Below are 72,089 nucleotides of genomic sequence, written 5' to 3'. Positions count from 1 at the left end.
TAGAATGTGGAATTGAATGGAATGGAATGTGGAACGGAATGTGGAATGGAATGAAATGGAATGTGGAACAGAATGTGGAATGGAAAGGAATGGAATGCGGAGTGGAATGAAATGGAATGTTATGGAATGTGGAATGGAATGGAATGGAATGTAGAATGGAACGTGGAATGGAATGGAATGGAACGCGGAATGGAATGTGGAATGGAATATGGAATGGAACGTGGAATAGAACGTGTAATGGAATGGAATGGAATGTGGAATGGAATGTGGAATGGAATGTGGAATTCAATGTGAAATGGAATAGAATGGAATGGAATGTGTAATGGAATGTGGAAAAGAATGGATTGGAATGATTAAATGGAATGGAACGTAACGTGGAAAGGAAAGTGGATTGGAATGCAAGGCAATGTGGAATGGAATGTGGAACAGAATGGAATGGAATGTGAAAAGCAATGTTTAATGGAAATTGGAAAGGAAAGTGGAATGGAATGGAATGCAACGTGGAATGGAATGTGAAATGGAATGTGAAATGGAATGTGCAAAGTAACGCAATGAAATGTGGAAAGGAATTTGGAATGGAATGTGGAAAGAAATGCAATGGAATGTCTAATGGATTGTGGAATGGAATGTGTAATGGAAAGTATAATGCAATGCAATGTTATGCGGAGTGGAACGTTGAATGGAATGGAATGGAACATGGAATGGAACTAGGACTGAAACCTCTAATGTAAACTGGAATGGATTGTGGAAGGCAGTGTGGAATGGAAAGGAATGGAATGTGGAATGGAATGGAATGGAATGGAATGGAACGGAATGTGGAATGGTGTGGAATGGAATGTGGAATTGAATGTGGAATGGAATTAAATGTAACGACAACAGAATGCTGCATGGAATGTAACGGAATGCAGAATTGAAAGGTAAGGAATGTGGAACGGAGTGGAATGCAACGTGGAATGGAATGGAATGTAACGTAGAATGGAACGTTTAATGGAATGTAGAATGGAATGGAAAGGAATGTGGAATGCAAGGGAATGGAATGTGGAATGGAATGGATTGGAATTTGGGATGGAATGGAATAGAATGTAGAATGGAAAGGAATGCAATGAGGAATGGAATGGAATGGTTTGGATTGTGGAATGGAAAGCAATGGAATTTGGAATAGAGTGGAAAGTTGTGGAACGTAGAAAGGAATGGAGTGGAATGGAATGGAACGTGGAATGGACTGGCGTGGAATGTGGAATGGAATGGAATCGAATGTGAAATTTACTGGAATGGAATGGAATGTGGAATGGAATGGAATGCGGAATGCAATGCGGAATCGAATGTGGAATGTAATGGAAAGGAATGTAGAATGGAAGGGAATGGAATGTGGAAAGGAAGGCAATGGAATGGAAGGTTTAATGGAAAGAAATGTAATGTGGAATAGAAAAGAATTTTATGGAATGTGGAAGGGAATGGAATGGAATGGAATGTGGAAAGGAATGTGAAACGGAATGGAATGGAATAGAATGTGTAATGGAATGGAATGGAATGGAATGTGAAATAGAATGTGGAATGGAAAGTGAAATAGAATGTGGAATGGAATGTGGAACGGAATGAAATGGAACGTGGATTGGAATGGAATGGAACATGGAATGGAATGGAATGGAACCTGGAATTTAAAATGGAATTGAATGAGGAATGGAATGGAATGGAATGTGGGATGAAATGTGGAATTGAATGCAATGGAATGAGAATGGAATGTGGAATGGAATGGAATGTGGAATGTATGTGGAATGGAACGGATCAGAATGTGGAATGGAATGTGGAAAGGAATGTGGAATGGAACTGAATGGATTGTGGAATGGAATGTGGAATGGAATATGGAATGCAATGTGGAATGGAATGGAATGGAATGTGGAATGGAACATGGTATTAAATCTACTGGAACGTGGAATGGAAAGTGGAATGAAATGTGGAATGGAATGTGGAATGGAATGTGGAAAGGAATGGAATGGAATGTGGAATGCAATGTGAAGTGGAATGTGGAATGGAGTTTAATGGAATGTGGAATGGATAGTGGAATGGATTGTGGAATTGAATGTGGAATGGAACGGAATGGAATGTGGAATGGAATGTGGAATGGACTGTGGAATGGAACTTGGAATGCAATGCGATGGAATGTGGAATGGAACGTGGAATGGAATGGAATGGAATGTGGAATGCGATGCGGAATGGAAAGTGGAATTCAATGGAATGGAAACTGGAATGGAATATGGAGTGAAACTTGGAATGGAATGGAATGCAATGGAATGTGGAATGGAACTTGAAATGGAATGGAAAGGAACATGGAATGTAACGTGGAAAGGAACGTGGAATGGAATGTGGAATTGAACGTGGGATGGAATGTGGAATGCAATGTGGAATGGAACGGAATGGAATGTGTAATGGAATGTGGAATTGACGGTGGAATGGAACGTGGAATTGAATGGAATGGAATTAGGAATGGAACGTGGAATGTAATGAAATGGAATGGAATGGAATGAAATGTGGAATGGAATGGAAAGCAATGGTATGGAATGTGGAATTGAAAGGCATGGAAAGTGGAATCGAATGTGGAATGGAATGAAATGAAATGTGGAATGAAATGTGGATTGTAATGGAATGGAATGTGGAATGGAATGGAATGGAATGTGGATTAGAATTAAATGGAAAGTGGAATGGAACGTCGAATGGAATTGAATGGAAGGGAATCTGGTATAGAATGGGATGGAATGTGGAATGGAAAGGAATGCAATGTGGAATAGAATTTAATGGAAAGTGGAATGGAGCGTGGAATGGAATGTAGCAGAATAGAAAGAGTGGAATGTGGTATGGAATGGAATGGAATGTGGAATGGAATTTGGAATGGAATGTGGAAAAGAATGGAATGGAATGTGGAATGGAATGGTATGGACTGCGGAATGGAATATGGAATGGAATGTGGAAGGGAATCTGAAATGGAACGGAATGAAATGGAATGGAAAGTGTATTGACAAGTGAATTGGAATGCAATGGAACGTGGAGTGGAATGTGGAATGAAATGCAATGGAATGAGAAAGGAATGTGGAATGGAATGTGGACTGGAATGGAATGGAATGGAATGTGGAATGGAATGTGAATTGGAATGCAATGGAATGTGGAATGGAATGTGGAATGAAATGCAACGAAATGAGAATGGAATGTGGAATGGAATATGGAATGGAATGTGGAATGAAAAGGAATGGAATGTGAAACAGAATGTGGAATGGAATGTGGAATGGAATGTGGAATGGAATGGAATGGAATGTGAAACAGAATGTGGAATGGAATGGAATGGAATGTGGAATGGAAAGGAATGGCATATGGAATGGAAAGTGGAATGGATCGTGGAATGGAACATGGAATCGAACATGGAATGGAATGTGGAATGGGACGTGCATTGTAATGTGGAATGAAAAGTGGAATGTAATGGAGTGGAATGGAGTGGAATGTGGAATGGAATGTGTAATGGAACGTTGAATGAAATGGAATGCAATGAGGAATGAAATATGGAATTGAATGTGGATAGGAACATCGAATGGAATAGAAAGGAATATGTAATGGAAAGTGGAATAGAATGGAATGTACAGTGGAATGGAATGGAATGTACAATGGAATGGAAAGTGGAATGAAATGGAAAGGAACGTGGATTGGAACGTGCAATGGAACATGCTATGGATTGCAATCAAACCTGGAATGGAATGTGGAATAGAACGAGGAATAGAAAGTGGAATGAATGTGGAATGGAATGGAATGTGGAATGGAATGGAATGAAATATGGAATGGAATGGAATATGGAATGGAATGGAATGGAAGGTGGAATGGAATGTGGAAAGGAATGTGGAATGGAATGGAATGCAATGTGTACTGGTATGTGAAATGGAATGTGGAATAGAATGGAAAGGAAAGACAAATGGAATGGAATGGAATGGAATAGAATATATAATGGAAAGAATGCAATGAGGAATGGAATGGAATGGTATGGAATGTTGAATGGAAAGGAATGGAATGTGGAATAGAATGAAATGGTATGGAATGTGGAATGGAACGGAATGGAGTGGAATGGAATGTGAAATGGTATGGAATGGAATGTGGAATGGAATTGATGGAATGTGGAATGTAACCAATAGAATAGTATTTGGAAAGGAATGGAATGGAAATGAATGTAGTATGGAATGTAATGGAATGTGGAATGGAAGGGAATAGAATAGAAAGGAATGTGGAATGGAACGGAATAGACTGTGGAATCGAATGTGGAATGCAATGTGGAATGGAATGTGGAATGGAATGGAATGGAACGGAATGGATTGTGGAATTGGATGTGGAATGGAACTTGGAATGGAATGGAATGGAACGTGGAATGGGTTGTAATGGAACGTGGAATGGAACATGGAATGGAACGTGCAATGGAATGTGCAATGGAATGTGGAATGGAAAGGAATGGAAGGGAAAGTATCATGGAATGTAAAGTGAAATGGACTGTGGAGTGGAAAGTGAAATGGAAAGTGGAATGTATTGGAATAGAATGTGGAATGGAATGTGGAATGGAATGTGGAATGTAATGCCAGGGAATGTGTAATGGAATGTGGAATGGAGTAGAATGGAATGTGGAATGGAATATAAGGGAATATGGAATGAAATCTGGAATGGAATGGAATGTGGACTGGAAAGGAATGTAATGTGGAATGGAAAGTGGAATGGAATGTGGAATAGAAAGTGGAATGGAATGGAATGGATTGTGCAATGGAACGTGGAATGGAATGGAAAGTAACGTAGAATGGATCTTGGAATGCAATGTGGAATGGAACATGGAATGGAATGTGGAATGCAGTGTGGAATGGACTACGAAATGGAATGGGGAATGGAATGGAATGTGGAATGGAATGTGGAATGGAATGGAATGAAATGTGGAATACAATGTGGTATGGAATGGAATGGAATGCACAGTGGAATGGAATGGAATGGTTTGGAATATGGATTGGAATGGAATGGAATGTGGAATGGAATGTTATGGAATGTGGAATAGAACGCGGGATGGAAAGTATTGGAAAGTAGAATGTAATGTGGAATGGAATGTGGAATGGAATCGAATGGAATGTGGAATGGAATGGATTGGAATGTGGAATAGAATGCGGAATGGAATGGAATGGAATGTGGAATGGAATGTGGAACGGAATGGAATGGAATGTGGAATGGAATGGAATGGAATGTGGAATGGAATGTGGTGTGGCACGTGGAATGGAATGGAGTGCAATATGGAATGGAATGTGGAATGGAATCTGGAATGGAATGTGCAATGGAACAGAATGGAACGGAATGGAACGTGGAATGGAATGTGGAATGTAATATGGAATGGAACGTGCAATGGAATTGAATGGAACGTGGAATGGAATGTGCAATGGAATGTGGAATGGAATGTGAAGTGGAAAGGAATTGAAAGTGGAGTGGAACGTGGAATGGAATGGAATTGAATCTGGAATGGAATGTGGCATGGACTGTGGAGTGGAACGTGAAATGGAACGTGCAATGAATTGGAATGGAATGTGGAATGTACTGTGGAATGGAATGTGGAATTAAATGCAAGGCAATGTGTAATGGAATGTGGAGTGGAATGGAATTGAATGTGGAATGGAATGTGCTGGAATGTGGAATGAAATGTGGAATCGAATGTGGAAGTGATCGGAATGGATTGTGATATAGAGAGTGGAAAGGAATGTGGAATAGATTGTGGAATGAAATTGAATGGAATGTGCAATGTCAATTGGAATGGAATGTAAAGGAACGTGGATGGAACTTGAAAGGGAAAGTGGAATGGAACATGGAATGGAATGTGAAATGCAGCATGGAATGGAATGTGGAATGGAATGTGCTATGGAATGAAATGGAATGTGGAAAGGAAAGTGGAATGGAATGGAATGTGGAATGGAATGGAATATAATGTGGAATGGAATGGAATGGAATGTGGAATGGAAAGTGGAATGGAATGCAAAGGAATGTGGAATGGAACGGAAGGGATTGTAGAACAGAATGTGGAATGGAATGTACAATGGAAACTGGACAGGAAAGGAATGCAATGAAGAATGGAATGTGGAATGGAAAGGATTGGAATTCCATATGCAATGGAACGGAAAGCGGAATGGAATGGAATGGAACCTAATGTGGAATGGAATGGAATGGAATGAAATACAATGGAATGGAAAGCAATGTGGAATGAAATGGAATGGAATGTGAAACGGAAAGCGGAATGCAATGGATTGGAATGTGGAATGCAATGTGGAATGAAATGCAATGGAATTTGAAATGGACTGTTTAATGAAATGGAATGGAATGAGGAATGGAATATGTAATGGAATGGAATGCAATGTAGAATGGAATGTGGAATGGAATGGAATGTGGATCGGAATGTGGAAAGGAATGGAATGTAATTTTGAATTGAATGGAAAGTAATAGAACGTGGAATGGAATGTGCAATCGAATGTGGAATGGAATGGAATGGAAAGAGGAATGGAATGGAATGGAATGTCTAATGGAATTTGGAATGGAATGTGAAATGGAATGGAATGGAATGGAATGTGGAATGCAATGGAAAGGAATAGAACGTGGAATGGAATGTGGAATGGAATGGAATGGAATGTGTAACGGAATGAAATGGAAATTTGAATGGAATGAAATGGAATATCGAATGGAAGGTGGAATGGAACGTGTAATGGAAAGTAAAATGGAATGTGGAATGGCAAGGAATGTGGAATGGAATGGAAATAGGAATGTAATGGAATTAAATGTAATGTGGAATTGAATGGAATGGCATGTGGAATGGAATGGAATGTTAAATGGAATCGAATGGAAAGGGAATACAATGGAATGGAACGGAATATGGAATGGAATGGAAAGTGGAATTGAGTGGAACGGAATGCAATGGAAAGGGAATGGAATGGAATGGAATGGAATGTGGAATGGAATGGAATGGAATTTGGAATGGGATGGAATGGAACGTGGAAAGGAATTCTATGGAATGATGAATGGAATGGAATGGAAAGTGGTATGGAATTGAATGGAATGTAGAATGGACTGTGGAAAAGAATGGAATGGAATAGATAATGGTATGGAATCTGGAATGGAATGGAACGGAATGTGGAATGGAATGGAAAAGAATTTGGAATGGAAGTAAGTGGAATGTGGAATGGAATGTGGAATGGAATGGAAAGGAATGGAATGGAATTGAATGTGGAATGTTATGGAATGGAACATGGAATGGAAAGTGCAATGGAAAGGAATGGAACGAGGAATGGAACATGGAATGGAATGTGTAATGGAACGTGAAAAGGAACGTGGAATGGAATTGATTGGAACGCAGAATTGAACGTGGAATGGAATGTGGAATGGAATATGGAAAGGAAAGTGGAAAGTATTGTGGAAGGGAAAGGAATGGAATGTGAAATGGAATTGAATGGAATGTGGAATGGAATGGAATGGAATGTGGAATGGAATAAAATGGAATGCCGAATATAATGTGGAATAGAATGGAAATGAAGCCTGAATGGTATGGAGGGAAAGTAATGAAATTGGAAGTGGAAAGGACATGGAATGGTACGTGGAATGGAATGTGGAATGGAATGGAATGGAATGTGTAAAGGAAGGGATTGGAATGTGGAATGGAATGTGTAATGGAAAGGAATGGAATGCAATAGAATGGAATTTCATGGAATACGGAATGAAACGGAATGGAATGTGAAATGGAATGTGGAATGAAAAATGGAATGGGAGGTGGAATTGAGCATGGAATTGAATGTGCAATGGAATGCGGAATGGAACGTGGAATGCAATGGAATGGAACTTGGAATGGAACGTGGATTGGAATGGAATGGAACGTGGAATGGAACGTGGAATGGAATTTGGAATGGAACGTGGAATGGAATGTGGAATGGTACGTGGATTGGAATGTGGAATGTAATGTGGAATGGAAACGAATGGAATGTGGAATGGAAAGGAATAGAATGTGGAAGGCAATGCAATGGAATGTGGAATGCAATGGAATGGAATGTGGAAAAAAATGTGGAATGGAATGGAATGGAACACGGAATGGAATGGAGTGGAATGCTATGGAATGTGGAAAGGAAAGTGGAATGGAAAGCGGAATGGAATGTGGAATGCAATGGAATGGAACCTGGAATGGAATGAGTAATGAAATTAAATGTGAAATGGAAAGAGGAATTGATTGTGGAATGGAAAGTGGAATGGATTGTGGAATGGAAAGGAACGGAATGTGGAGTGGAATGCGGAATGGAATGGAATGGAAAGTGGAATGGAATGTGGAATGGAATGGAACGTAGAATGGAATGTGGAATAGAATGGAAAGTAATTGTTAAATGTAATGTAATGTAATGTGTAATGGAATGTGGAGTGGAATGGAATACAATGTGTAATGCAATGTAGAATGGAATATAATGAAATTTGGAATGGAAAGTTAATGGAATGCAGTGGAACATGGAATGGAACATGGAAATGAATGGAATGGATCGTTAAATGGAACGTGGAATTACAGGTGGAATGGGGCATGGAATGGAATGGAATGAAACGTGGAATGGAATGGCATGGAACGTGGAATGGAATAGAATGGAATTGATCACGGAATGGAACGTGAAATGCAACGTGGAATGGAATGCAATGGAACGTTGAGTGGAATGCGGAATGGAATGTGAAATGGAATGGAATGGAATGTGGAATGCAATGTGAAATGGATTAGAATGAAATGTGGACAGGAATGCGGAATGGAATAGTATAGAATTTGGAAAGCAGTGGAATGGAATGTGGAATGGAATGGAATGGAATGTGGAATAGAATGTGGAATGATATCGATTGGAATATGGAATGGAATGTGGAATAGAATGTGGAATGAAATGAGGAATGGAATGGAAAGGAATGAAATGTGGAATGGAATGTGGAATGGAAATTGGAATGCCATGTGGAATGGAACAGAATGGGATGTGGAATGGAATGTTTAAAGGAACGTGGAATGGAATGCATTGGAATGTGGAATGGAAAGTGGTATGGAATGGAATGGAATTTGGAATGGAATGTGGAATCGAATCTAATGCAATATGGAATGGAATGTGGAAAGGAACGTGGAATGGAACGGAATGTGGAATGGAAAGTGGAATGCAATGTAATGGACTGTGGAAGGGAATGTGGAATGGAAATTGGAATGGCATGTGGAATTGAACGGAATGGAATGTGGAATGGAATGTTTAAAGGAACATGGAATGGAATGGAATGGAATGTGGAATAGAATGCATTGGAATGTGAAATGGAATGTGGAAAGGAAAGGAACGTAGAGTGGAATGTGGAATGGAATGGATCGCGGAATGGAAAGTGGAATGGAATGCAGTGGAATGTGGAATGCAGAATGAAATGTGGAATAGAATGGAATGCAATGTGAATGGAATGTGGAATGGAACGTAATGGAATGCAATGTGGAGTGAAATGGAATGGAATGTGGAATGGAAATTAATAGAATGTGGAATGGAATGGAATGGAAGGTAATGTGGAAATTAATGGAATGGAATGTGGAATGGAATGGAATGGAATATGGATTAGAATGGAATGGAATGGAATGTGGATTGGAATGGAATTTAATGTGGAGAGGAATCCAATGGAATGGGGAATGGAATGGAATAGAATGTGGAATGGAATTTGGAATTGAATGGAAAGGAACAGAATAGAATGTGGAATGGAATGTAATGTGGAATGGGATGGAATGTGGAATGCAAAGTGGAATGGAATGGAATGAAACTTGCAATGGAAAGTCGAATGGAACGTGGAATGGAACGTGGAATGGAATGTGGAATGGAAAGGAATAGAAAGTCGAATTGAATGTGGAATGGAAAGGAATGGAATGTAGAATGGAATGGAATGGAATTTGGAATTGAATGGAATGGAATGTGAAATGCAATGTGAAATGGAATGTGAAATGGAATGTGGAATGAAAGGTGGAATGGAATGGAATGGAACTTGGAATGGAAAGGAATGGAACGTGGAATGGATTGTGCAATGGAACATGGAATGGAACGTGAAATGTAATGTGGAATGAAACGTGGCATGGAATGTGGAATGGAATGGAATAGAATGTGGAATGGAAAGTGGAATGGAATGGAATGCAACATGGAATGGAAAGAGGAATGGAGTGGAATGGAATGGAAGGTGGAATGGAAGGGAATGAAACGTGTAATGGAATGTGGACAGGAACGTGGAGTGCAATGCGGAATGGAATGTGGAATGGAAAGGAATGGAATGTGGATTGGAATGGAATGGAATGTGGAATGGCAGGTGGAATGTAACGTGGAATGAAAGTGGAATGTAATGGAATGGAATGTGGAATGGAAACTGCAATGGAATGGAATGGAACATGGAATGGAACGTAGAATGGAATAGAATGGAAGGTGGAATGGAAGGGAATGAAACGTGGAATGGAATGTGGAATGGAAGGTGGAATGCAACGTGGAATGGAATGTGGAATGGAAAGGAATGGATTGTGGAATGGAATGGAATGGAATGTGGAATGGCAGGTGGAATGTAAAGTGGAATGGAACGTGGAATGTAATGTCGAATGAGATGTGGTATGGACTATAATTTAATTTGGAATGGAACGTGGAATGGAATGGAATGGAATGTGGAATGGAATTGAATAGAATGTGGAATGGAATGGAATGGAATAGAACGTGGAATGGAAAGAATGGAATTTGTAATTTAATGGAATGTTATGGAATATGGAATGGAATGGAATGGAATGTGGAATGTCATGTGGAATGGAATGGAATGGAATGTGGAATGGAATGGAAGGGAATGTGTAATGGAATATAATGGAATGTGGAATGGAACGGAATTGAATGGAATGTGGAAAGCAGAATGGAATGGAACGGAATGTGGAATGGAATTGAATAGAATGGAACGTGGAATGGAATATGGAGTGGAACCTGGAATGAAATATGGAATGCAATGTTGAATGTAATGTGGAATAGAAAGTGGAATAGAATGGAATGGAATGGAATGTGGAATGGAATGTGGAAAGGAATGGAATGGAATGCGGAATGGAACGGAATGGGATGTGGAATGTAATGGAAAGTGAAATGGAATGAAACGTGGAATGGAACGGAATGGAATATGGAATGGGTTGGAATGGCATTTGGAAGGGATTGTTTAATGGAAGGTGGAATGGAATGTGAAATGGAATGGGGAATGGAATGACTAGTAGAGTGTGGAATTGAATGGAATGGAATCTGGAATGGATTGTGGAGTGGAATGTGGAATGCGATGGAATGGAAAAGGAATGGAAACTGGGATGGAATGGGGAATTGAATTTGGAATTGAATGGAGTGAAATATGGAATGGAATCGAATGGAAGGGTGCAGAACGTAGAATGGAATGTGGAATGGAATTTGGAATTCAGTGGAAATGAATGAAATGGAATGTGGAATGGAATGGAAGGTGGAATGGAATGGAATGTGGAATGGAATTTAATGTGGAATGGAATGGAATGGAATGTAGAATGGAATGTAATGAAAAGTGGAATGGAATGTGCAATGGAATTGAATTGGACGGAATGAAATGAGGAATGGAATGGAATGAATACAATGTGGAATGGAATGCAATGGAATGTGGAATGGAATGGAATGAATGTGGAATGGAATGTGGCATGAAGTGGAAAGGAATGTGGAATGGAACGTGGAATGGAATGGAATGAAATGTGGAATGGAATGCGGAATGGAAAGCAATGGAATGAGGCATGAAATGGAATGGAATGTAGAATGGAACGTGGAATGGAATCGAATGGAATGTTGAAAGGAATGTGGAATGGAAAGGAATGGAATGGAATGGAATGTGGAATAGAATGGTATTGAAAGCGGAATGGAATGGAATGGAAAGGGGATGGAATGGAAAGCAATGTGGAATGGAAGGGAATGGCATGGAATGTGGAATGGAATGAAATTTAATGTGGAATGGATTGGAATGGAATGGAATGTGGAATGGAATGGAGTGGAATGTGGAATGGAATGGAATGGAATGTGGAATGCAATGGAATGGAATATGGTAAGGAATGGAATGGAGTGGAATGTGGAATGGAATGGAATTGAATGAGGAATGGAATGAAATGCAATGTTTAATGGAATATAGATTTCAATGGAAAGGAATGGAATGGAAAGTGGAACTGAATATAATGTGGAATGGCATGGAATATGTAATGTAATGGAATGGAATGTGGTATTGAAATTAATGGTATATGGAATGGAATGTGCACTGCAATGGAATGGAATGTGCACTGCAATGGAATGGAATGTGGAATGGAATGCAATGAAATGCAATTTCGAATAGAATGCAATGGAATTTGGAAAGGAATAGATTGGAATGTGGAAAGAAATGGAATGGAATGCAATGTGGAAAGGAACACAGTGTAATGTGGAATGGAATGGAATAGAATGTGGAATGAAGTGGAATGGAATGCAATGTGGAATGAAATGGAATGGAATGGAATGTGGAATGGAATGGAATTAATGTCAAATGGAATGTGGCATGGAGTGGAAAGGAAAGGAATGTGGTATGGAATAGAGTGGAATGTGGAATGGAATGTGGAATGGAATGGAAAGAAATGCTGGAATGGAATGGATCGCGAATTGGAATGTGGAATGGAAAGTGGAATGGAATGGAATCGAATGCAATGTGGAATGGAATGGAATGGAATACGGAATCGAATGGAATGGAACGGAATGTGGAATAGAAGGGATTGGAATGTGGAAAGGAATGTGGAAAGGAATGGAATGTAGAGTGGAACGTGGAATGGAATGGATCGTGGAATGGAAGGTGGAATGGAATGGAATGCAATTTGGAATGCGGAATGCATTGTGGAATGGAATGGAATGGAATGTGGAATGGAATGTGGAATGGAACAAAATGGAATGTGGAATGGAATGTGGAATGGAATGTGGAACGGAATGGAAATGAACGTGGAATGGAATGTGGAACGGAGTGGAATGGAATGCAATGAGGAAAAGAATGGAATGGAATGTGGAATGGAATGGAATGGAATGTGGAATGGAATGGAATGGAAAGTGGAATGCAATGGAATTGAATGTGGATTGGAATCTAATGGAACGGGGAATTGAATGGAATGGAATGTGGAATGTAATTTGGAATTAAATGGAAAGGAATGGAAAGGAATGTGGAATGGAATGGAATGTGGAATGGAATGGAATGTGGAATGGAATGGAATGTGGAATGGAATGGAATGTGTAATCGAATGGAATGTGGAATGCAATGGAATGTGGAATGGAACGGAATGGAATGTGGAATGGAATGTAATGGAAGTCAATGTGGAATCCAATAGAATGAAATGTGGAAGGGAATGGAATGGAACATGGAATGGAATGGAATGGAATGTGGAATGGAATGGAATTGAATGTGGAAAGCAACGTGGAATGGAATGGAATGCAATGGAATTTAATGTGGAAAGGAATGGAATGGAATATGGAATGGAATTGAATGGAAAATGGAATGGAATGGAATGGAATGGAATGTGCAATTTAATGTAATGGAATATGGAATGGAATGCAGTGGAATGTGGAACTGAATAGAATTGAACGTGGAATGGAATGACATGGAATGTGAAATTCACTGGAAATGATCGTGGATTGGAACGTTAAATGTAATGTGGAGTGGAAAGGAAAGGAACTTGGAATGGAACATAGAATGCAACGTGGAATGGAATGGAATGGATTGGAATGGAACAGAATGGAATGGAACGTGGAATGGAATGGAATGGAAAGGAAATTGGAATGGAACATGGATATGAACAAGGAAGAGAATGGAATGGAATGGAATGGCATGGAAGGTGAAATGGATTGTAATGGAATGTGGAATTGAATACAGTGGAATGTGGAGTGGAATGCAATGGAATGTGGAATGGAATGGAATGAAACGTGGAATGGAATGTGGAATGTAGTGGAAAGGAATGTGGAATAGACAGGAATGGAATGTGGAATGTATTGTAACGTGGAATGGAAAGGAATGGAATGTGGATTGGAATGGAATGGTATGTGGAAAGTAATGGAATGCAAAGGAATGGAATATGAAATGGCAGGTGACATGGACTTTGGAAAGGTATGTGAAACGGAATGTCAAATGCAATGTAGAATGGAATGAAATGCAATTTGGAATGGAATGGATTGGATTCGAATGTCGTATGGAATGTGGAAAGGAATGTGAAATGGAATGTTGAATGGAATGTGGAATGGAAGGTGAAATGGAATGTGGAAAGGAATGTGAAATGGAATGTTGAATGGAATGCGGAATGGAATGAAATGGAAAGTGGAAAGGTATGGAATGGAATGGAATTTAACGTGTAATGGAACGTGGAATGGAATGTGGAGTTAAATTGAATAGAATGTGAAATGTAATCTGGAAACGAATGTGAAATGCAATGTGGAATGGAATGTGGAATGGAATGAATTGGAAAGTGGATTGGAAAATAATGAAATAGAATTCAACGTGGAATGGAACATGGAATGGAATGTGGAATGCAATCGAAAGGAATGTGGAATGGAATGAGTAACGTAATGGAATGCAATGTGGAAAGGAATGTGGAATGGAATGGAATGGAATGTGTAAAACAATATGGAATGGAAAGTGGAATGGAACGTGAAATGGAATGGAATGGAATGGAAAGAGGAATCGAATACGTAATGGAATTTAATGGAATGTGGAATGGAATGAATAATGGAAAGGAATGGAATATGGAATGGATTTGAATGGAATGTGAAATGGAATGTGGAATGGAACGTGGAATGGAATGTGGAATGCAATAGAAAGGAACGTGGAATGGAATACAGAATGGAATGGTATGGAATGTGGAATGGAAAGGAATTGAATGTGGAATGGAATGTGGAATGGAACATGGAATGGAACGTCGAACGTAATGGCACGGAAGATGGAATGGAATGCAATAGAAAGTGGAATGGAATGGAATGGAACGTGCAATGGAACGTGCAATTGAACGTGGAATGGAACGGGAAATAGAACCTTGGAATGGAATGGAATGGAAAGTGGAATAGGAGGGAATGTTATGTGGAATGGAATGTGGAATCGAACGGAATGGAATTTTTAAGGGAATGCAATGGAATGTGGAATGGAATGGAATGCAATACAATGTGGAAAGGAATGGAAAGAAATGGAAAGGAATGTGGAATTGAATGGAATGGAATATGGAATGGATTGGAATTGGACGTGAAATGGGACGCGGAATGGAAGGTGGAATGGAATGTGGAATGGAATGGTAAGGGACGTGGAATGGGACATGGAAAGGGAAGTGAAATGGAAGGTGAATCAAACGTGCAACGAAACCTGGAATGGAACGTGGAATGGAATGTGGAATGGAATGAAATTGAATGTGGAATGGAACTTGGAATGGAACGTGGAATGGAACATCAAATGGAACGTAGAATGGAACGTGGAATGGAACCTGGAATGGAACGTGGAATGGAACATCAAATGGAACGTAGAATGGAACATGGAATGGAACCTGGAATGGAATGTGGAATGGAATCGAATGAAAAGTTTAATGGAATGAAATGGAATCGAACTTGGAATGGAATGTATAATGGAATAGAATGGAATGTGGAATGGAATGTGGAATGGAATAGAATGGAATAGAATGGAATGAGGGATGGAATGTGGAACGGAACGTGGAATGGAAAGAATTGGAATGTGGCATGGAATGTGGAATGGAATGTGTAATGGAATGAAATGGAACATGGATTGGAATGAAATGGATAATGGAATGGAATGGAATGGAATGCGGAATGGAATGTGGAATGGAATGGACAGGAATGTGAAATTTAATGTGGAGTTAAATTGAATGGAATGTTAAATGGAATGTGGAGTGGAATGTGGAATGGAATGGACTGGAATGTGAAATTTAATGTGGAGTTAAATTGAATGGAATGTTAAATGGAATGTGGAGTGGAATGGAATGGAATGTTTAATGGAATGTGAAATGGAATGTGAAACGGATTGGAATGGAATGTGAAATGGAATGTGGAATGGAATGCGGAATGGAGTGTGGAATGGAACGTGGAATGGAATCGAGTGGAATGTGGAATGGAGCTTGGATTGGTATGGAACGAAAAGTGTAATGGAACTTGGAATGGAATGTGGAATGGTACATGGAACGGAATGTGCAATGGATTTTGGAAAGGGACGTGGAATGGAATGGAATAGAACGTGGAATGGAACGTGGAATGCTAGGAATGGAACGTGGAATGCAACGTGGAATGGATTGTGGAATGATATGTGGAATGGAATGTGGAATGTAATGTGGAAGGGAAAGTGCAACGGAAAGGAATGGAAAGTGGAGTATAATGGAATGGAATGTGGATTAGAATGTGGAATGGAATGGAATGGAATGTGGAATGAAGTGGAATGGAATGGCATGGAATGCGGAATGGAATGGAATGCAATGTGGAATGAAATTGAATGCAATTGTATGGAATGTGAAATCGAATTGAATGGAATGTGGAATGGAAAGTGGAATGGAACATGGAAGGTAATGTGGAATATAACGTGGAATGGAATGTAGACTGGAATCTCGAAAGGAATGGAAAACAATGTGGATTAGAATGGAATGCAATGTAACGGAATGTGGAATGGAATAGAATGGAATGAGGAATGTAATGGAATGGAATGGAATGTGGAATTGAATGGAATGGAATGTGAAATGGAATGCAATGATATGTGGAATGGAATGGAATGGAAGGTTGAAAGGAATGCGGAATGGAATGTGGAATGGAATGTGGAATGGAATGGAATGGAATGTGGAATGGAATGGAATAGAATGTGGAATAGAATGGAATGGAAAACAATGTGGAATGGAATGTGGAATGGAATGTGGATTGGAATGGAATGTGTAATGGAATTGAATGGAATGTGGAATGCAATAGAATGGAATCTGGAATGGAATGAAACGTGGAATGGAATGGAATAGATGTGGATTGGAATGTAATGGAATACGGAATGGAATGGAAAGGAATGGAATGTGGAATGGAATGGACTGGTATGTGAAATGGAATGTGGAGTGGAATGGAAAGCAATGTTAAATGGATTGTGAAATGGAATGTGGAATGGAATGGACTGGAATTTGAAATGGAATGTGGAGTGGAATAGAATGGAATGTTAAATGGAAAGTGGAGTGGAATGGAACGGAATGTGGAATGGAATGTGGTATGGAATGCGGAATGGAATGGAATGTGAAATGTAATGTGGAATGGAATGTGGAATGGAGTGTGGAATGGAATGTATAACGGAACGGAATGGAATGTGAAATGTAGTGTGGAATGGAATGTGTAATGGAATGTCAAATGTAATGCAATGGAATGTGGAATGAAAGGCAAAGGAATGGAATTGAATGTGGAATGGAATGGAATGGAATGTGGAAAGAAATGAAACATAACGGAATGGAATGTGGAATGGAATGGAATGAAACGGCAAATGTAATGGAATGTGAAATGGAATGGAATGGAATGTCGAATGGAATGTAATGGATTGTGGAATGGAATGTGCAATGGAATGGAAAGCAATGTGGATTGGAATGTGGAATGGAATGTGTTGGAATGTGGAATAAAACGTGGAATGGAATGTGGATAAGATCGTGGAATGGAATGTCGTTAAGATTATGGAATGGAATGTGGAATGGAATGTGGAATGGAATGGAGTGGAACGTGGAATGGAATCGAAATGAATGTGGAATGGTATGGAATGGAATGGGGAATGGAATGTGGAATGGGTTGGATTGTGGAAAGGAATGGAATGGAATGGAATGTGGAATGGAATGGAGTGGAGTGGAATGTGGAGTCGAATAGAATGGAATGTTTAATGTAGTTGAAAGGAATGTGGAGTGGAATGGAATGGAATGTGGAATGTAGTGGAAAGGAATGTTGAGTGGAAAGGAATGGAATGTGGAATGGAATGGAATGGAGTGTCGAATGCACTGCAATGAAATGGAATGTAATGGAATGTGGATTGGAATGGAAAGTGGAATGGAATGGAATGGGATGGAGCGTAATGCAATGTGGAATAGATTGGAATGGAATGTAGAATGGAATGGAATGGAATGGAATTCAATGGAACGTGGAATGGAATGGATAATGAAATGGAATGGAATGGAATGACGAATGGAATGTAACGGAGTGTGGAATGAAATGGAATAGAATGTGGAATTGAATGGAATGAAATGGAAGTAAAAGGAACGTGGAGGGGAATGGAATGTGAAATGGAACAAAATGGAAATAGGAACAGAAGGCAATGGAATGAGGAACGGAATGTGCAATAGGGGGGAATGGAATATGGAATGGAATGGAATGTGGAATTTAATGTGAAATGGAATGGAAGGGAACACGGTATGGTAAGTAATGGAATGTGGAGTGGAATGGAATGGAACGCGGAAAGGAATTTTGAATGGAATCGAATGGAATGCAATGTGGAATGGAATGGAATATAATGGAATATGGAACCAAATGGAAGTGAACACGGAACGCAGTGGAATGGAATGTGGAATGGAATGTAGAAGGTAATGGATTGGAATGTGGAATGCAATGTGGAATGGAAGGGAATGGAATGTGGAATGGAATACAATGGAATGTGGAATGGAATGTGGAATGGAATGGAATGGAATGTGGAATGGAATTGAATGGAATGTGGAAAGGAATGGAAAGGAATGTGGAATGGAATGGAATGGAATGAGGAATGTAATTGAATGGAGTGTGGAGTGAAATGGAAAGGAATGTGGAATAATATTGAATGGAAAGGTATGGAACGTGGAATGGAATGCGGAATGAAGTGGAATGCAATGTGGAATGGATTGTAGAATGGAATGGAATGGAATGTGACATGGAATTTGGAATGGAAAGGAATGGAATGTGGAATGGAATGGAATGGAATGGAGAATGTAATATGCAATGGAATGGAATGGAATGTTTAATGGAATGTGGAATGGAATGTTGAATGGAAAGCTATGGGAGGTAGAATGGAATGTAATGGGATGTGGAATAGAATGGAATGGAATGGGGAATGGAATGTGGAAAGGAATGCAACGGAACGTGGAATGAAATGTTTAATGGATTGGAATGGAATATGGAATGGAATGGAATTTACTGGTATGGAATGTGGAATGGAACGGAATATAATATGGAATGGAATGTGGAATGGAACGCAATGTAACGTGGAATGGAACGTGGAATTGAACGTGGAATGGAACACGGAATGGAACAAAAAATGGAACATGGAATGATATGTGGAATGGAATGGAATGGAATGTGGAATGGAAGGGATTGGAATGGAATGGAATGTGGAATGGAATGCAATGAAATGTGCAATGGGAAGAATGGAATATGGAATGGAATGGAAATGTATGGAAACTGGAATGGAATGGAATGGAAAGGAATGTGAAATGGAATGTAATGGAACGTTTAATAGAATGGAATGGAATATGAAATGGAATTGAATGCAATGTGGAATGGAATGGAAAGGAACCTGGATTCCAATGGAATAGAATATGGACTGAAATGGAATGGAATGGAATGGAAATTAGAATTGAATGTAATGGAATGTGAAATGGAATGCAACAGAATGTGGAATGTAATGTAATGGAACGTGGAATAGAATGTTCAATGGAATGGAATAGAAGGTGGAATGGAATTTGGAATGGAATCTGGAATGGAATGGAATGAAATTCGGAATGGAATGTGGAATGGAATGTGGAATGGAATGTGGAATGGAATGGAATGGAAAGTGGAATGGAAAGTGCAAGTTAATGGAATGGAATGCCATGTGGAATGGAAAGGAATGTTATGTGGAATGGAATGTGGAATGGAATGGAATGTGGAATGGAAAGTGGAATGGAATGGAAAGGAAGGTGTAATGGAATGGACAGGATTGTGGAATGGAATGAGGAAAGGAATGTGCAACGGAATCTGGAATGGAACGGTAAACAATGTGTAATGGAATGTGGAATGGAATGGAATGGAATATGGAATGGAATGTGGAATGCAATGGAATGGAATGTAGACTGGAATGCAATGGTATTTGAAATGGACTGTGGAATGAAATGTAATGGAATGAGGAATGGAAAGTGGAATGGGATGGTATGGAACGTAGAATGGAATGTTAAATGGAATGGAATGTGAAATGGAATGGAATGGAATTTGGAATGTAATGGAAAGTAATAGAACGTGTAATGGACTGTGGAATCGAATGTGGAATGGAATGGAATGGAATGTGGAATAGAATGGAATGGAATGTGGAAAGGAATATGGAATGGAATATGAGATGGAATGGAATGGGATGTGGAATTGAATGGAATGCAATAGAACGTAGAATGGAATGTGGAATGGAATGGAAAGGAATGTGGAATGGAATGTGGAATGGAATGGAATGTAAAGTGGAATGGATTGGAATGGAATGTGGAAAGGAATGTGGAATGTAATAGAACGGAATATGGAATGGAATGTGGAATGTATAGGAATGGAATGTGGAATAAAATGGAATGTAAAGCGGAATTGAACCTGGAAAGTAATGGATTGGAAGGTGGTGTGGAATGCCGACTGGAACGTGGAATGGAACGTGGAATGGAAAGTGGAATGGAAAGGAATGTACTGGAAAGTGGAATGCAATGGAATGGAAGGAAAGGTGGAAGAGAATTGAATGGAATGTGGAATGGAATGGAATGGAATATGGAAATAAACATGGAATGGAACGTGGAAAGGAACGTGGAATGGAATGTGGAATGGAAAGGAATGTGGAATGGAATGGAAAGAGGAAAGCAAAGGAATTGAATGGAATGTGGAACTGAATGGAATGGAATGTGGAATGGAAAGGAATGTGGAATGGAATGAAATGGAAAGTGATTGGAATGGAATGGATTGGAATGAGGAATAGAATTGAAAGTGAAATGGAGTGCAATGGAATATAATTGAAAGGGAATGGAATGGAACGGAATGGAATGTGGAATGGATTGGAATGTGGAATGGAACGGAATGGGAAAGGAATTTAATGCAATTTGGAATGCAATGGAATGGAAAGTGGAATGGAATTGAATGGAATGTGGAATGGAATTGAATGGAATGTAATTTCGAAGGGATGGAAAGCAAAGTGAAATTAAATGGAAAGGAATGTGGAATGGAATGTGGATTGGAATGGAATGGTATGTGGAATGCATTGTGGAATAGAATGAAATGCAATCTGCAATGGAATGTGGAATAGAATGGAATGGAATGTGAAATGGAATGTGGAGTGGAATGTGGAATAGAATGTAATGAATTTTATATGGACCGTGGAATTGAATGTGGATTGGAATGGAATGGAAAGTGGACTGGAACGTGGAATGGAATAGAAAGGAATTGGAATGGTCTTTGGAATGGAATGTCGAACGGAATGGAATGGAATGTGGAAAGGAAGGTTGAAGAGAATGGAATGGAGTGTGGAAAGGAACGGAATGGAATAGGAATGGAGTGTGGAATGGAATGGAATGGAATGTGGAATCGAATGCGGAAAGGAAAGAGGAATGGAAAGTGGAATGGAATGTGGAATGGAATGGAATGGAATGAAATTTGGAAGGGAATGGAATGGAATACAAAGGGAAAGTGGAATGTAATGGAATGGAATGTGGAAAGGAATGCTGAATGGACAGTGGAATGGAATGTGGAATGGAACGTGAAATGCAACGGAATGGAATGGAATGTGGAAAGCAAAGGAATGTAATGTGGAATGGAATCTAATGGAATGGAATGTGGAATGGAAAGGAATGTGTAATGGAATTGAATGTGGAAAGGAATGGAATGTGTATTGAAATGTGGAACAGAAGGGAATTGAATGTGGAATGGGATGGAATAGAATGTGGAATGGAATGGAATGTGGAATGAAATGGAATGTGGAAAGGAATGGAATGGAAAGATATGAGGGATGAGATGTGAAAAGGAATGTGTAATGGAATGGAATGGATCATGGAATGGAATGTGGAATGGAATTTAATGGAACGTGGAATGGAATGTGGAATGGAATGGAATGTGGAATGGAATTTGGAATTGAATGGAATGGAATGTGGAATGGAATGTGGAATAGAATGTGGAATGGAATGTGGAATGTCATGGAATGAAAAGTGGCATAAAACGTGGATTGCAATGGAATGGAAAGTGGAATGGAATGGAATGGCCTGCGCAATGGAATGTGGAATGGAGTGTGTGATGGAATGTGGAATGGAATGGAACGGTATGGAATGGAATGTGGAATGGCATGTGAATTGGAATGCAAAGGATTGTGGAATGGAAGTTGGAACGAAATGCAATGGAATGTGGAATGAAATTAAATGGAATGAGAATGGAACGAGGAATGGAAATTGGAATAGAATGTGGAATGGACTGCGGAATGGAATGCGGAAATGAATGTGGAATGGAATATACAGGATAGGAATGTGGAATGGAAAGTGGAATGGAATGGAATGAAATATGGAAAGGAAAGTGAAATTGAATGCAATGGAATGTGGAATGGAATGTGGAATAGAATGTGGAATAGAATGTGGAATGCAACGTGGAGTGGCATGTGGAATTCAACGGAACGGATAGTGCTATGGAATGTGGAATGGAAAGTGCAATGGAATGTGGAACGGAATGGAATGCAATGTGGAATGGATCTGGAATGGAAAGTGGAATGTAAAGTGGAATGGAATGGAATGGAATGGAATGGAGTGCAATGGAATCCGAAATAGAATGCGAAGTGGAATGAGGAATGGAATGTGGAATGGAATGTGGAATGGAATGGAATGGAATGCAATGGAATGTGAAACGGATTGCGAATTGGAATGTGGAATGGACTGTGGAATGGAACGTGGAATAGAATGAAATGGAACGTGGAAGTGAATGGAATGGAACGTGGAATGTTATGGAATGGAATGTGGAATGGAACGAGGAATGAAACGTGGAATGGAATGTGGAAGGTAATGTGGAATGAAAGGCAATGTAATGTGGAATGAAATGTGAAATGGAATGAAATGGAATGTGGAATGGAATGAGGAAAGGAATGTTGAATGTTGAATGGAATGTACAACTGAATGGAATGGAATATGGAATCGAATGTGGAATCGAATAGAATGTAATTTGGAATGGAATGGAATGGAATGTTTAAAGGGATGGAATGGAATGCAATGTGGAATATAATGGAAATGAATGTGGAATGGAATGGAATGGAATGTGGAATGAAACGGAATGGAATGTGGAATCGAATGTGTAATGGAATGGAATGGAATTAAATGGAATGTGGAATGCAATGGAATGGAATATGGAATGGAATGGAATGGAACGGAATGGAATGTGGAATGGAATGGAATTGAATGTGGAATGGAATGGAATGGAAGGTGGAATGGAATGGAATTGAATGCAATATGCAATGGAATGGAATGGAATGTGGAATGGAATGCAATGTAATTAAGTGTGGAATGGAATGGTATGGAATGCAATGTGGAATGGAGTGGAATGGAAAGTGGAATTGAATGTAATGGAATGTGCAAAGTAATGGAATGGAATGTAGAATGGAATGGAATGGAATGGAAAGTGGAATGGAATGGAATGGAATATTTAATGGCAAGGAATGTGGACTGGAAAGGAATTGAATGTTTAATGGAATGTGGAATGGAATTTAGAATAGAATGGAAACGAATGGAATGAAATGTGGAATGGAATGGAAGGGAATTTGGAATGGAATTTGGATTTGAATGGAAAGGAATTGAATGGAATGAGGAATGGAATGGAATGTATAATGGAAAGGAATGGAATGTGTAATGCAATGGAAAGGAATGTGGAATGCAATGGAATGGAATATGGAATTGAATGTAATGGAATGTGGAATGGGAAGATCAATGGAATGTAATGTGGAATGGAATGTGGAAAGTAATGTGTAATGGAATGTGGAAAGGAATGTGGAATGGAATGTGGAAAGGAATGCAATGTAATGGAATGTGCAATGGAATGGAATATGTAATGGAATGCAATGAAATGCAATGTGGAAAGGAATAGAATGGAATGTGGAATGGAATGGAATGGAATGGAATGTGGAATGGAATCTAGAATAGAATGGAATGGAATGGAATGGAATGTGGAATGAAATGGAATGAAATAATGAATGCAATGGAATTTAATTAAATGTGGAATAGAATGGAATTGAATGTGGAATGGAATGGAAAGGAATATGTAATAGAATGGAATTTGGAATGGAATGTGGAATGGAATGAAATGAAACATATAATGGAAAGTGAAATGGAATAGAATGGAATGTGGAATGGACTGTGGAGTGGATAATATTTAACGTGGAATGAAATGTGGAAAGGAAAGTGGAATGCAATGGCACGTGGAATGGAAGTTGGAATAGAATGGAACGGAATGTGGAATGTATCGTGGAATAGAACATGGAATGGAATGAGGAATGGAATGTGGAATTTATCGTGCAAAGTAATGTGGAATGGAATGGAATGGATTCTGTAATGGAATGGAATGGAATGATATGGAATGTGGAATGGAATGGAATGCAGTGTGGAATGGAATCTGGAAAGGAATGGAATGGATTGTGGATTGGAATGGAATGGAATGGAATGGAATGTGGAATGGAAATGAATGGAATGTGGAATGGAATGTGGAAGGGAAAGTGGAATAAAATGGAATATAATGTGGACTGGAATGGGGAGTGGAATGGAACGGAACGTGGAATGGAAAGTCGAATGGAACGTGGAATGGATCCCGGAATGGAACGGAATGGAAAGTGGAATGGACGTGGAATGGAATGGAATGGAACATGGAATGGAAAGTGGAGTGGATTGTGGAATGGAACGTGTAATGGAACGTGGAATGGAATGGAATTAAATGAGGAATGGAATCTGGAATGGAATGTAATGGAATGTGGAATGGAATGGAATGCGGAATGGATTGTGAAATGGAACGTGGAATGGAATGTGGAATGGAACGCGAAATGGAATGGAATTCAACGTGGAATGGAATGTGGAATGGATCGTGGAATGGAACATGGAATGGTATGTGGAATGGAATGTGGAATGAAGTGTGGAATGGAACGTGAAATTGAATGGAATGGAATATTGAATGGAACCTGGAATGGAATGCAATGGAAAGTTGAATGGAATGTGGAACGGAATCTGGAAGAGAAAGTGGAATGGAATGGGGAATGGAATGGAATCGATTGTGGAATGGAGTGTTGAATGGAATAGAAAGGAATGTGCAATGCAATTTGGAATGTAATGGAATGAACGTGGAATGGAATGTGGAATGGAATGGAATGGAATGTAGAATGGAATGTTGAATGGAACGTAGAATGGAAAGTGAAATGGAATGGAATGGAATCTGGTACGGAATGTCGAATGGAATGTGGAGTGGAACAGAATGTAATGTGGAATAGAATGTGGAATGGAATGTGGGAAGGAAAGTGGAATGGAATGGCATGTGGAATGGAACTTGGAATTGAATGGAATGGAACGCGGAATGTATCGGGGAATAGAACGTGGAATGGAACGAGGAATGGAATGTTGAATGGAACGTGAAATGGAATGTGGAAAGGAATGGAATGGAAAGTGGAATGGAAGGCAATGGAATGTGGAATGGAATGTGGAATGGTATGCAAAGGAATGTGGAACGGAATGTGGAAAGAATGTGGAATGGAATGGAATGGAATCAGGAATGGCATGGAATCGAATATGGAATGGAGTGGAATGCAATGGAATGCAGAATGGTATGCAAAGGAATGTGGAATGGAATGGAATTGAATGTGGAATTGAATGGAATGCAAAGTGGAATGGATTGAAATGGAATGTGGAATGGAATGGAATGAAATGTGAATATAAAGTGGAATGGAATGGAAAGGAATCCAGAATGGAATTGAATGGAACATGGAATGGAACGCTGAATGGAACGTAGAATAGAATGTGGAAAGGAATGGAATGGAATGAGGAATGGAAGGCAATGGAATGTGGAATGGAATGTGGAATGGAAGGCAAAGGAATGTGGAATGGAATGTGGAAAAGAATGTGGAGTGGAATGCAATGGAATCTGGAATGGAATGGAAACGAATATGGAATGGAGTGGAATGCAATGGAACGCAGAATTGTATGCAATGGAATGTGGAATGGAATGAAATGGAATGTGGAATTGAATGAAATGGAAAGCGGAATGTATTGAAATGGAATGTGAAGTGGAATGAAATGGAATGGAAGGTGGAATGGAATGTGAAATTGAATCTGGAATGGAACGTGAAATGGAAGGAAATGGAACGTGAAAAGGAATGGAATGGAACTTGCAAAGGAATGGAATGGAAAGTGGAATGGAACGTGGAATGGAACGTGGAATGGAATGAAATGGAATATGGAATGTAATGTGGAATGGAATGGAATAAAACGTGGAATGGAATGCCGAATGGAACCTCTAATGGAACGTAGAATGGAAACTGAAATGGAATGGAAGGGAACGTCTAATGGAAAGTAGAATGGAACGTTTTAATGGAATGGAATGGAACGTGGAATGCAATGTGGAATTGAATGCGGAATGGAATGCAATGTAGTGTGGAATGGAATGGAATGGAATGTTTTATCGAATGTGGAATAGAATGGAATTGAATGTGGAATGGAATGTGGTATGGTATGTCGAATGGAGAGTGAAAGGGAATGTGGAATGCAATGTGGGATGGAATGTGGATTGGAATGTGGAATGAAATGGAATGGAATGTGGAATGGAAGTTGGAATGGATTGGAAAGGAATGTGGAATGGAATGTGGAATGGAATGAAATGGAATGTGAAATGATATCTGGAATGGAATGGAATGGAATGTGGAATATTATGTGGAATGAAATGGAATGGAATATAGAATGGAATGTGGAATGGAATGGAATGGAATGTGGAACGGAATGTGGAATGGAATGGAATGGAAAGGAATGTGGAATGGAATGTGGAATGCGATGTGCAATGGAACGCGGAATGGAGTGGAATGGAATGTCAAATGGAACGTGGAATTGAATGGAATGGAACATGGAATGGAATTTGGAATGGAACTTGTGATGGAATGTGGAATGTTATGTTGAATGCAATGTGGAATGGAATGTGGAATGGATCGTGGAATGGAATGAGGAATGGAATATTGAACGCAACGCGGAATGGAATGGAATAGAATTTCGAATGGAAGTTGAATGGAATTGAACGTGTAATGGAACGTGGAATTGAATGTAGAATGGAACGTGGAATGGAAAGATGAAAGAAAATTGTAATGGAATGTACAACAGAATGTGAAATGGAACATGGAATGGAATGGAATGGAAAGTGGAATGGAACGTGGAATGGATTGGAATGTAACGTGGAATGGAACTTGGAATGAATGTGGAATGGAACATGGAATGGAACGTGGAATGGAATGGAGTGGAATGTGGAATGGAATGTGGAATGGAATGTGGAATGGAATGGAATGGAATGGAATGTGGAATGGAATGTGGAATTGAACGTGAGATGCATGGAATGGAGTGTAGAATGGAATGTGTAATGGAATGTTAAATGAAATGTTGAATGGAATGGAAGTTGGAATGGAATGTGGAATGGAATGGAATGGAATGTTTAAATGGAATGGAATGGAATGTGCAATGGAATGCCGGCTGCAATGGAATACAATTTGGAATGGAATGTAATGGAATGTGGAATGAGATGTTTAATGGAAAGTGGAATGAATTGTGGACTGGAACGTGGAATGGATCGGGGAATGGAATGGAATGGATCGTGGAAAGGATCGTGGAATGGAACGAGGAATGGGAGGTGGAATTGAATGTGGAATGGAATGGAAAGGAATGTGGAATGGAATGTGGAATAGAATGGAATGAAATGTGGAATGGAATGTGGAATGGAATGTGGAATGGAATACAATGGAATGTGGAATGGAATGGAATGGAATGTGGAATGGTATGTTTAATGGAATGTGGAATGGAACGTGGAATATAATGGAATGGAAAGTGGAATTGAAAGTGGAATGGAATGAAAAGGAACGTGGAATAGAATGTGGAAGGGAATGTGGAATGGACAGTGGAATGGAATGGAACGAAATGTGGTAAGGAATGTGGAATGGAATTTGGAATGGAATTTAATGGAATGGAATGGAATGTGGAATGGAAAGTGGAATGGAATGAAAGGAATGTGTAATGGAATGTGGAATGGAATGAAAGTGAATGAGGAATGGAATGTGGAATGGAATGCAGTGGAACGTGGAATGGAATGCAATGGAATGTGGAATGGAATGTGGAGTGGCACGTGGAATGGAATGGAGTGCAATGTGGAATGGAATGTGAAATGGAACATGGAATAAAATGTAATGTGGAATGGAACGTGGATTGCAATGTAATGGAACGCGGAATGGAACATGGAATGGAATGTGCAGTGGAAAGTGGAGTGGAATGGAGTGGACTGTGTAATGGATCGTGGAATGGAATGGAAAGGAACGTGGAATGGAACGTGGAATGGAACGTGGAATGGAATGTGGAAAGGAACGTGGAATGGAATGTGCAATGGAATGTAGAATGCAAAGTGGAATGCAATGGAATGAATTGTGGAATGGAATATGGAATGGAATGTGGAATGGAACGTGGAATATAATGGAATGGAAAAGAATGGAATGTGGAAAAGAATGTGGAATGGAACGTGCAATGGAAAGTGGAATGGATCGGAATGGAATGTGGAATGGAATGGAATGGAATGTGGAATGGAACACGAAATGGAACGTGGATTGGAACGTGGAATGGAATGTGGAAAGGAATGGAAAAGAATGTGGAATGGAAGGTAATGGAACCTGGAATGGAATGTGGAATGGAATGGAGTGGAATTGAATGGAATGGAATGTAGAAGTTTACGGAATGGAATGTGGAATGCAACGTTGAATGGAATGGAATGGATCGGAATGGAACGAGGATGGAATGTGGAATGGATTGGAGTGGAACATAGTATGGAACGTAGATTGTAATATGGAATGGAATGTGTAATGGAAAGTGGAAAGTTATGTGGAATGGAAAGGAATAGAATGTGGAATGGAATGGAATCGAATATGGAATGGAGTGGAATGCAATGGAATGCAGAATGGTATGCAATGGAATGCGGAATGGAATGGCATGGAACGGAATGTGAAATTGAATGGAATGAAAAGTGGAATGGATTTAAATGGAATGTGGAATGGAATGGAATGCAATGCGAATATAATGTGGAATGGAATGGAAAGGAATCCAGAATGGAATTGAATGGAAGGGAATGGAATGGAACGTGGAATGGAACGTTGAATGGAACGTGGAATAGAATATGGAAAGGAATGGAATGGAATGAGGAATGGAAGGCAATGGAATGTGAAATGGAATGGAATGGAATGTGGAAAGGAATGTGGAATGGAATGGAATGGAAAATGGAATGGAATGGAATCGAATATGGAATGGAGTGGAGTGCAATGGAATGCAGAATGGCATGCAATGGAATGTGGAATGGAATGGGATGGAATGGAATGGAATGTGGAATGGAATGAAATAGAAAGTGGAATGTATTGAAATGGAATGTGGAATGGAATGGAATGGAATGGAAGGTGGAATGGAATGTGAAATTCAACCTGGAATGGAAAGTGAAATGGAAGGAAACGGAACGAGAAAAGGAATGGAATGGAAGGTGCAATGGAATGGAATGGAAAGTGGAATGGAACGTGGAATGGAACGTGGAATGGAATGGAATGGAATGTTGAATGGAAAGGAATGGAATGTTTAATGGAATGGAATGGAATACGGAATGTAACGTGGAATGGAATGGAATGGAAAGTGGAATGAAACAGCAAATGGAACCTCTAATGGAACGTAGAATGGAAAGTGAAATGGAACGGAATGGAATGTCTAATGGAAAGTAGAATGTAACATTGAATGGAATGGGATGGAACGTGGAACGCAATATGGAATGGAATGTGGAATGGAATGGAATGTAGCGTGGAATGGAATGGAATGGAATGTGTTATGGAATGTGGAATAGAATGGAATTGAATGTGGAATGGAATGTGGTATGTGATGTCGAATGGAATGTGAAAGGGAATGTGGAATGCAATGTGGAATGGAATGTGGATTGGAATGTGGAATGAAATGGAACAAAATGTGGAATGGAAGGTGGAATGGATTGGAAAGGAATATAAAATTGAATGTGGAATGGAATGAAATGGAATGTGGAATGATATCTGGAATTGAATGGAATGGAATGTGGAAAGATATGTGGAATGAAATGGAATGGAATGTGGAATGGAATGTGGAATGGAATGGAATGGAATGTGGAACGGAATGTGGAATGGAATGGAATGTGGAATGGGAAGTCGAATGGAACGTGGAATGGAGTAGAATGGAATGTGTAATGCAACGTGTAATTGAACGGAATGGAACATGGAATGGAATGTGGAATGCTACGTGGAATAGAATGTGGAATATTACATTGAATGCAATGTGTAATGGAATGTGGAATGGATCGTGGAATGGAATGTGGAATGGAACGTAGAATGGAATGTGGAATGGAATGTGTAGTGTAATGGAAAGGAATGGAATGGAATGGAATGTGGAATAGATGGTGGAATGGAATGTGGAATGGAATGTGGAATGTAATGGAATGAAGTGTGGTAAGGAATGTGGAATGGAATTTGGAATGGAATGGAATGGAATGGAATGGACTGTGGAATAGAAGGTGGAATGGAATGTGAAAAGGAATGGAATGGAATGTGGAATGGAATGTGGAATGGAATGGAATGGAATGTGTAATGAAATGTGGAATGGAATGGAAAGGAATGAGGATTGGAATGTGGAAAGGAATGCAGTGGAATATGGAATGGAATGGTATGGAATGTGGAATGGAATGTGGAATGGGATGTGGAATGGAACGTGGAATGGAGTGGAATGGAATGTGGAATGGAAAGTGCAATTGAATGGAATGGATCATGGAATGATATGTCGAATGCAACGTGGAATGGAATGTGGAATGTTACGTGGAATGCAATGTGCAATGGAACGTGGAATGGATCGTAGAATGGAATGTTGAATGCAACGTGGAACGGAATGGAATAGAATGTGGATTGGAACTTCAATGGAATGGAACGTGGAATTGAATGTGGAATGGAACTCGGAATGGAATGTGGAATGGAACATGGAATGGAATGTACAACGGAATGTGGAATGGAACGTGGAATGGAATGGAATGGAAAGTGGAAGGAACGTGCAACGGATTGGAATGTAACGTGTAATGGAACTTGGAATGAATGAGCAATGGAATGTGGAATGAAACGTGGAATGGAACGGAATGGAATGTGGAATGGATTGTGGAATGTAATGTAATGGAATGGAATGGAATGTGGAATGGAATGTGGAATGATAAGGAATAGAGTGTGGAATAGAATGTGAAATGCATGGAATGGAGTGTGAAATGGAATGTGGAATAGAAAGTTGAATGGAATGTTGAATGGAATGGAAGGTGGAATCGAATGTGGAATCCAATGGAATGGAATATTTAAATGGAATGCAATGGAATGTGGAATGGAATGAGGGCTGCAATGGAATGCAAAGTATAATGGAATGTTTAATGGAATGTGGAATGAAATGTGGACTGGAACGTGGAATGGATCGGGGAATGGAATGGAATGGATCGTGGAATGGGACATGGAATGGAACGAGGAATTGGAGGTGGATTTGTGCGTGGAATGGAATGGAATGGAGCGTGGAATGGAATGTGGAATGGAATGTGGAATGGAACGGAATGGAATGTGTAATGGAACGTGGAATATAATGGAATGGAATGTGGAATGGAATGTGGAATGGAATGCAATGGAATGTGGAATGGAATGGAATGGAGTGTGGAATGGAACGGAATGGAATGTGGAATGGAATGTGGAATGATATGTGCAATGGAATGTGGAATGGAACGTGGAATGGAATGCAATGGTAAGTGGAATTGAAAGTGGAGTGGAATGGAAAGTAACGTAGAATAGAAGGTGGAAAGGAACGTGGAATGGAATGGAATGGAATGTGGTAAGGAATGCGAAATGCAATTTGGAATGGATTGGAATGCAATGGAATGGAATGTGGAATGGAATGTGGAATGGAATGTGGAATGGAGTGGAATGGAATGTGTAATGGAATGTTGAATGGAAAGGAATGGAATGAGGAATGGTATGTGGAAAGGAATGCAGTGGAATGTGGAATGGACTGGAATGGAATGAGGAATGGAATGTGGAAGGGAATGTGGAGAGGCACGTGGAATGGAACGGAGTGCAATGTGGAATGGAATGTGGAATGGAATGTGAAATGGAACGTGGAATAAAATGGAATGTGGAATGGAACGTGGATTACAAGGTAATGGAATGCGGAATGGAACATGAAATGGAATGTGGAATGGGAAGCGGAATGGAATGGAGTGGAATGTGGAATGGATTGTGGAATGGAATGGAAGGGAACATGGCATGGAATGTGGAATGGAACATGGAATACAATGTGGAATGCAACATGGAATGGAATGTGCAATAGAATGTAGAAAGGAATGTGGAATGGAATGCAATGGAATGTGGAATGGAATGGAAGGGAATGTGAAATGGAATGCGGAATGGAATGTGTAGTGTAATGCAAATGAATGGAATGTAATGGAATGTGGAATGGAATGTGGAAAGGAATGTGGAATGGAATATTGAATGGAACGGAATGAAATGTGGAAAGGAATGTGGAATGCAATGTGGAAAGTAATGGAATGGAATGGAATGGAATGTGGAATGGAATGTGAAATGGAAACTAGAATGGAACGGAATGGAATGTGGAATGATATGGAATAGAGTGTGGAATGGAATGTCAATTGCATGGAATGGAGTGTGAAATGGAATGTGGAATAGAAAGTTGAATGGAATGTTGAATGGAATGGAAGGTGGAATGGAATGTGGAATCAAAAGGAAAGGAAAGCTTAAGTCTAATGGAATGTAATGTGGAACGTAATGAGGGCTGCAATGGATGGTAATGAGTAATGGAATGTTTAATGGAATGTGGAATTAAATGTGGACTGGAACATGGAATGGAGCGGGGAATGGAATGGAATGGATCATGGAATGGAACATGGAGTGGAGCGAGGAATGGGAGGTGGATTGGGGCAAGGAATGGAAAGGAATGAAACGTGGAATGGAATGTGGAATGGAATGTGGAATGGAATGCAATGGAATGTGTAATGGAACGTGGAATGGAATGGAATGGAATGTGGAATGGAATGTGGAATGGAATGCAATGGAATGTGGAATGGAATGGAATGGAATGTGGAATGGAATGGCATGGAATGAGGAATGGAATGTGGAATGATATGTGCAATGGAATGTGGAATGGAATGGAATGGAACGTGGAATGGAACGTGGAAAGGAATGTGGAATGGAGTATTGAATGGAACGGAATGAAATGCGGAAAGGAATCTGGAATGGAACGTCAAATGGAAAGTAGAATGGAACGGAATGGAATGCGGAATGGAACGCGAAGTGGAACGTGGATTGGAACGTGGAATGGAAAGTGTAATGGAATGTAAAAAATGTGGAATGGAAGGTAATGGAATGTGGAACGGAATGTGGGATTGAATGGAACGGAATTGAATGGAATGGAATGTGGAAAGATATGGAATGGAATGTGGAATGCAAGGCTGAATGGAATGGAATGGAACGGAATGGAACGTGGAATGGAACGTGGAATGGAACGCGGAATGGAACGTGGAATAGAATGGAGTGGAACGTATTATGGAACGTAGATTGAAATGTGGTATGGAATGTGTAATGGAAAGTGGAATGCTATGTGGAATGGAAAGGAATGGAATGTGGAGTGGAATGGAATGAAATGTGGTATGGAATGGAATGTGGAATGGAATGGAATGTGGAATGAAACTTGTAATGGAATGGAATAGACCGGAATGGAATGTGGAATGGAAGGTGGAATGGAACGTGCAATGGAAAGTGGAATGGAACGGAATGGAATGTGTATTGGAATGGAATGGAATGTGGAATGGAACGTGCAATGGAAAGTGGAATGGAACGGAATGGAATGTGTAATGGAATGGAATGTGGAATGGAACGCGAAATGGAACATGGATTGGAACATGGAATGGAATGTGGAATGGAATCGATAAGAATGTGTAATGGAAGGTAATGGAATGTGGAATGGAATGTGGAATGGAATGGAACGGTATTGAATAGAATGGAATGTGGAAGGTTACGGAATGGAACGTGAAATGCAACGTTGAATGGAATGGAAAGGAATGGAATGGAACGTGGAAAGGAACGTGGAATGGAACACGGAATGGAACGTGGAATGGCATATAGTGGAATGTAGTATGGAACATAGATTGTAATGTGGTATGGAATGTGTAATGGAAAGTGGAATGTTATGTGGAATGGAATGGAATGGAATGTGGAATGGAATGGAATGGAATGTGGAATGGAATCGAATGGAATGTGGAATGGAATGGAATGGAATGGAATGTGGAATGGAATGGAATGGAATAAGAATATAATGTGGAAAGGAATGGAAAGGAATCAAGAATGGAATTGAATGGAATGGAATGGAATGTAACGTGGAATGGACCGTTTAATGGAACGTCGAATTCCATTCCACATTCCATTGAATTTCATTCCACATTCCATTTCATTTCATTCCACATTCCATTCCACATACATTTCCTTCCATTCCAGATTCCATTCCATTCCCTTCCACATTCCATTCCACATACATTTCCTTCCATTCCAGATTCCATTCCATTCCCTTCCACATTCCATTCCACGTTGCATTTCTCTTTCCATTTATAGTTCCATTCAATTTCATTCCACATTCCATTCCATTCCATTCCACATTCCATACCATTCCATTCCACATTCTATTCCGCATTCCATTCCATTCCATTCCACATTCCATTCCATTCCATTCCACATTCCATTACATTCAATTTCACATTCCATTCAATTACATTGCATTCCCCATTCCATGCCATTATTTTCCACATTCCATTCCATTCCATTGTATTCCACATTCCATTCCATTCCACATTCCATTCAATTACATTCCACATTTCATTCCACATTCCATTCCACATTCCATTCCAAATTCCTTTCAGTTCTATTTAACTTGCCACTGCACAATCCATTTCACATTTCATTCCACATTCCATTAAATTCCATTCCACATTTCATTCCATTCCACGTTCCCTTCCACGTTCCATTCAATGATCCACTCCACATTCCATTCGATTCCATTCCACGTTCCATTCCACATTCCATTCCCTTCCATTTCACTTCCCATTCCAAATTACATTCCACATTACATTCTACATTCCATTCGACATTCTATTAAATTCCATTCCACATTCCATTCCACATTTCATTCCTTTCCATTACACATTCAATTCCCCATTCCATTGCATTCCACTCCACATTCCATTCCATTCCATTCCACATGCCATTCCACATTGCATTCCATTCCATTCCACATTCCATTGCACATTCAATTCCACATTCCATTTCATTCCATTCCACATTCCATTCCACTTTCCATTCCATTCCATTCCACATTCCATTTCACATTCCATTCCGTTCCGTTACACATTCCATTCCACATTTCATTGCACAATCCATTCCCCCTTCCATTCAGCTTTCCAACCACATTCCATTACATTCAATTCGTCCTTTCTTTCCACATTAAATTCCATTTAATTCCACATTCCATTCCATTCCATTCCACATTCCATTGCATTTTCCATTCAACGTTCCATTCCACGTTTCATTCCATTCCATTCCACGTTCCATTTCATTCCTTCCACATTCCATTCCACTTTCCATTCAACGTTCCTTTCCACGTTTCATTCCATTCCATTCCAAGTTCCATTTCATTCCTTCCACATTCCATTCCGCATTTTGTTCCATTATATACCACATTCCATTCCATATTCCATTCCATTCCCTACCACATTCCATTCCACATTCCATTCCATTCGATACCACATTCCATTCCATTCCATTCCGCATTCAATTCCATTCCATTGCACAATCCATTTCAAATTACTTTCCACATTCCAGTCCACATTCTATTCCATTCCATTCCATATTCCATTCCACATTCCATTCCATTCCATTCCAAATATCATTCCATTCCATTCTGCATTCCATTCCATGTTCCATTCCATCCCATTCCACATTCCATTCCACGTTGCATTCAATGTTCCATTAAATTCCATTGAATTATATTCCATGTTCCATTCCATTCCTTTCCACATTCTTTCCAAGTTCCATTTCACATTGCATTCCATTCCATTCCACATTCCGTTCTTCATTCCATTCCACAATGTATTGCATTTCATTCCACATTCCACTCCACGTTTGATTCCAATTTCCATTCCACATTCCATTCCACAGTCCATTCTCTTCCATTCCACATTCCCTTCCACATACCATTCCACATTCAATTCCATTCAATTACACATTCCATTCCATATTCCATTCCATTCCATCCCACATTCCATTCCACATTCCATAAAATTCCATTCCACATTCCATTCCAAATTCCATTCCATTACTTTTCACATTCCTATCCTTGCCACATTCCATTCCATGTTCCACTCCACATTCCTTTCCATTCCATTATACTTTCCATTGCACATTTCATTCCAGATTCCATTCCACTGTCCATTGGTTTCCAATCCACATTCCATTCCACACTCCACTCCACATTCCATTACACGTTCCATTCCACGTTCCATTCCACATTCCATTCCACATTCCATTCCACATTTCAATCTACATTTCATTCCTTTCCATTCCACATTCCACATTCCATTCCACATTCAATTCTACATTTCAATCCACATTCCAATCCTTTCCATTCCACATTCCATTCCACATTGCACTCCACTTTCCATTCCTTTCCATTCCACATTCCATTCCACATTTCAATCCACATTCCATTCCTTTCCATTCCACATTGCATTCCACATTGCACTCCACGTTCCATTCCATATTGCATTCCACGTTTCATTCCTTTCCATTCCACTTTCCATTCCATTCCATGTCCCATTCCATGTTCCATTCCATTCCATTCCACATTCCATTCCACATTCCTTTCCTTTCCATTCCACATTCCATTCTACATTGCACTCCACGTTCGATTCCACATTCCATTCCACGTTCCATTCCACTTTCCATTCCCTTCCATTCCACCTTCTATTCCACGTTGCTTTCCATGTTGCATTCCACGATCCATTCCACGTTCTATTCCATTCCATTCCACCTTTCATTCCACATTCCACTACATTCCTTTGCACGTTACTTTCCACATTCCATTCCACATTCCATTCCGTTCCATTCCACATTCCATTCCACATTCCATTTCACATTCCATTCCACATTCCAGTTCACTTTCCATTCCATTTAATTCCACACTCCATTTCTTTCCATTCCACATTCCATTCCACGTTCCACTCAATTCTTTCCACGTTCCTTTCCACATTCCATTCCATTCCATTCCATATTCAATTCTACATTCCATTTCACAATACATTCCATGCCATTTTGCATTCCATTCCAGTCCACATTCCATTCCATTCCATTCCACATTGCATTTCATTCCATTCCACATTCCTTATTATTCCCTTCCATTCCATATTCCTTTTCTTTTCATTCCACATTCCATTGAATTTCATTCCACCTTCCATTCCATTTCATTCCACATTCCGTTCCACATAAATTCCCTTCCATTCCAGATTCCATTCCATTCCCTTCCACATTCAATTCCTCCTTCCATTTAATGATCCATTCCATTCCATTCCACATTCCGTTCCAGATTCCATTCCATTCCACATTCCATACCATTCCATTCCATTGCATATTCCTTTCCATTCCATTCCAGATTCTATTCCACATTCCATTCAATTCCATTCCACATTCCATTCCGCTTTCAATTCCATTCCATTTCACATTCCTTTCCATTCCATTGCACATGCCATTCCTTTCCATTGCACATTACATTCCACATTCCATTCAACGTTCCACTCGACAATACATTCCACTTTCCATTCCACGTTCCATTCCATTCTGTTCAACTTTCCATTCCACGTCCCATTCCATATTTCATTCCACATTGCATTCCACGTTCCATTCCATTCCATTCCACACTCCATTCCACGTTCCATTCCACATTCCATTCCACTTCCAAGTCCGCGTTCCATTCCATTCCATTCCACTTTACATCCCACGTTCCATTCCACATTCCATTCCACGTTCCATTCCACATTCCATTCCACTCCACATTCCATTCCATATTCCATTCCACATTCCTATCCATTCCATTCCACATTCTGTTCCACATTCTCTTCCGCATTCCATTCCATTCCATTCCACATTCCATTCCACTCCATTTCACAATCAATTCCTCATTCCATCCCATTCCATTCCACATTCCTTTCCACTCCATTCCACATTCCGTTTGATTCCATATTTCATCCCATTCCACATTCCATTCCATTCCATTCCACTTTCCTTTCCATTCCATTGCATTCCATTCCACATTTCATTTCATTCCCTTCCTTTCCACATTCCATTCCTTTCCATTCCACATTCCATGGAATTTCGTGCCACAATCCATTCTATTCCATTCCACCTTCCATTCCACATACATTCCCTTTCATTCCAGATTCATTTCCATTCTCTTCCACATTGCATTGCACTTTCCATTCCAGTCCTTTCCACGTTCCATTCCACGTTCCATTCCACATTCCATTCCATGATCCACTCCATTCCATTCCACACTTTATCCCATATTCCAATCCATTCCATTTCTCGTTCTATTCCATATTCCATTCCATTCCGTTCCACATTCCATTCTATGTTGCATTCCACATTCCATTCCATTCCATTCCACATTCCATTCCTCGTTCCATTCCATTACTTTCCACATTCCGTTGCATTCTATTCCACATTCCATTCCATTCCATTCCACATTCCATTCTGCATTCCATTGCATTGCATTCCACACTTCATTCCACATTCCAATCCATTCTATTCCACATACCCTTCCATTCCATTCTATTCCACATTCCATTCCATTCCATTCCATATTCCATTGAACAATTCATTCCTCGTTCCATTCCACTCCATTCCACGTTCCATTCCACATTCCATTCCATTCCATTCCACATTACATAACATTCCATTCTATTCCATTCCATTCCATTCCATTCCACATTCTATTATACATTAAATTCCTTTCCATTCCAAATTCCATTCCACATTCCATTCCATTCCAATCCACATTCCATTCCATTCCAATGCACATTCCATTCCACATTCTATTCCACACTGCATTCCACATTGCATTCCATGTTAAATTGCACGTTCCATTCCAAGTTCCATTCCACATTCCATTCCATTCCATTCCACGTTCCATGCCACATTCCATTCAATTACAAATTCCTTTCAATTCCATTCCATTCCACATTCCTTTCAATTCCTTTCCACATTCCATTCCATTCCATTCCAGATTCCATTCCATTCCATTGCATTCCAAATTCAATTCCATTCCATTCCATTACACATTCCATTCCATATTCGAATCTCTTCCATTCCACATTCCATTCCATTCCATCCCACGTTCCATTCCACGTTCCATCCGACGTTCAATTCCATTCCATTCCACACTCTTTCCACATTGCATTCCATCCGATTTCACATTCCATACTGTTCCATTCCACTCCATTCCACAATCTATTCCATTCCATTCCACATTCCATTCCGCATTCCATTTCATTCCTTTCCACAATCCATTCAATTCCATTCCACATTACATTCGACATTCCATTACATTCCATTCCACATTCCATTACAGATTCCATTCCACTCCATTCCACATTCCATTCCATTCCATTCCACATTCCATTCCATTCCATTCCACATTCCCTTCCACATTCCTTTCCATTCAATTCCACATTGCATTCCACATTCCATTCAATTCCATTCCATTCCACATAGCATTCCACATTTCATTCCATTCAATTTCACATTCCATTCCACATTGGATTCCCCTCCATTCCACATTGCATTCCACTTTCCATTGCATACTCCATTCCACATTCCATTCCACTTTCCATTTCTTTCCTTTCCACCTTCCTTTCCACGTTCCATTAGACGTTCAATTCCGCGTTCCATTCCATGATCCATTACATTACATTCCATGTTCCATTCCATATTCCTTTCCATTGTTTTCCATATTCCGTTCCTTTCCATTCCACATTCCTTTCCACATTCCATTCCACTTTCTATTCCATGCCATTCCACATTCCTTTCCACATTCCATTCCACTCCATTGCACATTTCATTCCACATTCCATTCCATTCAATTCCACTTTCAATTCCACATTCCATTCCTCTCCATTACATCTTCCATTCCATTCCATTCCACTTTGCATTTCATTCCGTTCCACATTCCATTCCACATTCCATTTCACATTTCATTCCACATTCCATTATACATTCCATTCCATTCCATTCCTTTCCACATTCTTTTCCAATCCATTCCACTTTCCATTCCATTTCATTCCACATTTCTTTCCACATTCTATTCCACATTCTATTCCATTCCATTCTATTCCACATTCCATTCCATTCCATTCCACATTGTACTACATTCCATTCCACATTCCATTGGACATTCCATTCCACAATCCATTCCAACTTCGATTCTATATTCTATTCCGCATTCCATAACGTTCCATTACACATTCCATTCCATTCAATTCCACATTCCATTGTACATTCCATTCCACTCCGTTCCATTCCACATTGCATTCTACATTCCATTCCATTGCATTCCACATTCCATTCCACATTCCATTCCAGATTCAATTCCACATTTCATTATACTATCCATTCCACATGTCATTCCACATTCCATTCCAAGTTCCACTCCACATTCCATTCCATTCCATTCCACGTTCCATTCCACGTTCCATGACATTCCATTCCTCTTTCCATTCCGTTGCATTGCACATTCCATTTCATCCCATTCCATGTTCCGTTGAACATTCCATTTCACATTACATTCTGCCTTCCATTCTTTCCATTCCCCATTCTATTCCCCATTCCATTCCATTCCATTCCATTTCCCATTCCATTCCATTCAATTCCACTTCCCATTCCATTCAATTCCACATTCTTTTCCATTCTATTTCATTCTATTCCACATTCCATTCCATTGCATTACACATTCCTTTCCATTTCATTCCATTCCACATTCCATACCATTCCCTTCAATTCTAAATTCTATTCCACTCGACTCCACATTCCATACCATTCCGTTCAATTGCACATTCTATTCCCTTCCATTCCACAATCCATCTCATTACATTCCACATTCCATTCCACGTTCCATTCCACTTTCCATTCCACTTTCCCCTCCATTCCATTCCACATTGCATACCATTCCATTCGATTTCATTCCGGATTCCATTCCATTCCATTCCACATTCTATTCCACATACTATTCCATTTCATTCCATATTCCATTCCATTCATTTCCTCATTTCATTCACTTCCAATCCACATTATATTCCACATAACATTCCGTGTTCCATTCTGTGTTCCATTCTGCATTCTATTCCATGTTTCATTTTTTTCCTTTCCACGTTCCATTCCACATTCCTTTCCATTCCATTCCACGTTCCATTCCACATTCCAATGCACTTTCCTTTCCACGCTCCATTCCACTTTCCATTACACGTTACACTCCAAGATTCATTCCAAGATCCATTCCACGTTCCATTCCATTCCATTCAACGTTCCATTCCACATTGCATTCCATTCCATTCCACATTCCATTCCACATTGCATTCCATTCCATTCCACATTCCATTCCACATTCCATTACATTCCATTCCACATTGCCTTCCACATTCCAAGAATGGAATGGAATGGAATGTGGAATGGAATGTGGAATGCATTCCTTTCCACATTCCATTCTACATTGCACTCCATTCCAGACCACATTCCATTCCACATCCCATTCCATTCCATTCCACATTTCAACCCATTCCATTCCACATTCCTTTCCACATTCCATTCCACTTTCCATTCCATTCCATTGCAGATTCCATTCCACTTTCCATTCCATTCCATTGCAGATTCCATTCCACATTCCAATCCATTACATTCCACTTCCCAGTCCAAGTTCCATTACACAATCCATTCCATATTCCTTTCCATTCCATTCCACATTCCATTCCGCTTACCATTCCACGTTCCTTTCCACGTTCGATTCCCTGTTCCATTCCACATTCTATTCCATTACATTCCACTTTACATTCCACATTCCATTCCACATTCCTTTCCACGTTCCTTCGCATTCCATTGCACATTCCATACCATTCCATTCCATTCAATTCCACAACCCAGTCCATTCCTTTCCACCTTGCATTCCACTTTGCTTTCCATTCCTTTCCACATTCCGTTCCATTCCATTCCGATTTCCATTCCATTCTATTCCACATTCCATTCCACATTCCATTCCACGTTCCTTTCCACTTTCCATTCCTCATTACATTCCATGATCCATTCCAATTTCCATTCCACGTTCAATTGCATTCAATTCGATCATCCATTCCACATTCCATTCCATTCCTTTCGAATTTCCTTTCCACATTCCATTCAACATTCCATTGCAAGTTACATTCTTCTCCACTCCACATTCCATTCCACTTTCCATTCCAAATTCCATTACATTCCATTCCACTTTCCATTTCACATTCCATTCGACATTCAATTCCATTTCATTCCACTTTCCATTCCACATTCCATTCCACTCCATTCCACTTTGCATTTCACATTCCTTTCCACAAATTGCAATGCATATTCCAATCCATTCAATTGTACACTCCATTCCACGTTCGATTCCATTACATTCCACGTTCCAATCCACATTCCATTCCACAATCCATTCCACATTCCATTCCACATTCCACTCCATTCCATTTCACGTTGCATTCAACATTCCATTCCATTAAATTTCATGATCCATTTCATACTACATTCCACATTCCATTCCACGTAATATTCCACGTTCCATTCCATGTTGCATTCCATTTCGTTTCGCGTTCCCTTCCAAATACCATTCCACGTTCCATTCCATGCCATTCCACATTCCATTCCGCATTCCATTCCACATTCTCTTCCATTCCATTTCTCATTCCATTCTACATTCTTTTCCACATTCCATTCCTCATTCTATTCCACATTTTATTCCATTCCATTCCACAATTAATTCCACATTCCATTCCTTTCCTTTCCACATTCAAGTCCATACCATTCCTCATTCCTTTCCACATTCTATTCCAAATTCTATTCCGTTCCATTCTATTCCAATTTCCATTACATTCCATTCCTCATTGCATTCCATTCCATTCCACGTTCCATTCCACATTCCATTCCACATTCCGTTCGACATACCATTCCACGTTGCATTCGATTCCCTTCCATTCCACATTCCGTTCTATTCCATTCCACATTCCAATGAACTGCGTTCCACATTCCATTGTATATTCCTTTCCATTCCACCTTCCATTTCACGTTCCTTTCCATTGCATTCCACTTTGCATTCCACATTCCATTCCATTGCATTCCACATTGCACTCCACATTCCACTCCACATTCCATTCCACGTTCCATTCCACATTCCATTTCATATTCCATTCCACGATCCTTTCCACGTTCCATTCCATTCCATTCCACGTTCCATACCACGTTCCATACCATTCCATTCCATGTTCCATTCCCTTGCATTCCACGTTCAATTTCATTCAATTCCATGACACATTACCCTTTCCATTTCACATTACATTCCAACTTCCATTCCTTTCGATTCCCCATTCTGTTCCACTTTCCTTTCCATTCCTTTCCACTTCCCATTCCATTCAATTCCACATTCCTTTCCATTCCATTACATTCCATTCCACATTACGTTCCATTCCATTCCTCAATCTGTTCCATTCCATTCCATTCCATTCCAAATTCCATTCAGTTCCATTCCACATTCCATTCCATTCCATTATACATTCCATTCCATTCCATTCCATTCCAATTTCCATACCATTCCATTCAGTTCCATATTCTATTCCATTCCATTCCACTTTCCATTCCATTCTAATCCATTCCATTCCATTCCACATTGCATTCCATATTCCATTCCCTTCCAATACACATTCCATTCCATTCCATTCCAAATTCCATTGCACGTTCCATTCCACATTCCATTCCACATTATATTCCATTCCATTCCACATTCCATACCATTCCATTCAATTTCATTCCTAATTCCATTCCTTTCCATTCCACATTCTATTCCACATAACATTCCATTTCATTCCACATTCCATTCCAATCAATTCCACATTCGATTCCTTTCCAATCCACTTTACGTTCCAGATAACATTCCGTATTCCATTCCAAATTCTATTAAACGTTCCATTGCAAGTTAAATTCCATTCCATTCCACGTTCCATTCCAATTTCCATTCCACATTACATTGCACGTTTCATTTCATTCCATTCCACGTTCCATTCCACTTTCCATTCCACGTTCCATTCCACATTCCCTTCCATGCTGCATTCCACATTCCACTCCACGTTTCATTCCACTTTCCATTCCAAGTTCCATTTCACTTTCCATTAAATTCCATTCCACGTTCCATTCCGTTCCATTCCACATTCCATTCCACATTCCATTCCACATTCCATTCCACATTCCATTACATTCTATTCTACATGGCATTCCACATTCCATTCCACGTTCCATTGAATTCCATTCCACATTCCTTTCCACATTGCATTCCATTCCAGTCTACATTCCATTTCACATTCCATTCAATTCCATTCCACATTCCAATCGATTCTATTTCACATTCCATTCAACATTCCATCCCACGTTGTATTCCATTCCATTCCAGATTGAATTCCACATTACAATCCATTCCATTCTACGTTTCATTACACTTTCCATTCCACAATTCATTCCACATTCCATTTCACGTTCCATTGTATTTCATTCCACGTTCCATTTCACCTTCCGTTCCATTACATTCCACGATCCATTCCACATTCCATTGCCCATTCCATTCCACGCTCCATTCCAACATTCCATTCCACGTTCAATTCCACGTTCCATTCCACATTCCATTCCATTCCCCGTCCCATTCCATGTTCCATTACACTTTCCATTCCTCGTTGCATTCCATTACACTCCCCTTTCCATTCCACATTCTATTCCGTTTCATTCCACTTTCCATTCCACATTCCATTCCACATTCCATTCCACATTCCATTCGATTCCATTCCACATTCCATACCATTCCATTCTATTACATTCCATAATCCATTCCATTCCTTTCCACATTCCATCCCACATAGCATTCCATTCCATTCCACATTCCATTCCATTCCATTCCACATTCCTTTCTGCATTTAATTTCACTCCATTCCACCTTCCATTCCAGATTGCATTCCATTCCATTCCATTCCACATTCCATTCCACATTCCATTCCACATTCCTTTCCCATTCCATTGCATTTCATCCCACATTCCATTCCATATTCCACTGCATTCCAATTCACATGCCATTCCACTTTCCATTCCATTCCACGCCATTCCATTCCACATTCCATTCCACATTCCTTTCCACATTCCATTACGCGGTGCATTAAATTCCATTCCACGTTCCATTCCATTCCTATCCACATTCCTTTCCACATTTTATTCCATTCCTTTCCACATTCCATTCCACATTCCATACCATTCCATTCCACATTCCATTCCATTCCATTCCATTCCACTTTCCATTCCAATTTCCATTAAGTTGCATTCCACATTTCATTCCATTCCATTCCAAATTCCATTCCATTCCAATCCAGATTTCATTCCACATTTCCTTCCATTCCATTCCACATTCCATTCCACATTCCTTTCCACATTCTATTCCACATTCATTTCAATACCATTTCATTCTTTTCCATTCCTCGTTCCATTCCACATTACATTGCATTCCTTTCCACGTTCCATTTCACATTCCATTCCATTCCATTCCATTCCACGTTCCTTTCCACACTGAATTCCAATTTCCATTCCACTTTCCATTCCGTTCCATTCCACATTCCATTCCACATTCCATCCGACGTTCCATTCCACGTTCCATTCCATGTTCAATTCCATTCCATTTAACGTTTCATTCCCATTCCATTCCATTCCATTCCAGGCTCCATTCCAGATTCCATTCCACTTTTCATTCCATTGAATTCCGCGGTCCATTCCACGTTCCATTCCACGTTCCTTTCCATTCTATTCCACGTTCCATTCCACATTCCATTGCATTCCATTCCGAGTTCCATTCCATACTGCATTCCATTCCATTCCGCACGCCATTCCACATTCCATTCCACATAGCATTCCATTCCGTTCCACATTCCATTCCGCCTTCCATTCCACTTTCCATTCGATTTCATTCCATGTTCCATTCCACATTCCATTCCTTTCCATTCCACTTTCCATTCCACATTGAATTCCCCATTACACTGCGTTTCATTCCACATTCCATTCCATTCAATTCCACTCCATATTCCATTCCATTCCATTCCACATTCCATTGCATTCCTTTCCACTCTCCATATCATTCCTTTCTATTCCATTCCACAATGCATTCCATTCCTTTCCACATTCCATCCCACATAGCATTCCATTCCATTCCACATTCCATTCCATTCCATTCCACATTCCTTTCCACATTTGATTTCTTTCCATTCCACCTTCCATTCCACATTCCATTCCATTCAATTCCATTCCACATTCCATTCCACATTGCATTCTCATTCCATTGCATTTCATTCTACATTCCATTCCACATTCCATTGCATTCCAATTCACATGCCATTCCACTTTCCATTCCATTCCTTGCCATTAAATTCCACATTCCATTCCGCAGTGCATTCCATTCAATTCCATGCTCCATTCCATTACAATCCACATTCCATCCACATTCCACATTACAATCCATAGTCCACTCCACATTCCATTCCACATTCCTTTGCATTCCATTCCAAGTTCCATTCCATTCCATTCAATTCCGTTAAACATTCCATTCCACATTCCATTCTCTTCTATTCCACATTCAATTCCATTGCATTCCACATTCCATTCCACGTTCCATTCCACGTTCCGTTCCACGTTCGATTCCATTCCAATCCCTTCCATTTCATTCCATTCCATTCCATTATACATTCCATTCGACATTCCATACCCTTCCATTCCACTTTCCATTCCATTACATTCCCCACTCCATTCTATGTTCCATTGCATGTTCCAGTTTGCGTTACATTCCATTCCATTCCACATTGCATTCCACATTCCATTCCACATTCCATTCGACATTCGATTCCATTCCATTCCACGTTCAATTCCATTCCATTCCATTCCATTCCTTTACACTTTCCATTACCTTCCATTCCTCATTCCATTCCATTCCATTGCAGTTTCTAGTCCACATTCCATTCCACATTCCATTCCGTGCCATTCGACATTCCATTACATTACATTCCACATTCTTTTCCACATTCAATTCCATTCCATTCCACATTTCATTCCACATTCGATTCCATTCCATTCCACATTCCATTCCACATTCCATTACATTACATTCCACATTCCATTCCACCTTCTATTACATTCCATTCCACATTCCATTCCACATTGCCCTGCATTCCATTCCACATTCATTTCCACATTCAATTCCACATTCCATTCCTATCCATTCCACGTTCCATGTTGCGTTCCATTCCACAGTCCATTGCACAATCCATTCCACTTTCCATTCCATTCCATTCCACGTTCTACTCCACTTTCCATTCCTTTCCATTCCACGTTCCATCACACATTCCATTGCACATTCCCTTCCACGTTCCATTCCACATTGCATTCCACATTCCATTCCACATTCCATTCCACACCATTCCACGTTCCATTTCACATTCCATTCCACATTCCATTCCACGTTCCTTTCCATTCCATTGCAAGTTCCATTCCACATTCAATTCCATTGCATTCCACGTTGCATTTCACACTCCATTGCACATTCCATTCCATGTTCCATTCCACATTGCATTCCACGTTCCATTCCACGTTCCATTCTATGTTCCGTTCCATTCCATTCCACGATGCATTCCACATTCCATTTCATTCCATTACACTTTCCATTCCTCATTCCATTCCACGTTCCATTCCACGATACATGTCACGTTCCATTCCATTCCATTCCTCTTTCCAATCCATATTCCATTACATTCCACGTTGCATTTCACATTCCATTCCACATTCCATTACACATTGTACTCCGTTCCATTCCACGTGCACTCCACTTTCCATTCCATATTCCATTCCACATTCCATTCCATTCCATTCCACATTCCATTCGATTGCATGCCACATTCCATTGCAGTCCATTCCACATTCCCTTTCACATTCCATTCCATTCCATTCCACATTCCATTCCAGTTTCCATTCCATACCATATCACATTCCATTATATTCCATTTCACATTCCCTTCCACATTCCATTCTTTTCCATTCCACATTCAATTCCACATTCCATTCCATTACATTCCACTTTCCATTCCACATTCCAATCCATTCCATTCCGCATTCCATTCCACATTTCATTCCACATTCCATTCCACGTTCCATTCTATTTCATTCTACTCTCCATTCCAACTTCCATTCCACCTTCCATTCCACTTTCCATTCCACGTTCCATTCCACTATACATTCGATTCTATTCCACTTTCCATTCCACGCTCCACTCGACATTTCATTCCACATTCCATTAAACATTCCGTTCCACATTATATTCCACTCCGTTCCACATTGCATTCCATTGTAGTCCACATTCCATTCCACATTCCATTCCATTCCATTCCACATTCCATTCCACGTACCATTCAATTCCACTTGCCATTCCACATTCCATTCCATTTCATTCCATTCCACTTTCCATTACGTATTCCATTCCATTGCATTCCACATTCCATTCCACATTCCATTATACATTCCATTCGACAATCCATTCCATTCCATTCCAAGTTTCATTCCACTTTCTTTTCCACATTCCATTCCACGTTCCATTCGACATTCCATTCCATTCCATTCCACGTTCCATTCCACGTTGCTTTCCAAGCTTCATTCCATTCAACTTCCAATTCAAATTCCATTCCATTCTATTCCACTTTCCATTCCACATTCAATTCCACTTTCCATTCCACAATCCATTTGTTTCCATTCCATTCCATTCCACGTACCATTCCACATTCCAATCCACTTTCCATTCCACATTCCATTAGATTCCATTCCACATTACATTCCATTCGATTCCACATTCCATTCCATTCCATTCCTCATTCCATTCCATTCCACATTCCATTCCATTCCATTCCTCATTCCATTCCATTCCGTTCCACATTCCATTCCACGTTCCTTTCCAAATTCCATTCCACATTCCATTCCACACTCCAATCCACATTGCATTCCATTCCATTGAGCGTTCCATTACACAATACCTTCCACTTTCCAGTCCACTTCCCTTTCCGTTACATTCCATTCCACTTTTCATTCCACTTTCCATTCCATTCCATTCCACGTTCCATTCCACATTCCATTGCACTTTCCATTTCACCTTCTTTCCAAATTCCATTCCATGTTCCATTCTACGTTCCATTTCATTCCATTCCACGATCAGTTCCTCATTCCATTCCATTCCATTCCACTTTCCATTCCACATTTTGTTCCACGCTCCATTACACCAACCATTCCACATTCCACTCCGTTCCATTCCACGTGCCACTGCACTTTTCATTCAACATTCCATTCCATTCCATTCCACGTTCCATTCCATTGCATTCCACATTCCATTGCATCCCATTCCACATTCCATTCCACATTCCATTCCATTCCATTCCACCTTCAATTCCACATTCCATTCCATTCCATTCCACATTCCATTACATTCCATTCCACATTCCATTCCACATTCCATTCCATTCCATTCCACATTCCATTCCTCGTTCCATTCCGTTCCATTAAACTCTCCATTCCACCTTCAATTCCATGTTCCATTCCACTTTCCATTCCACAGTCCATTCCTTTCCATTGCACGTTCCATTCCACTTTCCACTCCACAATTCCTTCCACATTCCATTAAACATTCCAATCTACATTCCATTCTATTCCATTCCACGTTGTATTCCTTTGCAGTGGACATTCCATTCCGCATTCCATTCCATTCCATGTAAACATTCCATTCCATTCCATTCCACATTCCATTCCATTCCACTCCACATTCCATTCCATTCCACATACCATTGCACATTCCATTACATTCCACATTCCCTTCCACATTCTATTCCATTCCATTCCGTTCGACATTCCATTCCATTCCATTCCATTCCATTCCTCACAGCATTCCAAAGCATTCCACATTCCTTTCCATTCCATTCCATTCCATTCCATTCCATTTGGTTCCATTCCATTCCATTCGACACCACTCCATTCCAGATTCCATTCCAGTCCATTCCATTCCACATTCCATTCCATGCCACATTCCATTCCATTCCATTCCACATTCCATGCCTTTCCATTCCACATTCCTTTCCATTCCATTACAAATTCCATTCAATTAAACATTCCGTTCCACATTACATTACACTCCACATTTCATTCCACATTTCATTCCATTCCATTACATTCTATTCCACTTTCCATTCAATTCCATTTCATTCCACATAACATTCCATTCCATCTCACATTCCATTCCATTACATTCCACTTTCGATTCCATTCCATTTCACATTCCTTTCCATTCCATTTCATATTCCATTCCACAATTCCAAATTCCATTCCATTCCATTACACATTCTATTCCATTCCATTCCAAATTCCATTCTATTCCATTCCAGATTCCATTCCACGTTGCATTCCGTTAAGTTAAACTTTCCATTCCACTTTCCATTGCATTGCATTCCACGCTCCTTTTCAAATTCAATTCCATCTGATTCTATTCCACATTCCATTCCATTCCATTCCACATTCCATTCCATTCCATTCCATTCCACATTCCATTACATTTCATTCCACATTCCGTTCCATTCCATTCCATTCCACTTTCCATTCCAATCCATTACACATTCCATTCAATTACATTCCACATTCCATTCCATTCCGCAGTGAATTCCATTATATTCCATATTCCATTCCATTCCACATTCCATTCCATTCCATTGGACATTTTATTCCATTGCACGTTGCATTCCAAATTCCATTCCATTCCACATTCCATTCCACATTGCATTCCATTCCAATGCACATTCCATTCCACTCCATTCTACATTGCATTCCACATTCCATTTCATTTCATTCCATTCGGTTTCTTACCATTCCACATTTCGTTCCATTCCATTCCATTCCAGATTCAATTCCATTCCATTCTATTCCACATTCCATTCCATACCGAATTCCATTCCATTCCAATTCCATTCCTTTCCATTTCATTCCACGTTGCTTTCCATTCCATTCTACCTTCCATTCCATTCCATTCCATTCCACTTTCCATTCCATACCACTCCACATTCCATTCCATTCCATTCCACATTCCATTCCATTCCATTTCACATTACATTCCAGTTTCCTTTCCCTTCCATTCCACATTCCATTCCTTTCTTTTCCAGTCCTCTCTCCATTCCATTCCATTCCATTCCACATTCCACTCCATTCCACTTTTGTTTCCTTTCCATTCCACATTCCGTTCCAATCCAAATTCCATTCCATTCCATTCTACATTCCATTCTGCTTTCTATTCCATTCCAATCCACATTCCATTCAATTGTAATCCATTCAGTTCCATTACACATTCGATTCCATTGTATTGCATTCCACGTTTCTTTCCATTGCAATCCACATTCCATTACATTGCATTTCACAGTCCATTCCATTCCATTCCACATTCCATTCCACATTCCATTCCATTCCATTCCATTCCACATTCCTTTCGACATCCCATTCCATTCCATTCTACTTTCCATTCCATTCCATTCCAAATTTCATTCCTTTCCATTACACATTCCATTCCACTGCATTCCAAATTCCTCTTCATTCCATTCCACTTTCCATTCCATTCCACATTCCATTCAATTCCAGTCCAAATTCCAATCCACGTTCCATTCCGCATTCCATTCCACGTTATATTCCATTCCATTCCCCATTCCATTCCACTTACCATTCCATTCCATTCCACATTCCTTTCCACATTCAACTCCGTTTGATTCCAGCCCACATTCCATTCCATTCCATTACACATTCCATTCCATTCCATTAAACTCTCCATTCCATTCCACATTCCATTCAATTCCATTCCACATTCCATTCCATTCCACTTTCTATTCCATTCCACACCATTTCACTCCATTCCTTTCCATGTTCCTTTGTATTCCATTTCATGTTCCATTTCATTCCACTCCAAGATCCATTGCATTCCATTCCACATTCCTTTCCATTCCATTCCAATTACCATTCTACATTCAATTCCATAACTTTCCACATTCCATTCAACATTCCACTCCACATTCTATTCCACATTCCATTGCAATTCATTCCATCCTCCATTCCATTCCATTCCACATTCCATTCTATTCCATTCCACATTCCATTCCATTCCATTCAACACTGTAGTGCATTTCATTCCACGTTCCATTACTTTCCATTCCAAGTTATTTCCTTTCCATTCCACGTTCCATTCCATTACATTCCACGTTCCATTCCATTCCATACCACTTTCCATTCTATTCCATTCCACTTTCCATTCCGTTCCATTCCATTCCCTTCCATATTCCAAACCATTATATTCCACCTCACCTTTCATTCCATTCCATTCCACCTCACATTTCATTCCTTTCCATGTTCCAGTCCATTCTATTCTACTCCATTCTACATTCCATTCTGTTACATTCCAAATTACATTCCATTCCATTCCCCATTGCATTCCATTAAATTCAACTTCCCTTTCCATTCCACTGCACGTTCCATTCCATTCCATTCCACATTCCATTCCACTTTCCATTCCATTGCATTCCACAGTCCTTTCCATGCCATTCCATATTTCATTCCTGATTCAATTCCATTCCATTCCATGCCACATTCCATTCCATTCCATTCCACATTCCATTCCATTCCATTCCACATTCCATTCCATTCTATTCCACATTCCATTGCATTCCATTCCATTCCATTACACTCCCTTCCATTTCTTTCCACTCCACATTCCGTTCCACTCCATTCCATTCAAGATTCCATTCCATTCCAGTTTCCGTTCCATTCTATTCCACGTTCCACTCCAGTTTCCATTCCATTCCATGCCATTCCACCTTCCATTCCACTCCATTCCACATTCCATTCCATTCGATGTTCCAATACACATTGCATTCCATTCCAATCCCCATTCCATTCAATTGCATTCCACATTCTATTCCATTTCATTCCGCATTCCTTTCCATTCCAATCCATATTCCATTCCATTCCATTCCTCATTGCATTGCATTCCATTCCACGTTCCACATTCCATTCCACGTTCCATTCCACATTCCATTCCACGTTCCATTCCATTCTATTCCACGTTGCATTTCATGTTCTATTCCATTGCATTCCACTTTCCATTCCACATTCCATTCCATTCCATTCCACATTCCATTCCTCATTCCATTCCACATTCCATTCTAGTCCATTCCTCATTCCATTGCATTGCATTCCACATTCCATTCCCTTCCTCTCCCCATTCCATTCTATTCCATTCCCCATTAAATTCCATTCCATTCCACATTCTATTCCACATTTCATTCCCGATTCAATTCGACGTTCCATTCCTATTTCCATTCAATGTTCCATTACATGTTGCATTCCACTTTCCATTGCACATTCCATTACTTTCCATTACATTATATTCCACATTCCTTTCCATATTCCATTCCATTCCATTCCACATTGTATTCAACATTCCATTTCCCATTCCATTCCTCATTCCATTCCATTCCTTTCCACATTCCATCCCATTCCATTCCACAATCCAATCCCCCTTCCATTCCAATCCACATTCCATTCCATTGTTTTCAATTCCTCATTCCATTCCATTCCATTCCACGTTCCATTCCACTCCATTCCACATTCCATTCCATTCCACTACACATTCCAGTCTACATTCCATTGCATTTCATTCCACATTGCACTCTGCATTCCATTACATTCAAATCAACCTTCCCTACTACATTCCATTCAGCGTTTCAATCCATTCCATTCCACGCTCCATTCCACCTTGCATTCCTCTTTCCATTCCACGTTCCATTTCACAATCCATTCCACATTCCATTCCATGTTCCATTTCATGATCCATTCCATTCCATTCCACGTTCCGTTCCTGTTCCGATTCCACATTCCATTCCATTATATTCTTTTCAACTGCCCTTTCCAATCCATTCCATGTTCCATTTCGGTTTCCACTCCACATTCTACTCCATTCCATTCCATTCCACTCCACATTCCATTCCTTTCCTTTCAACATTCCATTCCATCCCATTCCACATTCCATTCCATTTCATTTCACATTCCATTCCACATTCCATTCCACATTCCATTCCATTCCATTCCACATTCCTTTCCATTCCATTCCACTTTCCATTCCACATTCCATTCTATTTAATTACTCATTCCATTCCACATTCCATTCAATTCCATTCCACATTCCACTCCATTCCACCTTTCATTCCACGTTCCACTACACGTTCCATTGGACCTTCCATTCCATGTTCCATTCCATTACATTCCAACTTCCATTCCATTCCATTCTACATTCCATTCAATTCCATTCCATTCCATTCCACCGCATTCCAATCCATTCCACATTACATCCCATTCCATTCAACATTCTATTCCATTCCATTGCACATTACATACAATTCCATTCTATTCCTCATTCCATTGCTTTCCATTCCACATTCCATTCCAGTTCACATTCCATTCCATCAAACTCCACATTCCATTCCACTCCATTCCACTTTGCATTCCACATTGCATTCCATTCCAGTACAAATCCCATACCACATTCCATTCAATTCCCTTCCACATTCCTCCCCATTCAATTACACATTCCTTTCCTTATCCCATTCCACATTGCATTCCACATTCCATTCCATTCCATGCCACATTCCATTGCAGTCCATTCCACATTCCCTTTCACATTCCATTGTATTCAATTCCACATTCCATTCCACATTCCATTCCGTTCCATTCCACATTCCATTCCAGTTTTCATTCCGTACCATATCACATTCCATTATATTCCATTTCACATTCCCTTCCACATTCTATTCTTTTCCATTCCACATTCCATTCCACATTCCATTCCGTTCCATTCCATTTTCCATTCCACATTCCAATACATTCCATTCCACATTCTATTCCACATTTCATTCCACGTTCCTTTCCACGTTCCATTCTATTCCATTCTACTCTCCATTCCACCTTCCATTCCACATTGCATTCCACGTTCCATTCCACTATACATTCCATTCCATTCTACTTTCCATTCCACGCTCCACTCGACATTTCATTCCACATTCCATTAAACATTCCGTTCTACATTCCATTCCACTCCGTTCCACATTGCATTCCATTGTAGTCCACATTCCATTCCACATTCCATTCCATTCCATTCCACATTCCATTCCATTCCATTCCACATTCCATTCCACCTTGCATTCCATTCCACATTCCATTCCACACTCCATTCCATACCATTCCACATTCCATTCCACACTCCATTCCATACCATTCCACATTCCGTTCCACAATCCATTCCATTCCACTCCACTTTCCGTTACACGTTCCTTTTCACATTCAATTCCACATTCCATTCCATTCCTTTCCATTCCATTCCACATTCCATTCCACATTCCTTTCCATTGCATTCCACATTCAATTCCACCTTCCATTCCACATTCCATTACACATTCCATTCCACTTTCCATTCCACATTCCATTCCACGTTACATTTCACTCCATTCCACGTTCCATTCCACTTTCCTTTGTGCTTTCCATTCCAAGTTCCATTCCACTTTCCATTCCACGTTCCATTCCACGTTCAATTCCACGATGCATTCCATTCAATTTCCATTCCACATTCCATTCCTTTGCATTCCGCGTTCCATTCGATATTCCATTGGTGTACATTGCACATTCCATTCCACATTCCGTTCCACTTTCCATTCCATTTCATTCAATTTTCCATACCACGTTCCATTAGACGTTACATTCCATGTTCCCTTCCGGTTTCCTCTCCATCCCATTCCACTATCTGTTGCATTCCATTCCATGTTCCATTTCAATACATTCCGTGTTCCATTCCAAATTCCATTTCACATTCCATTCCATCTTCCATTCCAAATTCCATTCCCTCCCATTCCGCATTCCTTTCCATTCCATTCCATTCCACATTCGATTCCAATCCATTCCACATTGCATTCCATTATATTCCACAATCAATTCCATTGCATTCTGTTCCATTTCACATCCCATACTATTCCATTCCATTCCACATTCCATACCACATTCCATTTCACAATCCATTCCATTCCATTCCAGATTGCATTTCATTCCATTCCATTCCAATCCACTACACATTCCATTCTACTTTCCATCCCCTTCCATTCTACATTCCATTCCATTACACGTTCCATTCCATGTTCCATTCCACGATCCATTCCACATTCCATTCCACGATTCCATTCCACTCTCCATTCCATTCCATTACATGTTCCATTCCATTCCATTCCATTCTCTTCCATTCCATTCTGGATTCCTTTCCATTCCATTCCAAATTATATTCAACATTCCTTTCCATTCCGTTCCACATTTCATTCCATTCCATTCTACTTTCCATTCCATTTCATTCCACATTCCTTTTCTTTCCATTCCAAATTATATTCCACTTTCCATTCCATGTTCGATTCCACATTCCATTCCATGTTGCATTCTATGTTCTATTCCAATCCATTGCATGGTCGGTTCCACGTTCAATTCCACATTCCATTCCATATTCCATTCTACGTTCCATTCCATTCCACGTTCCATTCCACATTCCATTCCTCATTCCATTCCACATTCCATTCCACATTCCATTCCACATTCCTTTCAATTCCATTTCACAAACTATTCAATTCCATTCCACATCCAATTACATTCCCATCCACATTTCATTCAATTCCATTCCACATTCCATTGCATTTCATTCCACATTCCACATTCCATTCCACGTTTCATTCCACGTTGCATTCCATTCCATTTCAAATTGCATTCCACATTCCGTTCCATTCCATTCCAAGTTCCTTTCCATTCCTCATTCCATTCCACTTTCCATTCCATTCCTTTCCACACTCCATCCCATTCCATTCCACATTCCAATGCCCCTTCCATTCCAATCCACATTCCATTCCATTGATTTCAATTCCTCATTCCATTCCATTCCATTCCACGTTCCATTCCACTCCATTCCACATTCCATTCCATTCCATTACACATTCCAGTCTACATTCCATTGCATTTCATTCCACATTGCACTCCACATTCCATTACATTCAAATAAACATTCCCTACTACATTCCATTCAGCGTTTCATTCCATTCCATTCCACGCTCCATTCCACCTTGCGTTCCTCTTTCCTTTCCATGTTCCATTTCACAATCCATTCCACGTTCCATTCCATGTTCCATTCCATGATCCATTCCATTCCATTCCACGTTCCATTCCTGTTTCGATGCCACATTCCATTCCAGTCCATTCCTTTCCACTCCACATTCCAATCCATTCCATGTTCCATTTCTGTTTCCATTCCACAATCTATTCCATTCCATTCCATTCCACTCTACATTCCATTTCGTTCCTTTCAACACTCCATTCTATCCCATTCCACATTCCATTCCATTTCATTCCACATTCCATTCCACATTCCATTCCATTCCATTCTACATTCCATTCCACATTCTATTCCATTCCATTCCACATTCTGTTCCACATTCCATTTCACTCCATTCCACACTGCATTCCATTCCATTCCATATTCCTTTCCATTCCATTCCACTTTCCATTCCGTATTCCATTCTATTTAATTACACATTCCATTCCACATTCCATTCAATTCCATTCCACATTCCACTCCATTCCACCTTACATTCCACGTTCCATTACACGTTACATTCGACTTTCCATTCCACGTTCCATTCCATTATATTCCAAATTCCATTCCATTCCTTTCTACATTCCATTCACTTCCATTCCATTCCATTCTACCACATTCCAATCCATTCCACATAACTTCCCATTCCATTCAACATTCCATTCCATTGCACATTACATACAATTCCATTCTATTCCTCATTCCATTCCTTTCCATTCCATATTCCTTTCCATTCCATTTCACATTCCATTCCATTAAACTCCACATTCCATTCCACTCCATTCCACTTTCCATTCCACATTGCATTTCATTCCAGTACAAATTACATACCACATTCCATTCAATTCCCTTCCACATTCCATCCCATTCAATTCCACATTCCATTCCTCATCCCATTCGACATTCCATTCCACATTCCATTCCACATTCCATTCCATTCCATTCCACTTTCCTTTCCACTTTTCATTCTATTCCATTCCACATTCCATTCCACATTCCATTCCACATTCTATTCCATGTTCAATTACACGTTCCATTCCATTCCATTCCACGTTCCATACCACATTCCAGTAAACTCCTTTCCACTTTCCGTTCAACAATGCATTCCACATTCCATTCCTTTCCGTTCCACATTCCATTTCACTTTCCATAACACATTCAATTACACATTCCATTCCACAATCCATTCCTCATTACATTCCACATTCCATTCCACATTCCATTCCATTCCACTCCATTCCACATTCCATTACATATTTGATTCCACATTCCATTCCTCTTTAAATTCCATTCCGTCTCACATTAAATTCCACATTCCTTACCTTTCCATTCCATTCCACATTCCAATCCAAATTCTATTCCACCTTCCATTTCACCTTCTATCCCATTCCATTCCATTCCACATTGCTTTACCTATTCCATTCCATTCCTTTCCACATTCCATTCCATTCCATTCCACATTCCCCTCCACGTTCCAGTGCATTCCATTCCACATTCCATTCCATTCCATTCCATTCCACCTTCCATTCTACATTCCATTCCATTCGACTCCACATTGCATTCCACATTCCATTGCACATTCCATTCCATTCCACTCCATTCCACATTCCATTCCACATTTCCTACCAAATTCCATTCCTCATTCCATTCCACGTTCCATTCCGCATTCCATCCCATTCCACTCAATTCCACATTCCGTTTCCCATTTCATTTCACATTCCATTCATCTTTCCATTCCATTCCCTTCCACATTCCAATGCACATTCCATTGCACTCCACATTCCATTCCAATCCACATTGCATTCCTCATTTCATTCCATTCCATTCCGTTCCAGTTTCCATTCAATTTTATTCCATCCCATATACCATTCAAAAGCATTGAACTTTCCATTCCATTCCATTGCATTCCATTTCGTTCCATTCCATTCTACATTCCGTTTCATTCCATTCCTTTCCAGATTCCGTTGCATTGCATTCCATTCCACGTTCAATGCCATTCCATTCCACATTCCATTCCATTACACATTCCTTTCCAAATTCAATTCAATTCCATTCCATTCTATTCCACATTCCATTCCATTCCACATAACATTCCATTCCCTTCACACATTCCATTCCCTTCCATTCCATATTCCATTCCATTCCATTTCACTGGAATATTAAATGGATTGTGGAATTTAAGGGAATGGAATGTGCAATGGAATGGAATGGAATGGAATGTGGAGTGGAATGGAATGGAATTTGGAGTGGAATGGAATGTAATGGAATGGAAGTGAATGTTGAATGCAATGGAATGGAATTGATTGGAATGTGGAATTGAATGGAAAGTGGAATGGAATGGAATGCAATGTGGAATGCAATGGAATGAAATATAGAATGTAATTGAATGGAAAGTGGAATGGAAAGGAATGGAATGTTGAATGGAATGGAATGGAATGTGGAAAGGAATGTGGAATGCAATGTGGAATGGAATGTACAATGGAATGTGGAATGGAATGGAACGTGTAATGGAAAATGGAATCGAACATGTAATGGATCATTGAATGCAACGTGGCATGGAATGGAATGGACTGTGGATTGGAATGGAAGGGAATGTGGAATGGAATGGGACAGAATGAAATGTGGAATGGAATAGAATGGAATGTGCAATGGAATGCACTGTAATGTGGAATGGAATGTGAAATGGATTGTGGAATGGATTGTGTAATGGAATGTGGAGTGGATTGGAATGGAATGTCGAATGGAGTGTGGAAAGCAATGGAATGGAATGGAATCGAATGGAATGTGGAATGGAATGAAGTGGGATGTGGAATGGAATGGAATGGAACCGAATGCAATGTGGAACGGAATGGAATGGAATGTGGAACAGAACAGAATGAATGTGGAATGGAATGGAATGGAAAGTAGAATGGAATGTGGAATGGAATGGAATGAAATGTGGAATGGAATGGAATTGAATGGAATTGAATGTGGATTGGAATAGAATGGAATGTGAAATGGAACGTGGAATGGAATGGAATCAATTGTGGAATGGAATGAATGTGGAATGGAATGGAATGTGGAGTAGAATGTGGAATGGAATGGAATGTGTAATAGAATGGAATGGAATATAATGTGGAATAGAATTGAATGAAATATGGAATGAAATGTGGAATTGAATGGAAAGTGGAATGGAAAGTAATGGAGTGGAGTGTGGAATGGAAGAGAATGAGGTTTCTAATGGAATGGAATGGGGAATGGAATGGAATGTGAAATGGAATGGAATGATAAGGGGAATAGATGGAATGGAATGGAATGCTGAACAAAAAGTGGAATTGAACGTGGAATGCAGTGGAATGGAATGTGGAATGGATTGTAATGGAATGTGGCATGGAATGGAATGGAAAGTGGAATGGAACGGAAGGGAAGGTGGAATGGAATGGAATCGAATGCAATGTGGAATAGAATGGAATGAAAAGGAATGTGGCAATGGAATGTGGAATGGAATGTAGTGTGGAATACAATGGGATGGAAATGAATGTGGAATGAGATTTATTTTGATGGAATATGGAAAGGAATGTGGAATGGTTTGGAATGCAATGTGCAATGGATTAGAATGGAAGGTGCTGTGGTACGTGGAATGGAATCGAATGGAATGTGGAATGGAGTGGAATGGAACAGAACGTGGAATGGAGTGGAATGGAATGGAATGGAATGTGGAATGGAATGTGGAAAGGAAAGGAATGGAATTGAATCTGCAATGGAATGGAATGGAAGGGAATGTTTAATGGAATGGAATATGGGTTTTAATGGAATGGAATGTCAAAAGGAAAGGAATGGAATTTAGAATGGAATGGAATGGAATGTGGAATGGAATGGAATCTAATGTGTAATGGAATAGAATGGAATGTGGAATGGAATGAAATGGAAAATGGAACAGAATGTGGAATGGAATGAAATAGAATGGAATATAGAATGGAACGGAATGGAATGTGGAATGGAATTCAATGGAATGGAATGGAATGGAATGCAATGGAATGTGGAATGGAATGGAAAGGAATGTTGAATGGAATCGATTGTGGAATGGAATCAAATTAAATGGAATGTGAAATGGAATGGAACTGAATGTGGAATGGAATGGAATGGAACGTTGAATAAAATGAAATGGAATGGAATGTGGAATGGAATGGAATGTGGAATGGAATGTGGAATGGAATGGAATGTGGACTGTAATGTGGAATTTAATGCAATGATATGTGGACTGTAATGGAATGGAATGAGGAGTGGAAAGGAATGGAACGCGGAATGGAACGCTGAATGAAACGTGGAATGCAACGCGCAATGGAAAGTGGAATGGAATGGAATGGAATGTGGAATGGAAGGGAATGCAATGTGGAATGGAACATGGAATGGAACGTGAAATTCAACGAGGAATGGAATGTAGAATGGAATGTGGAATGGAATGGAATGGATTGTGGAATGGAACGTGGAATGGAATGGAATGGAACGTGGAAGGGAACGTGGAATGGATTGGAATGGAACGTGGAAGGGAACGTGGACTGGAACGTGGAATTGAATGTGCGATAGAATGTGGAATGGAATGTTGAATGAAAGGCAATGGAAAATGGAATGGAACGTGGAGTGGAATGTAATGGAATGTGGATTGGAAAGTGAAATTGATTGTGGAATGGAGCGTGGAATGGAACGTGGAAGGGAATGGAATGGAATGTGGAATGGAAGGAGGAATGGAAGGTGGAATGGAATGTGGAATGCAATGGAATGGAACGTGGAAGGGAATGGAATGAAATGTGGAATGGAAAGCGGAATGGAATGTGGAATGGAACGTGGAATGCAATGTTGTATGGAATGGAATGGAATGTCAAACAGAATGGAATGGAATGTGGAATGGAATGGAATGTAGTGGAATTTGGAATGGAATGGAATTGATTGGAATGGAATGCGGAATATAATGGCATGGAATGTGGAATGGACTCGAATGTGGAATGGAATGGAATGGAATGGCATGGAATTGAATGTGGAATATAATGGAATGGAATGTGGAATGGAATGAAATGGAATGGAATGTGGAATAGAAAGGAATGGAGGGGAATGTGGAATGGAATGTGGAATGGAATGGAAAAGAATGTGGAATGGAATGCAATGGAATTTGGAATGGAATGGAATGTAAGGTGAAGTGTAATGTGGAATGGAATGTTAAAAAGAATGCGGAATGGAATGTGGAACGGAATGAAATGAAAGGTGTAATGCAATGGAATGGAATGTGGAATGGAGCATGAAGGGGAAGATAGAATGGAACGAGGAATGGAATATGTAAAGGAATGTGGAATGGAACGCAATGGAATGGGGAATGGATTGTGGAATAGAATGTGGAATGGAATGGAAAGGAATGTGGAATGGAATGTGGAATGGAATGGAATGGAAAGTGGAATGGAATGTGGAATGGAATGGAATGGAAAGTGGAATGGAATGTGGAATGGAACGTGAAATGGAATGGAATACCACGTGGAATGGAACGTGGTTTGTATCGTGGAATAGAATGTGGAAAGATATGAGGAATAGAATGTGGAATGGAATATGGAAGGGAACGTGATATTGAATGGAATGGAATGTTGAATGGAACCTGGAATGGAATGGAATGGAACGTGGAATGGAATTTGGAATGGAATGTGGAATGGAACATGGAATAGAACGTGGAATGGAATTTAATTCAATGTGAAATGGACTGTGGAATGGAATGGAATGGTATGTAGAATGCAATGTGGAATGGAATGGAACAGAAAGTTGAACGAAATGCGGAATGGAATGGAATGGAATGTGTAATGGAAAGTGGAGTGGAATGTTGAATGGAATATGGAATGGAATTTAATCGAATGTGCTGTGGAATTAGGAATGGAATGTGGAATTGCAATAGGATGTAATGTGGAATGAAATGTGGAATGGAATGTGGAAAGGAAAGTGGAATGTAATGGAATGGAAAGTGGAATGGAACGTGGAATTGAGTGGAATCGAACGTGGACAGGAACGTGGGATGGAAAGTAGAATGGAACGAGGAATGAAATGTGAAATGGAATGTGGAAAGGAATGCTGAATGGAATGTGTAAAGGATGGTAGAATGGAATGTGGAATGGAATGTGGAATGGAATGTGGAATGGAATGGAATGGAATGGAATGTAAAATGGAATGTGTAATAAAATGGAATGGAATGTGGAATGGAATGGAACGTGGAATGGAATGTGGAATGGAATGTGGAATGGAATGTGGAATGGAATGTAATGCAGTGTGGAATGAAATATAATGGAATGTGGAATGGAATGGAACGTGGAATGGAATGTGGAATAGAATGTAGAATACAATGTGGAATGGAATGCAATGGAAAGAGGAATTGAACGTAATTAGACGTGAAATGTAACGTTTAAAGGAATGTGGAATGGAACGTGTTATGGAACATGAAATGGAATATGGAATGGAATGTGGAATGGAACGTGGAATGGAATTGAGGGTGGAATGGAATGGAATGGAATGTGGAATGGAATGGAATGGAATGGAATGGTATGGAATGGAATGGAATGGAATGGAATGTGGAATGGAATTGAAAGGAATGTGGAATGGAATGGAAAGGAATGGAATGTGGAATGCAATGTGGAATGGAATGCAATGGAATATGAAATGTAATGTTTATTGGTATGGAATGGAATGCAATGAAATGTGGAAATGAATGGAATGGAATGTGGAATGTAATGGAGTGGAATATGGAATAGGTTGGAATGGAATGTGGAATTGAATTTAATGCAATGGAATATGGAATGGAATGGAATGGAATGTGGAGGGAAATGGAATGGAATGTGGAATGGAATAGAATGTGGAATGGAATGAAATAGAATGGAATGTAGAATGGAATGGAATGGAATGTGGAATGGAATGTAATGCGGAATGGAATGGAATGGAATGGAATGGAATATGGAATGGAATGGAATGGAATGTGGGATTGAATGGAATGGAAGGTGGAATGGAATGAAATGGAATGGAACGTGAAGTAGAATGGAACGGAATGTGGAATGGATGGGAATGGAATGTGGAATGAATAGAATGGAATGTTGAATAGTATGGGATGGAATGGAATGTGGAATGGAATGGAATGTGGAATGGAATGGAATGGAATTGAATATGGACTGCACTGTGGAATGGAATGGAATGAAATGTGGAATGGAATGGAGTGGAATGAGGAATGAAACATGAAACGGAATGGAATGGCATGTGGAATGGAAAGTGGAATGGATCGTGGAATGGAATAGAATGTAATGTGGAATGCTATGGAATGGAATGTGGAATGGAATGTAATGGAATGTGGAATGGAATGTTGAATGGAAAGGAATTGATTGGAATGCAGAATGGCATGTGGAATGGAATGAATTGCCGAATGGAATGGGGAATGGAATGGAATGGAATGTGGAATGTAATGTGGAATGTAATGGAATGGAATGTAAAGTGGATTTTGGAATGGAATGGAATGGAATGTGGAATACAATGTAATGGAATGTGTAATGGAATGAAATGGAATGTGGAATGCATTGGAATGGAACGTGGAATGGAAAGTGGAAGGCAATGTGAAATGGTATGTGGAATGGAATGGAATGTATAATTGAATGGAATGGAATGGAATGTGGAATGTAGTGGAATGGAATGGAATATAGGATGGATTGGTATATAATGTGGAATGGAATGGAATGTGGAATGCAGTGTGGAATGGAATGCAATGGAATATGAAATGGTATGTGGAATGCAATGGAATGGAATGCAATGAAATGTGGAAAAGAATGGAGTGGAATGTGGAATGGAATGGAATTTAATGGAATGTGGAACGGAAAGGAATGGAATGTGGAATGGAATGTGGAATAGAATGAGGATTCATAGAATCTGCAAGTCGACATTTGGAACGCTTTGAGCCCTATGCTGGAAAAGGAAATATCTTCACATAAAAACTAGATAGAAGCATTCCTAGAAACTTGCTTGTGATTTGTGCATTCAACTCAGAGAGTTGAAGCTTCCTTTTGATATAGCTGTTTTGAAACACTCTTTTAGTAGAATCTTCAAGTGGATATTTGGAGTGTTAAGAGGTCAACACTGGAAAAGAAAATATCTTCATATAAAAACTAGATGGAAGCATTCTCAGAAACTTCCCTGTGCTTTATGCATTCAAGTCACAGAGAGGAACCTTCCTTTTGAAAGCGCAGTTTTGTAACACTCTTTTTGTAGAATTTGCTAGTGGATGTTTGGAGCGATTTGAAGCCTATGCTGGAAAACGAAATATCTTCCAATAAAAACTAGACAGAAGCATTCTCAGAAACTACTTTGTGATGAGTGCATTCAACTCACAGACTTGAACCTTCATTTTGAAAGAGCAGTTTTGAAACACTCTTTTTGTAGAATCTGCAAATGGATATTTGGAGAGTTTTGAGGCCTTTGCTGGGAAATGAAATATCTTCACGTACAAATTACACAGAAGCATTCTCAGAAACTACTTTGCAAAGTGTGCATTCAACTCACAGAGTTGAACCTGCTTTTTGATAGAGCAGTTTGTAAACAGCCTTTTTGTAAAATCTGCAAGTGGATATTTGGAGTGATTTGAGGCCTATGCTGCAAAAGGAAATATCTTCACAGGAATCCTAGACAGAAGCATTCTCAGGAATTTCTGTGTGATGAGTGCATTCAACTCACGGACTTGAACCTTGCTTTTGATAGAACAGTTTTGAAACCCTCCTTTTGTAGAATCTGCAGGTGTTTATTTGGAGCGTCTTGATGCCTATGATGGAAAATGAAATATCTTCACATAAAAACGAGACAGAAGCATTCTCAGAACCTTCTGTGTGATGAGTGCATTCAACTCACACACTTGAACTTTCCTTTTGATAGAGCAGTTTTGAAACACCTTTTTAGTAGCATCTGTAAGTGGATATTTGAAGGGTTTTTATGGCAATGCTGAAAAGGAATTATCATCACATAAAAACTAGGCAGAAGCATTCTCAGAAACTTCTTCATGATGAGTGCATTCAACTCACAGAGTTGAACGTTCCTTTTGATAGAACAGTTTTGAAACACTTTTTCAGTAGAATCTTCAAGTGGATATTTGAAGTGCTAAGAGGCCAACACTGAAAAGGAAATATCTTCACATAAAAACTAGACAGAAGCATTCTCAGACACTTCTCTGTGCTTTCTGCATTCAACCCATAGTTGAACCTTCCTTTTGATAGAAAAGTTTTGAAAATCTCTTTTCGTAGAATCTGCAAGTCGACATTTGGATCGCTTTGAGGCCTATGCTGGAAAAGGAAATATCTTCACATAAAAACTAGATAGAAGCATTCTCAGAAACATGTTTGTGATGTGTGCATTGAACCCACAGAGTTGAAGCTTCCTTGTGATATAGCTGTTTTGAAACACACTTTCAGTTGAATTTTCAAGTGGATATTTGGAATGTTAAGAGGCCAACACTGGAAAAGGAATTATCTTCACATAAAAACTAGATGGAAGCATTCTCAGAAACTTCCCTGTGCTTTATGCATTCAAGTCACAGAGAGGATCCTTCCTTTTGAAAGCGCAGTTTTGAAACACTCTTTTTGTAGAATATGCTGATGGATGTTTGGAGCGATTTCAGGCCTATCCTGGAAAACGAAATATCTTCCCATAAAAACTAGACAGAAGCATTCTCAGAAACTTCTTTGTGCTGTGTGCATTCAACTAACACATTTGAACCTGCCTTTTGATAGAGTAGTTTGGAAACATCAATTTTGTAAAATCTGCAAGTGGATATTTGGAGCGATTTGAGACCAATGCTGCAAAAAGAAATATCTCCACATAAAACCTAGACAGAAGCATTCTCAGAAACTTTCTTGTTATTTTGGGATTGACCTCACAGAGTTGAACCTTCCTTTTCATAGAGCAGTTCTGGTACACTTTTGTTGTGGAAACTGCAAGTGGATATTTGGTGTGATTGAGGCATATAGTGGAAAAGGAAATACATTCTCATGAAAACTGGATAGAACCGTTCTCAGAAACTTCTTTGTGCTCTGTGCATTCAACTCACAGACTTCAACTTTCCTTTTTAAAGAGCAGTATGGAAAACACTCTTTTTGTAGAATCTGCAAGTGGATGTTTTGAGTGTTTTGAGGTCTTTGCTGGGAAATGAAATATCTTCACCTGAAAACTAGACAGAAGCATTCTCAGAAATTTCTTTGTGATGTGGCATTCAACTCACAGAGTTGAAATTTCCTTTTGAGATAGCTGTTTTGAAACACTCTTTCAGTAGAATCTGCAAGTCGATATTTGGAGGGCTAAGAGGCCAACACTGGAAAAGGAAATATCTTCACATAAAAACAAGATGGAAGCATTCTCAGAAACTTCCCTGTGCTTTATGCATTCAAGTAACAGAGAGAAACCTTCCTTTTGAAAGCACAGTTTTGAAACACTCTTTTGTAGATTTTGCTAGTGGATGTTTGGAGCGATTTGAGGCCTATGCTGGAAAACGAAATATATTCCCATAAAAACTAGACAGAAGCATTCTCAGAAACTTCTTTGTGCTGTGTACATCCAACTCACAGACTTTAACTTTCCTTTTGAAAGAGCAGTTTTGAAAACACTCTTTTTGTAGAATCTGCAAGTGGATATTTTAAGCGTTTTGAGGCCTTTGCTGAGAAATGAAATATCTTCACCTGAAAACTAGACAGAAGCATTCTCAGAAACTTCTTTGTGATGTGGCATTCAACTCACAGAGTTGAAGCTTTCTTTTGATATAGCTGCTTTGAAACACTCTTTCAGTAGAATATGCAAGTGGATATTTGGAGGGCTAAGAGGCCAACACTGGAAAAGGAAATATCTTCACATAAAAACTAGAGGGAAGCATTCTCAGAAACTTCCCTGTGCTTTATGCATTCAAGTCACGGAGAGGAACCTTCCTTTTGAAAGCGCAGTTTTGAAACACTCTTTTTGTAGAATTTGCTAGAGGATGTTTGGAGCGGTTTGAGGCCTATGCTGGAAAACGAAATATCTTCCCATAAAAACTAGATAGAAGCATTCTCAGAAACTTCTTTGTGTTGTGTGCATTCAACTCACAGAGTTGAACCTGCCTTTTGATAGGGTAGTTTGGAAACAGCCTTTTTGTAAAATCTGCAAGTGGATATTTGGAGTGATTTGAGACCTATGCTGCAAAAAGAAATATCTCCACATAAAACCTAGACAGAAGCATTCTCAGAAACTTCTTTGTCATTTGGGGATTGAACTCACAAAGTTGAACCTTCCTTTTCATAGACCAGTTCTGCAACATTCTTGTTGTGGAAACTGCAAGTGGATATTTGGTGCGCTGTGGCATCTAGTGGAAAGGGAAATACATTCAGATGAAAACTAGATAAAACCGTTCTCAGAAACTCCTTTATGATGTGTGCATTCTACTCACAGAGTTGAACATTTCTTTTGATAGAACAGTTTTGAAACACTCTTTTTGTGGAGTCTGCAAGTGGATATTTGGAGCGCTTTGTAGCCTATGCTGGAAAAGGAAACATCTTCACATAAAAAGTAGATAGAAGCATTCTCAGAAACTTCTTTGTGATGTGTGCATTCAACTCACAGATTTGAAGCTTCCTTTTGATACAGCTGTTTTGAAACACTCTTTCAGAAGAAGCTGCAAGTGGATATTTGGAGTGCTAAGAGGCCAACACTGGAAAAGGAAATATCTTCACATAAAAAAGAGATAGAAGCATTCTCAGAACAGTCTGTGTGATGAGTGCATTCAACTCACACACTTGAACTTTCCTTTTGATACAGCAGTTTTGAAACAGTCTTTTAGCAGCATCTGTAAGTCGATATTTGGAGGGGTCTTATGCCAATGCTGGAAAACGAAATGTCATCACATAAAAACTAGGCAGAAGAATTCTCAGAAACGACTTCATGATGAGTGCATTCAACTCACAGAGTTGAACGTTCCTTTTGATAGAACAGTTTTGAAACACTCCTTTTGTAGGATCTGCAACTGTTTATTTGGAGGGCTTTGAGGCCTATGTTGGAAAAGGAAATATCTTCACATAAAAACTAGACAGAAGCATTCTCAGAGACTTCCCCGTGCTTTCTGCATTCAACTCACATAGTTGAACCTTCCTTTTGATAGAACAGTTTTGAAAAACTCTTTTCATAAAATCTGCACGTCGACATTTGGAACGTTTTGAGGCCTATGCTGGAAAAGGAAATATCTTCACATAAAAACTGGATAGAAGCATTCTCAGAAACTTGCTTGTGATGTGCACATTCAACTCACAGAGTTTAAGCTTCCTTTTTATATAGCTTTTTTGAAGCACTCTTTTAGTAGAATCTTCAAGTGGATATTTGGAGTGTTAAGAAGTCAATACTGGAAAAGAAAATATCATCACATAAAAACTACACGGAAGAATTCTGAGAAACGTCCCTGTGCTTTATGCATTCAAGTCACAGAGAGGAACCTTCCTTTTGAAAGTGCAGTTTTGAAACACTCTTTTCGTAGAATTTGCTAGTGGATGTTTGGAGCGATTTGAGGCCTATCCTGGAAAACGAAATATCTTCCAATAAAAACTAGACAGAAGCATTCTCAGAAACTTCTTTGTGATGAGTGCATTCAAGTCACAGACTTGAACCTTCATTTTGAAAGAACAGTTTTGAAACACTCTTTTTGTAGAATTTGCAAGTGGATATTTGGAGCGTTTTGAGGCCTTTGCTGGGAAAGGAAATATCTTCACCTGCAAACTACACAGAAGCAGTCTCAGAAACTACTTTGTGATGTGTGCATTCAACTCACAGAGTTGAACCGGCTTTTTGATAGAGCAGTTTGGAAACATCCTTTTTGTAAAATCTGCAAGTGGATATTTGGAGCAATTTGAGGCCTACACTGCAAAAGGAAATATCTTCACAGGAACCCTAGACAGAAGCATTCTCAGTAACTTGTGTGTGATGAGTGCATTCAACTCACACACTTGAACCTCCCTTTTGATAGAACAGTTTTGAAACACTCCTTTTGTAGAATCTGCAGGTGTTTAATTGGAGCGCTTTGAGGCCTGTGATGGAAAACGAAATATCTTCACATAAAAACGAGACAGAAGCATTCTCAGAAACTTCTGCATGATGAGTGCATTCAACTCACACACTTGGACTTTCCTTTTGATAGAGCAGTTTTGAAACACTCTTTTAATAGCATCTGTAAGTGGATATTTAAAGGGTTTTTATGGCAATGTTGGAAAAGGAAATATCATCACATGAAAACTAGGCAGAAGCATTCTCAGAAACTTCTTTGTGATGAGTTCTTTCAGCTCACAGAGTTGAACATTCCTTTTCATAGAGCAGTTTTGAAACACTCTTTCAATAGAATCTGCAAGTGGATATTTGGAGTGCAAAGAGGCCAACACTGGAAAAGGAAATATCTTCACATAAAAACTAGACAGAGGCATTCTCAGAAACATCACTGTGCTTTCTGCATTCAATCCACATAGTTGAACCTTCCTTTTGATAGAAAAGTTTTGAAAATCTCTTTTCGTAGGATCTGCAAGTCGACATTTGGAACTCTTTGAGGCCTATGCTGGAAAAGGAAATATCTTCACATAAAAACTAGACAGAAGCATTCTCGGAAACTTATTTGTGATGAGTGCATTCAACTCACAGACTTGAACCTACCAATTGATAGAGAAGTTTCAAAACACTCTTTTTGTAGAATCTGCAAGTGGATATTTGGAGTGCTTTGAGACCTATGCTGGAAAAGGAAATATCTTCACATAAAAATTAGACAGAAGCATTCTCAGACACTTCTCTGTGATGAGTGCATTCAACTCACAGAGTTCAACCTTCCTTTTGGTAGAAGAGTTTTGAATCACTCTCTTTGTAGAATCTACAATAGATTATTTGGAGCGCATTGAGGCCTATGATGGAAAAGGGAATATCTTCCCATACAAACTAAGCAGAATCATTCTCAGTAACATTTTTGTGATGAGTGCATTCAACTCAGAGACTTGAACATTCCTTTTGATACAGCAGTTTTGAAACACTCTTTTTATAGAATCTACAAGTGGATATCTAGAGCAATTTGAGGCCTATGCTG

Source organism: Pongo abelii, chromosome 15 (genome assembly GCF_028885655.2).
Source record: "Pongo abelii isolate AG06213 chromosome 15, NHGRI_mPonAbe1-v2.0_pri, whole genome shotgun sequence".
Taxonomy (NCBI): domain Eukaryota; kingdom Metazoa; phylum Chordata; class Mammalia; order Primates; family Hominidae; genus Pongo; species Pongo abelii.
This window is presented reverse-complemented; position numbering follows the sequence as displayed.